Source organism: Melanerpes formicivorus, unplaced genomic scaffold (assembly GCF_026170545.1).
Source record: "Melanerpes formicivorus ecotype bairdi unplaced genomic scaffold, bMelFor1.0.p_v2 SCAF_113, whole genome shotgun sequence".
Classification (NCBI taxonomy): domain Eukaryota; kingdom Metazoa; phylum Chordata; class Aves; order Piciformes; family Picidae; genus Melanerpes; species Melanerpes formicivorus.
Genome location: NW_027142465.1, coordinates 1,427,204 through 1,496,458, shown reverse-complemented (window position 1 = coordinate 1,496,458; position 69,255 = coordinate 1,427,204). Strand labels below are relative to the sequence as shown.

At 61.3% G+C, this 69,255-nt stretch overlaps 3 protein-coding genes across 5 annotated transcripts; 1 reads left to right on the top strand and 2 right to left on the bottom strand.

Annotated features, from left to right (window-relative positions):
* Positions 1–23,404: 23,404 nt before the first annotated feature.
* LOC137455953 (alpha-2-macroglobulin-like protein 1) lies at positions 23,405–39,744 on the top strand. 2 transcript variants are annotated; one of them, XM_068167139.1, is made up of 22 exons: positions 23,405–23,515; positions 23,986–24,175; positions 26,027–26,189; positions 26,367–26,419; positions 27,176–27,196; positions 27,737–27,890; positions 28,025–28,109; positions 28,199–28,305; positions 28,696–28,806; positions 31,219–31,328; positions 31,464–31,631; positions 32,166–32,399; positions 32,647–32,704; positions 32,985–33,130; positions 33,417–33,566; positions 34,138–34,356; positions 36,109–36,199; positions 36,296–36,395; positions 37,459–37,684; positions 37,761–37,887; positions 38,542–38,663; positions 39,202–39,744. In XM_068167139.1, exons 1-22 carry the CDS (start codon positions 23,442–23,444, stop codon positions 39,217–39,219), a joined length of 2,727 nt encoding a protein of 908 aa, XP_068023240.1. In that variant the 5' UTR covers positions 23,405–23,441; the 3' UTR covers positions 39,220–39,744. The 2 variants fall into 2 exon arrangements, with proteins under 2 accessions (XP_068023240.1, XP_068023241.1); XM_068167140.1 differs by lacking the exons at positions 37,761–37,887; positions 39,202–39,744 and having other exon boundaries at positions 38,542–38,633.
* Positions 39,745–41,167: 1,423 nt separating this feature from the next.
* LOC137455947 (1-acyl-sn-glycerol-3-phosphate acyltransferase alpha-like) lies at positions 41,168–52,237 on the bottom strand. 2 transcript variants are annotated; one of them, XM_068167131.1, is made up of 7 exons: positions 51,184–52,237; positions 48,692–50,318; positions 45,558–45,691; positions 44,176–44,351; positions 43,973–44,068; positions 42,581–42,653; positions 41,168–42,006 (listed from the first exon to the last, which is right to left on the bottom strand). In XM_068167131.1, the coding sequence occupies exons 2-7, from the start codon at positions 48,871–48,873 to the stop codon at positions 41,795–41,797; spliced, it is 873 nt and encodes a 290-aa protein (XP_068023232.1). In that variant the 5' UTR covers positions 48,874–50,318; positions 51,184–52,237; the 3' UTR covers positions 41,168–41,794. The 2 variants fall into 2 exon arrangements, with proteins under 2 accessions (XP_068023232.1, XP_068023231.1); XM_068167130.1 differs by lacking the exon at positions 51,184–52,237 and having other exon boundaries at positions 48,692–50,434.
* A 3,227-nt stretch (positions 52,238–55,464) lies between these two features.
* Positions 55,465–66,659, bottom strand: PRR29 (proline rich 29). The gene is made up of 6 exons (XM_068167180.1): positions 66,582–66,659; positions 63,490–63,607; positions 59,427–59,542; positions 56,276–56,454; positions 55,693–55,757; positions 55,465–55,554 (listed from the first exon to the last, which is right to left on the bottom strand). Exons 1-6 carry the CDS (start codon positions 66,657–66,659, stop codon positions 55,523–55,525), a joined length of 588 nt encoding a protein of 195 aa, XP_068023281.1. The 3' UTR covers positions 55,465–55,522.
* Between the last annotated feature and the right edge of the window lie 2,596 nt (positions 66,660–69,255).

The following is a 69,255-nucleotide window of genomic DNA, read 5'->3' as shown; positions in this document are numbered from 1 at the left end:
GCATCGCAGCCACATCACAGGCACATCGCAGCCACATCGCAGCCACATCACAAGCACATCGCAGGCACATAACAGGCACATCGCAGGCACATGACAGGCACATCACAGCCGCATTGCAGTCACATCACAGGCACATCGCAGGCACATCACAGGCACATCGCAGTCACATCAGAGGCACATCAGAGTCACATCGCAGGCACATCACAAGCACATCGCAGGCACATCGCAGGCGCATCGCAGGCACATCACAGGCACATCGCAGCCACATCTCAGCCACATCACAAGTACACCACAGGCACATAACAGGCACATCATATGTACATCAGAGGCACATCACAGTCGCATCGCAGGCACATCACAGGCCCATCGCAGGCACATCGCAGGCACATCACAGGCACACAAGAGGCACATCGCAGGCACATCGCAGGCACATCACAGGCACATCAGAGGCACATCAGAGGCACATCGCAGGCACATCGCAGCCACATCGCAGGCGCATCGCAGGCACATCGCAGGCATATCACAGGCACATCGCAGGCACATCACAGGCACATCGCAGGCACAACACAGGCACATCGCAGCCGCATTGTAGGCACATGGCAGCCACATCATAGGCACATGGCAGGCACATCACAGGCACTTCACATGCACATCACAGGCACATCACAGCCACATCGCAGCCACATCGTAGCCACATCACAAGCACAAGGCAGGCACATCGCAGGCATGTCACAGGCACATCGCAGGCACATCATAGGCACATCGCAGGCACATCATAGGCACATGGCAGGCATATCACAGGCACATCACAGGCACATCGCAGGCACATCACAGGCACATCACAGGCACATCAGAGGCACATCGCAGGCACATCACAAGCACATCGCACGCACATCACAAGCACATCGCAGGCACATCGCAGGCACATCAGAGGCACATCACAGGCCCATCGCAGGCACATCGCAGGCACATCAGAGGCACATCAGAGGCACATCGCAGGCACATTGCAGGCACATCGCAGGCACATCGCAGGCACATCAGAGGCACATCAGAGGCACATCGCAGGCACATCGCAGGCACATTAGAGGCACATCGCAGGCACATTGCAGGCACATCGCAGGCACATCGCAGGCACATCAGGGGCACATCAGAGGCACATCGCAGCCACATTGCAGGCACATCGAAGGCACATCAGAGGCACATCACAGGCACATCAGAGGCACATCGCAGGCACATCACAGGCACATCGCACGCACATCACAAGCACATCGCAGGCACATCGCAGGCGCATCACAGGAACATGGCAGGCACATCACAGGCACATCGCAGTCACATCAGAGGCACATCAGAGGCACATCGCAGGCACATCACAAGCACATCGCACGCACATCACAAGCACATCGCAGGCACATCACAGGCACATCACAGGCACATCGCAGGCACATCACAGGCACATCGCAGCCACATCGCAACCACATCACAAGCACAAGGCAGGCACATCACAGGCACATCGCAGGCATATCACAGGCACATCGCAGCCACATCACAAGCACAAGGCAGGCACATCGCAGGCACATCACAGGCACATCGCAGGCACATCACACGCACATCGCAGGCACAACACAGGCACATGCCAGCCCCATTATAGGCACATGGCAGGCACATCACAGGCACTTCACATGCACATCGCAGGCACATCACAGGCACATCGCAGCCACATCGCAACCACATCACAAGAACAAGGCAGGCACATCACAGGAACATCGCAGGCATATCACAGGCACATCGCAGCCACATCACAAGCACAAGGCAGGCACATCACAGGCACATCGCAGGCATATCACAGGCACATCGCAGCCACATCACAAGCACAAGGCAGGCACATCGCAGCCACATCACAGGCACATCACAGGCACATGGCAGGCACATGGCAGGCACATCGCAGGCACATCAGTGGCACATCACAGGCACATCACAGGCACATGAGAGGCACATCACAAGCACATCACAGGCACATCACAGGCACATCACAGCCGCATCGCAGCCACATCACAGGCACATCGCAGCCACATCGCAGCCACATCACAAGCACATGAGAGGCACATCACAAGCACATCACAGGCACATCACAGGCACATCACAGCCGCATTGCAGGCACATCACAGGCACATCGCAGGCACATCACAGGCACATCGCAGTCACATCAGAGGCACATCACAGGCACATCGCAGTCACATCAGAGGCACATCAGAGGCACATCGCAGCCACATCACAGGCACATCGCAGCCACATCGCAGCCACATCACAAGCACATGAGAGGCACATCACAAGCACATCACAGGCACATCACAGGCACATCACAGCCGCATCGCAGCCACATCACAGGCACATCGCAGCCACATCGCAGCCACATCACAAGCACATCGCAGGCACATAACAGGCACATCGCAGGCACATCACAGGCACATCGCAGGCACATCACAGGCACATCGCAGTCACATCAGAGGCACATCAGAGGCACATCGCAGGCACATCACAAGCACATCACAGGCACATCGCAGGCGCATCGCAGGCACATCAGTGGCACATCAGAGGCACATCGCAGGCACATCGCAGGCACATCAGAGGCACATCGCAGGCGCATCGCAGGCACATCACAGGCACATCGCAGCCACATCTCAGCCACATCACAAGTACACCACAGGCACCTAACAGGCACATCATATGTACATCAGAGGCACATCGCAGGCGCATCGCAGGCACATCACAGGCACATCGCAGCCACGTCTCAGCCACATCACAAGTACACCACAGGCACATAACAGGCACATCACATGCACATCAGAGGCACATCACAGGCACATCGCAGCCACATCGCTGGAACATCGCAGGAACATCACAGGCACATCACAGGAACATGGCAGGCACATCACAGGCCCATCGCAGGCACATCGCAGGCACATCACAGGCACACAAGAGGCACATCGCAGGCACATCGCAGGCACATCACAGGCACATCAGAGGCACATCAGAGGCACATCGCAGGCACATCGCAGCCACATCGCAGGCGCATCGCAGGCACATCGCAGGCATATCACAGGCACATCGCAGGCACATCACAGGCACATCGCAGGCACAACACAGGCACATCGCAGCCGCATTGTAGGCACATGGCAGCCACATCATAGGCACATGGCAGGCACATCACAGGCACTTCACATGCACATCACAGGCACATCACAGCCACATCGCAGCCACATCGTAGCCACATCACAAGCACAAGGCAGGCACATCGCAGGCATGTCACAGGCACATCGCAGGCACATCATAGGCACATCGCAGGCACATCATAGGCACATGGCAGGCATATCACAGGCACATCACAGGCACATCGCAGGCACATCACAGGCACATCACAGGCACATCAGAGGCACATCGCAGGCACATCACAAGCACATCGCACGCACATCACAAGCACATCGCAGGCACATCGCAGGCACATCAGAGGCACATCACAGGCCCATCGCAGGCACATCGCAGGCACATCAGAGGCACATCAGAGGCACATCGCAGGCACATTGCAGGCACATCGCAGGCACATCGCAGGCACATCAGAGGCACATCAGAGGCACATCGCAGGCACATCGCAGGCACATTAGAGGCACATCGCAGGCACATTGCAGGCACATCGCAGGCACATCGCAGGCACATCAGGGGCACATCAGAGGCACATCGCAGCCACATTGCAGGCACATCGAAGGCACATCAGAGGCACATCACAGGCACATCAGAGGCACATCGCAGGCACATCACAGGCACATCGCACGCACATCACAAGCACATCGCAGGCACATCGCAGGCGCATCACAGGAACATGGCAGGCACATCACAGGCACATCGCAGTCACATCAGAGGCACATCAGAGGCACATCGCAGGCACATCACAAGCACATCGCACGCACATCACAAGCACATCGCAGGCACATCACAGGCACATCACAGGCACATCGCAGGCACATCACAGGCACATCGCAGCCACATCGCAACCACATCACAAGCACAAGGCAGGCACATCACAGGCACATCGCAGGCATATCACAGGCACATCGCAGCCACATCACAAGCACAAGGCAGGCACATCGCAGGCACATCACAGGCACATCGCAGGCACATCACACGCACATCGCAGGCACAACACAGGCACATGCCAGCCCCATTATAGGCACATGGCAGGCACATCACAGGCACTTCACATGCACATCGCAGGCACATCACAGGCACATCGCAGCCACATCGCAACCACATCACAAGAACAAGGCAGGCACATCACAGGAACATCGCAGGCATATCACAGGCACATCGCAGCCACATCACAAGCACAAGGCAGGCACATCACAGGCACATCGCAGGCATATCACAGGCACATCGCAGCCACATCACAAGCACAAGGCAGGCACATCGCAGCCACATCACAGGCACATCACAGGCACATGGCAGGCACATGGCAGGCACATCGCAGGCACATCAGTGGCACATCACAGGCACATCACAGGCACATGAGAGGCACATCACAAGCACATCACAGGCACATCACAGGCACATCACAGCCGCATCGCAGCCACATCACAGGCACATCGCAGCCACATCGCAGCCACATCACAAGCACATGAGAGGCACATCACAAGCACATCACAGGCACATCACAGGCACATCACAGCCGCATTGCAGGCACATCACAGGCACATCGCAGGCACATCACAGGCACATCGCAGTCACATCAGAGGCACATCACAGGCACATCGCAGTCACATCAGAGGCACATCAGAGGCACATCGCAGCCACATCACAGGCACATCGCAGCCACATCGCAGCCACATCACAAGCACATGAGAGGCACATCACAAGCACATCACAGGCACATCACAGGCACATCACAGCCGCATCGCAGCCACATCACAGGCACATCGCAGCCACATCGCAGCCACATCACAAGCACATCGCAGGCACATAACAGGCACATCGCAGGCACATCACAGGCACATCGCAGGCACATCACAGGCACATCGCAGTCACATCAGAGGCACATCAGAGGCACATCGCAGGCACATCACAAGCACATCACAGGCACATCGCAGGCGCATCGCAGGCACATCAGTGGCACATCAGAGGCACATCGCAGGCACATCGCAGGCACATCAGAGGCACATCGCAGGCGCATCGCAGGCACATCACAGGCACATCGCAGCCACATCTCAGCCACATCACAAGTACACCACAGGCACCTAACAGGCACATCATATGTACATCAGAGGCACATCGCAGGCGCATCGCAGGCACATCACAGGCACATCGCAGCCACGTCTCAGCCACATCACAAGTACACCACAGGCACATAACAGGCACATCACATGCACATCAGAGGCACATCACAGGCACATCGCAGCCACATCGCTGGAACATCGCAGGAACATCACAGGCACATCACAGGAACATGGCAGGCACATCACAGGCACATCGCAGTCACATCCAAGGCACATCCCAGGCACATCACAAGCACATCGCAGCCACATCAGAGGCACATATCAGGCACATCACAGGCACATCGCATCCACATCGCTGAAACATCGCAGGAACATCGCAGGCGCATCGCAGGCACATCACAGGCACATCACAGGCACATGGCAGGTACATCGCAGGCACATCAGTGGCACATCACAGGCTCATCGCAGGCACATCACAGCCACATCGCAGGCACATGAGAGGCACATCACAGGCAGATCGCAGGCACATCGCAGGCACATCAGAGGCACATCAGAGGCACATCGCAGGCACATTGCAGGCACATCGCAGGCACATCTCAGGCACATCTGAGGCACATCAGAGGCACATCTGAGGCACATCAGAGGCACATCTGAGGCACATCAGAGGCACATCGCAGGCACATCGCAGGCACATCAGAGGCACATCACAGCCGCATCGCAGCCACATCACAGGCACATCGCAGGCACATCGCAGGCACATCAGAGGCACATCAGAGGCACATCGCAGGCACATTGCAGGCACATTGCAGGCACATCGCAGGCACATCGCAGGCACATGACAGGCACATCGCACGCAAATCACAAGCACATCGCAGGCACATCGCAGGCGCATCACAGGAACATGGCAGGCGCATCACAGGCACATCGCAGTCACATCAGAGGCACATCAGAGGCACATCGCAGGCACATCACAAGCACATCACACGCACATCACAAGCACATCGCAGGCACATCGCAGGCGCATCGCAGGCACATCACAGGCACATCAGAGGCACATCGCAGGCACATCGCAGGCACATCAGAGGCACATCGCAGGCACATCACAAGCACATCGCAGGCACATCGGAGGAACATCAGAGGCACATCGCAGGCACATCACAAGCACATCGCAGGCACATCACAGGCACATCGCAGGCACATCATAGGTACATCACAGCCACATCAGAGGAACATCAGAGGCACATCGCAGTCACATCACAGGAACATCGCAGCCATATCGCAGCCACATTGCAGGCACATCGCAGCCACATCACAAGCACAAGGCAGGCACATCACAAGCACATCGCAGGCACATCGCAGCCACATCACAGGCACATCACAGGCGCATGGCAGGCACATGGCAGGCAAATCGCAGGCACATCAGTGGGACATCACAGGCACATCGCAGGCACATCATAGGCACATCGCAGGCACATCACAGGCACATCGCAGGCACATCACACGCACATCGCAGGCACAACACAGGCATATGCCAGCCGCATTATAGGCACATGGCAGGCACATCACAGGCACTTCACATGCACATCGCAGGCACATCACAGGCACATCGCAGCCACATCGCAACCACATCACAAGCACAAGGCAGGCACATCACAGGCACATCGCAGGCATATCACAGGCACATCGCAGCCACATCACAAGCACAAGGCAGGCACATCGCAGGCACATCACAGGCACATCGCAGGCACATCATAGGCACATCGCAGGCACATCACAGGCACATCGCAGGCACATCACACGCACATCGCAGGCACAACACAGGCACATGCCAGCCGCATTATAGGCACATGGCAGGCACATCACAGGCACTTCACATGCACATCGCAGGCACATCACAGGCACATCGCAGCCACATCGAAACCACATCACAAGCACAAGGCAGGCACATCACAGGCACATCGCAGGCATATCACAGGCACATCGCAGCCACATCACAAGCACAAGGCAGGCACATCACAGGCACATCGCAGGCACATCACAAGCACATCGCAGCCACATCACAAGCACAAGGCAGGCACATCACAGGAACATCACAGGCACACGGCAGCCACATCGCAGGCACATCACAGGCACATCAGAGGCACACCACAGGCACATCACAAGCACATCGCAGGCACATCGCAGCCACATCACAGGCACATCACAGGCACATCGCAGGCACATTACAAGCACATCACAAGCACATCGCAGGCACATCGCAGCCACATCACAGGCACATCACAGGCACATGGCAGGCACATGGCAGGCACATCGCAGGCACATCAGTGGCACATCACAGGCACATCACAGGCACATGAGAGGCACATCACAAGCACATCACAGGCACATCACAGGCACATCACAGCCGCATCGCAGCCACATCACAGGCACATCGCAGCCACATCGCAGCCACATCACAAGCACATGAGAGGCACATCACAAGCACATCACAGGCACATCACAGGCACATCACAGCCGCATTGCAGGCACATCACAGGCACATCGCAGGCACATCACAGGCACATCGCAGTCACATCAGAGGCACATCACAGGCACATCGCAGTCACATCAGAGGCACATCGCAGCCACATCACAGGCACATCGCAGCCACATCGCAGCCACATCACAAGCACATGAGAGGCACATCACAAGCACATCACAGGCACATCACAGGCACATCACAGCCGCATTGCAGGCACATCACAGGCACATCGCAGGCACATCACAAGCACATCACAGGCACATCACAGGCACATCACAGCCGCATTGCAGGCACATCACAGGCACATCGCAGCCACATCACAGGCACATCGCAGCCACATCGCAGCCACATCACAAGCACATGAGAGGCACATCACAAGCACATCACAGGCACATCACAGGCACATCACAGCCGCATCGCAGCCACATCACAGGCACATCGCAGCCACATCGCAGCCACATCACAAGCACATCGCAGGCACATAACAGGCACATCGCAGGCACATCACAGGCACATCACAGCCGCATTGCAGGCACATCACAGGCACATCGCAGGCACATCACAGGCACATCGCAGTCACATCAGAGGCACATCAGAGGCACATCACAGGCACATCACAAGCACATCACAGGCACATCGCAGGCGCATCGCAGGCACATCAGTGGCACATCAGAGGCACATCGCAGGCACATCGCAGGCACATCAGAGGCACATCGCAGGCGCATCGCAGGCACATCACAGGCACATCGCAGCCACATCTCAGCCACATCACAAGTACACCACAGGCACCTAACAGGCACATCATATGTACATCAGAGGCACATCGCAGGCGCATCGCAGGCACATCACAGGCACATCGCAGCCACGTCTCAGCCACATCACAAGTACACCACAGGCACATAACAGGCACATCACATGCACATCAGAGGCACATCACAGGCACATCGCAGCCACATCGCTGGAACATCGCAGGAACATCACAGGCACATCACAGGAACATGGCAGGCACATCACAGGCACATCGCAGTCACATCCAAGGCACATCCCAGGCACATCACAAGCACATCGCAGCCACATCAGAGGCACATATCAGGCACATCACAGGCACATCGCATCCACATCGCTGAAACATCGCAGGAACATCGCAGGCGCATCGCAGGCACATCACAGGCACATCACAGGCACATGGCAGGTACATCGCAGGCACATCAGTGGCACATCACAGGCTCATCGCAGGCACATCACAGCCACATCGCAGGCACATGAGAGGCACATCACAGGCAGATCGCAGGCACATCGCAGGCACATCAGAGGCACATCAGAGGCACATCGCAGGCACATTGCAGGCACATCGCAGGCACATCTCAGGCACATCTGAGGCACATCAGAGGCACATCTGAGGCACATCAGAGGCACATCGCAGGCACATCGCAGGCACATCAGAGGCACATCACAGCCGCATCGCAGCCACATCACAGGCACATCGCAGGCACATCGCAGGCACATCAGAGGCACATCAGAGGCACATCGCAGGCACATTGCAGGCACATTGCAGGCACATCGCAGGCACATCGCAGGCACATGACAGGCACATCGCACGCAAATCACAAGCACATCGCAGGCACATCGCAGGCGCATCACAGGAACATGGCAGGCGCATCACAGGCACATCGCAGTCACATCAGAGGCACATCAGAGGCACATCGCAGGCACATCACAAGCACATCACACGCACATCACAAGCACATCGCAGGCACATCGCAGGCGCATCGCAGGCACATCACAGGCACATCAGAGGCACATCGCAGGCACATCGCAGGCACATCAGAGGCACATCGCAGGCACATCACAAGCACATCGCAGGCACATCGGAGGAACATCAGAGGCACATCGCAGGCACATCACAAGCACATCGCAGGCACATCACAGGCACATCGCAGGCACATCATAGGTACATCACAGGCACATCAGAGGAACATCAGAGGCACATCGCAGTCACATCACAGGAACATCGCAGCCATATCGCAGCCACATTGCAGGCACATCGCAGCCACATCACAAGCACAAGGCAGGCACATCACAAGCACATCGCAGGCACATCGCAGCCACATCACAGGCACATCACAGGCGCATGGCAGGCACATGGCAGGCAAATCGCAGGCACATCAGTGGGACATCACAGGCACATCGCAGGCACATCATAGGCACATCGCAGGCACATCACAGGCACATGGCAGGCACATCACACGCACATCGCAGGCACAACACAGGCATATGCCAGCCGCATTATAGGCACATGGCAGGCACATCACAGGCACTTCACATGCACATCGCAGGCACATCACAGGCACATCGCAGCCACATCGCAACCACATCACAAGCACAAGGCAGGCACATCACAGGCACATCGCAGGCATATCACAGGCACATCGCAGCCACATCACAAGCACAAGGCAGGCACATCACAGGCACATCGCAGGCATATCACAGGCACATCGCAGCCACATCACAAGCACAAGGCAGGCACATCGCAGGCACATCACAGGCACATCGCAGGCACATCATAGGCACATCGCAGGCACATCACAGGCACATCGCAGGCACATCACACGCACATCGCAGGCACAACACAGGCACATGCCAGCCGCATTATAGGCACATGGCAGGCACATCACAGGCACTTCACATGCACATCGCAGGCACATCACAGGCACATCGCAGCCACATCGCAACCACATCACAAGCACAAGGCAGGCACATCACAGGCACATCGCAGGCATATCACAGGCACATCGCAGCCACATCACAAGCACAAGGCAGGCACATCACAGGCACATCGCAGGCACATCACAAGCACATCGCAGCCACATCACAAGCACAAGGCAGGCACATCACAGGAACATCACAGGCACACGGCAGCCACATCGCAGGCACATCACAGGCACATCAGAGGCACACCACAGGCACATCACAAGCACATCGCAGGCACATCGCAGCCACATCACAGGCACATCACAGGCACATCGCAGGCACATTACAAGCACATCACAAGCACATCGCAGGCACATCGCAGCCACATCACAGGCACATCACAGGCACATGGCAGGCACATGGCAGGCACATCGCAGGCACATCAGTGGCACATCACAGGCACATCACAGGCGCATCGCAGCCACATCACAGGCACATCAGAGGCACATCACAAGCACATCGCAGGCACATTGCAGGCGCATCGCAGGCACATTGCAGGCGCATCGCAGGCACATCGCAGCCACATCACAGTCACATCACAGGCACATGGCAGGCACATTGCAGGCACATCACAGCCGCATCGCAGCCACATCACAGGCACATCGCAGCCACATCGCAGCCACATCACAAGCACATCGCAGGCACATAACAGGCACATCGCAGGCACATCACAGGCACATCACAGCCGCATTGCAGGCACATCACAGGCACATCGCAGGCACATCACAGGCACATCGCAGCCACATTGCAGGAACATCGCAGTAACATCACAGGCGCATCACAGGAACATGGCAGGCACATCACAGGCACATCGCAGTCACATCAGAGGCACATCAGAGGCACATCGCAGGCACATCACAAGCACATCGCACGCACATCGCAGGCGCATCGCAGGCACATCACAGGCACATCAGAGGCACATCAGAGGCACATCACAGGCACATCAGAGGCACATCACAGACACATCGCAGGCACATCAGAGGCACATCGCAGGCGCATCGCAGGCACATCACAGGCACATCGCAGCCACATCTCAGCCACATCACAAGTACACCACAGGCACATAACAGGCACATCACATGCACATCAGAGGCACATCACAGGCACATCGCAGCCACATCGCTGGAACATCGCAGGAACATCACAGGCACATCACAGGAACATGGCAGGCACATCACAGGCACATTGCAGTCACATCCGAGGCACAACCCAGGCACATCACAAGCACATCGCAGGCACATCAGAGGCACATATCAGGCACATCACAGGCACATCGCAGCCACATCGATGGAACATCGCAGGAACATCGCAGGTGCATCGCAGGCACATCACAGGCACATTGCAGGCACATGGCAGGTACATCGCAGGCACATCAGTGGCACATCACAGGCTCATGGCAGGCACATCACAGCCACATCGCAGGCACATGAGAGGCACATCACAGGCAGATCGCAGGCACATCGCAGTCACATTGCAGGCACGTCACAGGTGCATCGCAGGCACATCACAGCCGCATCAGAGGCACATCGCAGGCGCATCGCAGGCACATCAGAGGCACATCGCAGGCACATCAGAGGCACATCAGAGGCACATCAGAGGCACCTCGCAGCCACATCACAGGCACATCACAGGCACATCGCAGGAACATCACAGGCACATGGCAGGCTCATCACAGGCACATCGCAGGCACATCAGAGGCACATCACAGTCACATCGCAGGCACATCAGTGGCACATCACAGGCACATCACAGGCACATCGCAGGCGCATTGCAGGCACATTGCAGGCACATCAGTGGCACATCACAGGCACATCGCAGGCACATCAGTGGCACATCACAGGCACATCACAGGCACATCACAGGCACATCGCAGGCACATCAGTGGCACATCACAGGCACATCACAGGCACATCGCAGGCGCATTGCAGGCACATCGCAGGCACATACCAGCCGCATTGCAGGCACATCGCAGGCACATCACAGCCGCATCACAGGCTCATCGCAGGAACATCACAGGCACATCACAGGCACATGGCAGGCACATCACAGGCACATTGCAGGCACATCGCATCCACATCACAGGCACATCAGAGGCACATCTGAGGCACATCAGAGGCACATCGCAGGCACATCGCAGGCACATCAGAGGCACATCACAGCCGCATCGCAGCCACATCACAGGCACATCGCAGGCACATCGCAGGCACATCAGAGGCACATCAGAGGCACATCGCAGGCACATTGCAGGCACATTGCAGGCACATCGCAGGCACATCGCAGGCACATGACAGGCACATCGCACGCAAATCACAAGCACATCGCAGGCACATCGCAGGCGCATCACAGGAACATGGCAGGCGCATCACAGGCACATCGCAGTCACATCAGAGGCACATCGCAGGCACATCACAAGCACATCACACGCACATCACAAGCACATCGCAGGCACATCGCAGGCGCATCGCAGGCACATCACAGGCACATCAGAGGCACATCGCAGGCACATCGCAGGCACATCAGAGGCACATCGCAGGCACATCACAGGCACATCGCAGGCACATCGGAGGAACATCAGAGGCACATCGCAGGCACATCACAAGCACATCGCAGGCACATCACAGGCACATCGCAGGCACATCATAGGTACATCACAGGCACATCAGAGGAACATCAGAGGCACATCGCAGTCACATCACAGGAACATCGCAGCCATATCGCAGCCACATTGCAGGCACATCGCAGCCACATCACAAGCACAAGGCAGGCACATCACAAGCACATCGCAGGCACATCGCAGCCACATCACAGGCACATCACAGGCACATGGCAGGCACATGGCAGGCAAATCGCAGGCACATCAGTGGGACATCACAGGCACATCGCAGGCACATCATAGGCACATCGCAGGCACATCACAGGCACATCGCAGGCACATCACACGCACATCGCAGGCACAACACAGGCATATGCGAGCCGCATTATAGGCACATGGCAGGCACATCACAGGCACTTCACATGCACATCGCAGGCACATCACAGGCACATCGCAGCCACATCGCAACCACATCACAAGCACAAGGCAGGCACATCACAGGCACATCGCAGGCATATCACAGGCACATCGCAGCCACATCACAAGCACAAGGCAGGCACATCACAGGCACATCGCAGGCATATCACAGGCACATCGCAGCCACATCACAAGCACAAGGCAGGCACATCGCAGGCACATCACAGGCACATCGCAGGCACATCATAGGCACATCGCAGGCGCATCACAGGCACATCGCAGGCACATCACACGCACATCGCAGGCACAACACAGGCACATGCCAGCCGCATTATAGGCACATGGCAGGCACATCACAGGCACTTCACATGCACATCGCAGGCACATCACAGGCACATCGCAGCCACATCGCAACCACATCACAAGCACAAGGCAGGCACATCACAGGCACATCGCAGGCATATCACAGGCACATCGCAGCCACATCACAAGCACAAGGCAGGCACATCACAGGCACATCGCAGGCACATCACAAGCACATCGCAGCCACATCACAAGCACAAGGCAGGCACATCGCAGGCACATCGCAGCCACATCACAGGCACATCACAGGCACATCGCAGGCACATTACAAGCACATCACAAGCACATCGCAGGCACATCGCAGCCACATCACAGGCACATCACAGGCACATGGCAGGCACATGGCAGGCACATGGCAGGCACATCGCAGGCACATCAGAGGCACATCACAAGCACATCGCAGGCACATTGCAGGCGCATCGCAGGCACATTGCAGGCGCATCGCAGGCACATCGCAGCCACATCACAGTCACATCACAGGCACATGGCAGGCACATGGCAGGCACATCACAGCCGCATCGCAGCCACATCACAGGCACATCGCAGCCACATCGCAGCCACATCACAAGCACATCGCAGGCACATCACAGGCACATCACAGCCGCATTGCAGGCACATCACAGGCACATCGCAGGCACATCACAGGCACATCGCAGCCACATTGCAGGAACATCGCAGTAACATCACAGGCGCATCACAGGAACATGGCAGGCACATCACAGGCACATCGCAGTCACATCTGAGGCACATCAGAGGCACATCGCAGGCACATCACAAGCACATCGCAGGCACATCGCAGGCGCATCGCAGGCACATCACAGGCACATCAGAGGCACATCAGAGGCACATCACAGGCACATCAGAGGCACATCACAGACACATCGCAGGCACATCAGAGGCACATCGCAGGCGCATCGCAGGCACATCACAGGCACATCGCAGCCACATCTCAGCCACATCACAAGTACACCACAGGCACATAACAGGCACATCACATGCACATCAGAGCCACATCACAGGCACATCGCAGCCACATCGCTGGAACATCGCAGGAACATCACAGGCACATCACAGGAACATGGCAGGCACATCACAGGCACATTGCAGTCACATCCGAGGCACAACCCAGGCACATCACAAGCACATCGCAGGCACATCAGAGGCACATATCAGGCACATCACAGGCACATTGCAGGCACATGGCAGGTACATCGCAGGCACATCAGTGGCACATCACAGGCTCATCGCAGGCACATCACAGCCACATCGCAGGCACATGAGAGGCACATCACAGGCAGATCGCAGGCACATCGCAGTCACATTGCAGGCACGTCACAGGTGCATCGCAGGCACATCACAGCCGCATCAGAGGCACATCGCAGGCGCATCGCAGGCACATCAGAGGCACATCGCAGGCACATCAGAGGCACATCAGAGGCACATCACAGGCACATCGCTGGCACATCACAGGCGCATCGCAGGCACATCACAGGCACATCGCAGCCACATCACAGGCCCATCGCAGCCACATCACAGGCACCTCGCAGCCACATCACAGGCACATCACAGGCACATCGCAGGAACATCACAGGCACATGGCAGGCACATCACAGGCACATCGCAGGCACATCAGAGGCACATCACAGTCACATCGCAGGCACATCAGTGGCACATCACAGGCACATCACAGGCACATCGCAGGCGCATTGCAGGCACATTGCAGGCACATCAGTGGCACATCACAGGCACATCGCAGGCACATCAGTGGCACATCACAGGCACATCACAGGCACATCACAGGCACATCGCAGGCACATCAGTGGCACATCACAGGCACATCACAGGCACATCGCAGGCGCATTGCAGGCACATCGCAGGCACATAACAGCCGCATTGCAGGCACATCGCAGGCACATCACAGCCGCATCACAGGCTCATCGCAGGAACATCACAGGCACATCACAGGCACATGGCAGGCACATCACAGGCACATTGCAGGCACATCGCATCCACATCACAGGCACATCACAGGCACATGGCAGGCACATCACAGGCACATCGCAGGCACATCGCAGCCACATCACAGGCACATCACAGGCACATGGCAGGCACATCGCGGGCACATCAGTGGCAAATCGCAGGCACATCGCAGGCACATCACAGCCACTTTGCAGGCACATCACAGCCGCATCGCAGGCACATGAGAGGCACATGAGAGGCACATCACAGGCACATCACAGGCACATCACAGGAACATGGCAGGCACATCACAGGCACATTGCAGTCACATCCGAGGCACAACCCAGGCACATCACAAGCACATCGCAGGCACATCAGAGGCACATATCAGGCACATCACAGGCACATTGCAGGCACATGGCAGGTACATCGCAGGCACATCAGTGGCACATCACAGGCTCATCGCAGGCACATCACAGCCACATCGCAGGCACATGAGAGGCACATCACAGGCAGATCGCAGGCACATCGCAGTCACATTGCAGGCACGTCACAGGTGCATCGCAGGCACATCACAGCCGCATCAGAGGCACATCGCAGGCGCATCGCAGGCACATCAGAGGCACATCGCAGGCACATCAGAGGCACATCAGAGGCACATCACAGGCACATCGCTGGCACATCACAGGCGCATCGCAGGCACATCACAGGCACATCGCAGCCACATCACAGGCCCATCGCAGCCACATCACAGGCACCTCGCAGCCACATCACAGGCACATCACAGGCACATCGCAGGAACATCACAGGCACATGGCAGGCACATCACAGGCACATCGCAGGCACATCAGAGGCACATCACAGTCACATCGCAGGCACATCAGTGGCACATCACAGGCACATCACAGGCACATCGCAGGCGCATTGCAGGCACATTGCAGGCACATCAGTGGCACATCACAGGCACATCGCAGGCACATCAGTGGCACATCACAGGCACATCACAGGCACATCACAGGCACATCGCAGGCACATCAGTGGCACATCACAGGCACATCACAGGCACATCGCAGGCGCATTGCAGGCACATCGCAGGCACATAACAGCCGCATTGCAGGCACATCGCAGGCACATCACAGCCGCATCACAGGCTCATCGCAGGAACATCACAGGCACATCACAGGCACATGGCAGGCACATCACAGGCACATTGCAGGCACATCGCATCCACATCACAGGCACATCACAGGCACATGGCAGGCACATCACAGGCACATCGCAGGCACATCGCAGCCACATCACAGGCACATCACAGGCACATGGCAGGCACATCGCGGGCACATCAGTGGCAAATCGCAGGCACATCGCAGGCACATCACAGCCACATCGCAGGCACATCACAGCCGCATCGCAGGCACATGAGAGGCACATGAGAGGCACATCACAGGCACATCGCAGGCACATCACAGGCACATCGCAGGCACATTGCAGGCACGTCACAGGTGCATCGCAGGCACTTCTCGAGCACATCGCAGGCACATTGCAGCGACATCGCAGCCACATCACAGGCACATGGCAGGCACATCGCAGGCGCATCGCAGGCACATCACTGCCGCATCAGAGGCACATCGCAGGCGCATCGCAGGCACATCACAGGCACATCGCAGGCACATCACAGGCACATCAGAGGCACATCGCAGGCACATCACAGGCACATCGCAGCCACATCACAGGCACGTCACAGGCACATCGCAGGCACATCGCAGGCACATTGCAGGAACATCACAGGCACATCACAGGCACATCACAGGCACATCGCAGGCACATTGCAGGAACATCACAGGCACATCACAGGCACATCACAGGCACATCACAGGCACATCGCAGGCACATTGCAGGAACATCACAGGCACATCACAGGCACATCGCAGGCACATCGCAGGCACATCAGAGGCACATCAGAAGAACATCGCAGGCACATCGCAGGCACATCGCAGCCACATCACAGGCACATCGCAGCCACATCAGAGGCACATCGCAGGCACATCACAGGCACATTGCAGGCACATCACAGGCACATCGCAGGCACATCAGAGGCACATCGGAGCCACATCGCAACCACATCACAGGCACGTGGCAGGCTCATTTCAGGCACATCGCAGGCACATCGCAGGCACATCACAGGCACATTGCAGGCACATCGCAGCCACATCACAGGCACATCGCAGGCACATCACAGGCACATCTGAGGCTCATCCTAGGCACATTGCAGGCACATCATAGGCACATCGCAGGCACATCAGAGGCACGTCACAGCCACATCGCAGGCACATCACAGGCACGTCACAGGCACATCGCACTCACATCAGAGGCACATCGCAGGCACATTGCAGGCACATCGCAGCCACATCACAGGCACATCGCAGGCACATCAGAGGCTCATCCTAGGCACATTGCAGGCACATCATAGGCACATCGCAGGCACATCACAGGCACGTCACAGCCACATCGCAGGCACATTGCAGGCACATTGCAGGCACATCAGAGGCACAACACAGGCACATCACAGGCACATCGCACACACATCGCAGGCGCATTGCAGGAACCTCCCAGCGACCCAGAGTCATTTGCCTGCAGTATGAATTGCTTGTGGATCATTGGGACATCCTGGTCACCTGGCAATACCAGACAGCTTCTCAGCCAAGCCTTTGTTTGCTTTTACAGTTGCTCAGCGGCTTTTTTCCACCCCTGGGGCAAGCCGGTCGGAGCAACGACCGCTTTTCTCCATCCCTCCAGGGAGCCTCAGCCGACCGCTTCCAGCCGCAGTCTGAAGCTACACAAATGCACACTGCAGGCATATCACAGGCACATCACAACCACATCGCAGGCACATCGTAGGCACATCGCAGGCACAACAGAGGCACATTACCTCCCCCACTGAGGCTTCGTGTACCGAGGCATCACCGCATCCGATTCACAGCCCTCCCCTGGCAGAGGGGGCGGCTGCAGCACAACTCGCTGAGAAGAGAGGAGGCAGAGCCAGGTGCTTGGCGCCATTCTCGGAGCATGTCTGAAAACACCAGGGAAAGATTTACAGCTGCCGCCGCTGCCGCTTGAATGCTGGCCTGCCCAGCGGTGCCACCGCCGCCGCTTGAACACAGCCCGGCCCGGCCCCCACCGTCTCTGTCGCTGCGATGCAGAGTCCAAGTCACCTCCACCACTTTGGGCGTCCAAACAGTTGCTTCAGCCAGAGCCACAAGCACGTTCTCAGGGCCATTAAGATCAGCTTGCCAGCTGAAGTCCCTGCTCGCCCTCGGATTTCAGAAGCCATCGCTTGCCCGCTTGCCATGGGCGGCTGTCCCCCGAAGCAGAGCGGGCCAACCCCGCTCTGCTTGCCGCTGCCCCCTCCTCTGCTCCACTCCCTGCTGCTCGTCACTCCGCAGAGAACAAGGAGAAGAAGGCAGGTCTCGCCTTCTTAGGCTACCCAACCATTCTTAAGCCACCCTGGGCAGAAAGTCACAGAAAGAGCCACCCCTCGCTGTTCCCAAGCAACAGGAGGGACGTCCATGCCATCAGCCACGCACCAGGAGGCCTTCTGCAGTCCACAGGAGAGTTCACACAGTCGCCCCAACAAGAAAACTTGAGCCCCAACTTGCAAACCCAAACCGATGCCCAGAACTAAATTTAAACTCTCCATTGTTTGCAATCGATCTGCAGAGTGGGCACAGCAGCCATCCCCACGTTGGTGCGCCAAAATGTAACGGGTTGGGGCAAACCCCCTCCCTACCACAGGGCAGAAACAATGACTCAGACAAAGGGATTGCAAAAGTGATGGAAAGTTTAAATAGAAAAACAATTTACAAACAAACAACAATGAAAGTGTTGCCTGTCGTAGGCGTGGCGACCTGGTTCAGGAACGGCACGGCGGCCAACCCCAGACCGCTCGGTCCATCAGCTCGCAGACACCAATGTGGTGGATGGCAAATGGCCTTTATTAGTGAACAACACTACACCATATAACTAAAATTTACGTCACTTCCGTAAACTAAACACTATTGGCTATCAGGAGAGGGGCCCTATCTTCCCGTACAACGCGAGATCTTCCGAACGCTGGGTCCTAACTGCCTACAATTCCCCCCTCCCTATGCATAACCAAATTAGCTAAAATATAAGAATCCTAAAAAATAGAACAATTTTAAAAGTATACATCATAAACTTGAATAAAAAATGTAAGGCACAATGACTAAGGATAACTAAGAATAACACTAGCTAAACATTCTTTAGACGGCTCAAGGCATCACAGCCCCCCTCTGCGGAGGCAATTTTGCCGTTCTCTGGATTCTGCCAGTGCGGAACTCCCAGGCTTGGACAGGACACTTGCCAGCTCGTCATCGTCTCTTGCCACTGGGGTATATGGGTCACAAGGGTGTCCAATGATCTGGTCCTGTGAAAAGAAACTCACACTTTCATTAGTTTTATTCTGAAGACCTGGTTTAATAGACTTAAGTGGACACCATTGAACTCTACCATCTTTTTTAACTGCGGCATACCCTCGGCCTGTCAGAACTAATTTCCACCCCTGTTCCCATTCTCCCAGCTCATTTCTAACTATGACCAACGGGCCTTCCTCTAGTGCTTGAGTGGCCCAATGTTTTTGAGCGGGGCTATTCACCTCCTCCCCCCTAGGAAATTGATTCAGTGCTAGCAAAGCAGTCGCCAGGAGGCGTGCTTGGTCTCCTGGGGGAATGATGTTGACAAAACCTTCTGCTTTTGCTAATACCTCCAATGTAGTTTTCAGAGTTTGATTTGCTCATTCTACTATGGCCTGTCCCGTGCTATTATACGGGATGCCGTGTATTAGGGTGATACCCCATTTCAAAGCAAATGCCTGGATTGATTTAGACACAAAATTGGGACCATTATCTGTTTTGATCTGATTAGGGACACCAAGCCATGCCATGGCCGTAAGCCAATGTTGAATGGTTGCTTTGGAGTCAGTCCTAAGGTGTTGAGTGGCCACAATCACCCCGCTATATGTGTCTATAGTAACCGCTAGCCACGCTTGAGGCTTCAGCAACTGACAGAGCGTAAAGTCCGTCTGCCACACCTCAGAGGCTTTAAGACCTCTGGGATTAACTCCACTGGACCACAGCGGTGCTTTTTGACAGTGAGGACACGTAGCGAGTGAACTTGAGGATACCTGTTGCTTGATAAAATCAAGAGAGTTCATTGCTTCCCTTGTTAGAGTTTTTGGTTCCCATGGGTTCTGTCCTTTTTGACGATCATGCAGGGGGGCCATGATTTCAGGACTTATCAGGACAATATTACGGAGCCATTGCAGGGACCCCACTAACTGTTGCATATCATGGAGTGTTTTGATGTCCCGACAAATCTTCATTTGGGGGGGGTCACGTAAGAGCTTGTGATCTCCACTCCCAAAAAAGTTACACATGGTCCTCTTTTGATCTTTGCACTCGCGATTTCAAACCCATTTGCTTTTAAAGTCTCTGAAATTGTTGACACCAACTGGTCCACCTGACTTCCTGACGGCACAGCGGTCAAAATATCATCCATATATTGAATGATAGTCGCAGTTGGATCACTACGCCGAACTGGTACCAATGCCCGATCCACTGTAATCTGGCAGATAGTAGGTGAGTTGATCATTCCTTGGGGCAGCACTTTCCACTGGAAGCGTAGATTAGGGCGTTGACTGTTTGGAAACACAACAGAAAAAGCAAACCGCTCCTTGTCCTCCTCATGCAGGGATATCGAAAAGAAACAGTCCTTAATATCGAGGACAGCACAAGGCTGTCCTTCTGGTATCACAGAATTCATAGGCAACAGCATTTGAACAGGACCCATTGGTTGACTTCTCTTATTTACCTCACTCAGATCATGAAGGAGACAAAACCCTTCACCAGTTCGTTTGGGTATTACAAAAACTGGGGTATTCCACGGGCTAGTAGAAGGCTCTATGTGCCCTCGCTGCAGCTCGCGATCAACCAGCTCAAGAAGAGCATCCATTCGAGGCCTTGATAAGGGCCACTGCTCGACCCATACTGGGTTGGAAGATTTCCACGTCAATTTAATCGGTAGAAGTGGGTGTGCAGCAGTGGCCCTTAGAATAAATTTGTCACCCTGGCTTTTAATAAAGCTAGCACGTCCCTTCCCAACAGGGGTGGGACTCCTGACATAACATATGGAAAAAGGGTGATGGTTTTCTCCGGTCCCGTTTCACTGTGAATTGTAATTGCTACCAACTGAACGCTCCTCTGAGCTCGACTCAGTCCCCCAACTCTACTCACCATGGGGGCATCTTCCAATTTCCAGCGTGGAGGCCAATTTGTCTCAGGAATAACCGTAACATCTGCTCCAGTGTCAATCAAGAAGGGGACATTAATGGTGGTGCCATGGGGGGCACTATAGAGAGAACAGACCCCCCACACCACTGGCGGGTTGTCACACTTTACTGCCAGGGCCACCCTAAGGTCTCGCCCCCAAGGGATGGTCCTTGCTGTTCTTGAGATAGAGGCAGATTCAGTTGGATCATCGGTTGGGCCACAAAGTTGGTCGCTTCTCGAAGGGGCAGGGAGTTCGAGAACGCTTCGCCCCATCTGAGGTTGACATAGTTGGGCCGCCTCATGTCCCAAGTGGGAGAGGGCCATATGTGGCCCAAGTGCCCTCTCCCCACCCCGTTTCCCTGGTTTTTAGATCTACAGTCCTTAGCAAAATGTCCTTTCTTTCCACAGGCCCAACACGGTCCTCTGGGTTGATTCTGGCGCAGGGGAATTGATGTTGGCGAATCCCCCAACCGAGGGCAGTTTGCCACCACGTGGCCTGCCTGGCCACAGCTAAAACATGCCATCACGTCAGCTACTGCAGTGCAAACAGCCACCTGAATTGGGGCCAAATGCTCTTCATGTACGACATGCTTAATCATGTCTGCGAGACGGAGGAAGGGGCAGCAGAGCTGCAGGGCTGCCATGGGAATGGAGCCCTGGAGCCTGGGGCAGGGCTGTGGGGCTGAGCAGTGGGAAGCAGGGCAGGTGGCACTGGCATCCAGCAGGCCACCAGGCAGCGAGGTGCCAGCAGGGCTCAGCCCCTGGCAGCCTCAGCACTCGGCTGGGGCTCTGGAAGTGCAGGGGGGCCCTGGGTGAGATGGGTGTTGGCTTCCTCAGTGAGAGGCTGGTGAGACACTGGAGCAGGGTGCCCAGGAAGGTTGTGGCTGCCTGATGCCTGGGAGTGCTGAAGGGCAGGCTGGCTGAGGCTGGGGACAAGCTGGGCTGGTGATAGGTGTCCCAGCCCATGGCAGGGGGGTGGGAGCTGGGTGGTCTTTGAGGCCTCTTCCAACCCTGACAGTTCTGGGATTCTGTGACTGCCAGAGCCTTGAACCCAGCCAGGCTTGGGTCTGGTGGTTAAACATTGTCCCAGCTGCGTGGCTGGGTGCCAGCCACAGCCTTTTGCTGGCTGCCTGCAGGGAGCTGACAGCTTGAGGAGAAGCAGCAGCAGCAGCAGCAGCAGCCCCCAGCACAGGGGCTCTGGGACCCCCTTGCTTCCACCTGGTCCCCCAAGCATGGGCTCTGCAGCCACCCTGCCTTGTCTTCTGCTTTTCATCTCCTCCCTGACAGCTGGAGCATCTGCAAAGCAGTAAGCCTTCTGTGTCTGCCTGGCCCTGCCTGCCGGCACGGTCTGGTCCCACTGCTGGCACGGTCTGGTCCCACTGCTGTGGCAGTCCTCGCTGTCAGCCCGTTGCTGCTCGGGGTGGCAGTGCTGGGGGTGCTGGGTGGTCTCCACAGTGGACTTTGCACCTGGGGTTGGTGTCTTTGGGCTGGTTTGGTGCAGGTGCATCCTCCCAGCGGGGCCAGGGGGGCAGCAGAGCCTTTCCTCCCTCCTCAGATGGACCTTGGCTGCTCCCAAGGTGTTTAGGTGGAGGGAGCTCTGCCCTGGCCTCCCGGGGAGCAAGGTGGAGCCCTGCAGAGACCACCCAGCACTAGGACAACACCCAGGTGCCCCACACCAGGGCAGCCTGGAGTGGAAAGGATCCCCGAGGCTTGGGGGGGGGGGGGGGGGGGGTGGGGTCTCTGCTAGCCTCCCCTCACGGGGTGCCCCCTCCCCAGGCACTACCTGGTGATCTTCCCCTCTACCTTCCACTACACACACACGGGCCAAGTGCACATCCACCTCGTGGAGCTGGAGGCGCCTGTGAGGGTCACCCTGCACCTGGAGAGCAGCCATGAGGTGCCTGATGTGGTGCTGGAGGAGCAGGGCAGTGGAGTCCTGCAGCTGGCTTGGCCTCGCTTCACCCACGTGAGTGGCAGCCCCCCCCCCGCCCCTGCCCCTGCCCCTGTCCCTGCCCCTGCCCCTGCCCCTGCTCCTGCCCCTGCCAGAGCCAGCCTGGGGCAGCTGGCAGGGCACAGGAAGTCCATCCAGGGTGGAGAGGGAGGGAGGGAGGTGAAGAGCAGAGGGACAGGAGGAACGTAGAGACCTTGTGGGCTTTATCTGCATCAGCTTCCCACACACAGCAGTGCCCTGGTGCTCTCCTGGTGCCCTCCTGGTGCTCTCCTGGTGCCTTCCTGTTGCCCTCCTGGTGCCCTCCTGGTGCCCTCCTGGTGCCTTCCTGGTGCCTTCCTGCTGCCCTCCTAGTGCCCTCCTGGTGCCTTCCTGCTGCCCTCCTGGTGCCTTCCTGCTGCCATCCTGGTGCCCTCCTGGTGCCTTCCTGCTGCCCTCCTGGTGCCTTCCTGCTGCCCTCCTGTTGCCCTCCTGGTACCCTCCTGGTGCCTTCCCTGTGCCTTCCTGGTGCCCTCTTGCTGCCTTCCTGCTGCCCTCCAGTTGCCTTCCTGGTGCCTTCCTGCTGCCCTCCTGTCAAGGTCCGGAGACATTAAATGTCTCGGTCCAGAGACACAGTTCTTTTAAATGTTCCCGTGTTGTGAAATCAGAGGCACAAACGAGGCCAAAGTATCAACAGCTAGGCTGTTTATTATGTAAATAAAGTGGACATAAGAAAGTGGACATAAGAAGGGGAGAGGGAGAAAAGAGAGAGGGAGAGAGAGAAGAGAGAGAGAAGAGGAAAGGAATTATATTACCACACCCCTCATCCCCCCCACGACAGTTAAAGTCTGTGGAGGAAAGGTGCTGCAGGAGATGTTGGGTTTGTAGAGGAACGGTGCTGAGGCTCCTCTGGGCAGCCTGGGTCTGTAGAGAAAGGCTGCTGAGGCTTTGGCTGGAGAAGAGCTGTGGTCCTCCGGGCAGCTTCTTTTCTCCGGAGCAGCATTGTCCTGGCTTTCCCTTCTCAGCGGCATGCTCCGTCTCCTGTGTTTTCCTTCATCTCCGTTTCTCTCCCCGTTTTTCTCCTCTGTTTCTCTCTCCAAACCAGTAGTTGCTCCAGTCTTTTATACAGTTTTTAGTCCTTAGGTATGTATTCAAATATTGTCCCTCAGGAATTCCAGGGGCAGGAAATAATCCTTAGGTTCTGTGTATTGCTGTGTGTTTGGCAAGGTTTTGGGTGGAGGGGGGGAATCTCCGTCTCCCCCATCTCCATCCAGACAAGGCCCCCCACATTCCTTACACCTCAGGAAACAGGTGGTAAAGCCCATTGTGTCGCCCTGCCCAGGGTACTTGATGGCTGGAGATTATCTTGCCCTAAAGGCATGATGGCTGGGTCCTTGGGTCCAGTGTTGTAGTCCCGTGTTATCACGATGCAATCACAAGCTGATTTGCATCCAGGATTGGTAGACAGGATTCTTTCCACCTTCTTTCCAGTGGCTCTGCTATCAGTTTATCTTTGTTGACTCACATCAAGAGAGACAAACTTATTAGTCTCTCACACCTGCTGATGCCCTCCTGGTACCTTCCTGGTGCCCTCCTGGTGCCCTACTGGTGCCTTCCTGCTGCCCTCCTGCTGCCCTCCTGATGCCCTCCTGGCGCCTTTCTGGTGCCTTCCTGGCACCTTCCTGGTGCCTTCCTGCTGCCCTCCTGATGCCCTCCTGGCGCCTTCCTTGTGCCTTCCTGGTGCCTTCCTGCTGCCCTCCTGATGCCCGCCTGGTGCCCTCCTGGTGCCTCCCTGGCGCCACGGGGTGGTGGGGCCGGGCTCTGGGGGTGCTGTCTCAGGGGCGCCCCCCCCAGGCTCTGGCCCCAGCTCTGCTGTTTGCCTGGGGACAGGTTTCTGCGGAGCAGGAAGACTTCTACGAGGTGGCAGAGCTGCAGCTCTCCATCCAGGGAGCTTCCCTGCAGGTCTCTGAGAAGCGGCTGGTGCTGCTGGAAGCCTTGGAGCTGAGAGTCTTGTTCCAGACGGATAAGGACTCCTACGAGCCTGGGGCGGCTGGTGAGGGGCAGCCGCCACTGGGGGAGGTGCCTGGGGGGGAGGTGCCCAGGGGTTAGGTGCCCGGGTTGAGGTGCCCAGGGGTGAGGTGCCCAGGGGTGGGGTGCCCAGGGGTGGGATGCCCAGGGGTGGGCCCTGGGCTGCAGCAGTCACTCCTGCCCCTGCCTTTGCCTTCTGCAGTGAAGCTGAGAATCGTCTGCCTGGACCACAACCTGATGCCCAGAGACAGGGAGGTGAGGAAGGGTCGGGGTGCAGGGTGGGCATGGAGACAACAGGGCCCCCACGGGCCCAGGATCAGCAGCCTGGGCAGCAGTGGCACAGCCTTCAGTGCCAGCACAGTGCCACACCTTCAGTGCCAGCACAGACACAGCCTTCAGTGCCAGCACAGACACAGATTTCAGTGCCAGCACAGACACAGCCTTCAGTGCCAGCACAGACAGCTTCCAGTGCCAGCACACAGACACAGCCTTCAGTGCCAGCACAGTGCCTCAGCCTTGTGCCAGCACAGTGCCACAGCCTTCAGTGCCAGCACAGTGCCACAGCCTTCAGTGCCAGCACAGACACAGCCTTCAGTGCCAGCACAGTGCCACAGCCTTCAGTGCCAACACAGACACAGCCTTCAGTGCCAGCACAGTGCCTCAGCCTTGTGCCAGCACAATGCCACAGCCTTCAGTGCCAGCACAGACACAGCCGTCAGTGCCACCACACAGACAGAGCCTTCAGTGCCAGCACCGTGCCACAGGCTTCAGTGCCAGCACAGTGCCACAGCCTTGTGCCAGCACAAGCATGGAGGAGATGTGTGTGGGGAGGGAATTCCCCAAACACCAAAGAGATGTGGCACAGCCTGAGTGCCCTGGTACCAGCCCTTGCCTTTGGCACTGGCACAGCTCTGCAGGGGCCAACCCAGAGCCCCCAGACTCAAAGCCCAGCTCAGCCCCAGGTGCTTTGGGCATGCTGAAGGTTTCCTCTCTCTCTCTCTCTCTTTGCAGCTCCAGCTGGTGACCTTGCAGGTGAGTTGTCCCCGGGTGCCCACCTGTCAGCTCCCTGGGGAGCAGCCAAGGGCCCCACACGTCTGTGGAGCTGGGCTCAAGGAGCAGGGAAAGGGACTCCCCACCTCACCCCCGTGGCTGCTGAGAGAAGTTATCAGGAGCAAGGCTTTGGGACCCTCACCCTCATTTCCAGCCCACTCAGGTCAGCTGGGTGCCTGCCTGCAGGATGGGGAAGTCCTCTGGGCATGGATGGAGACGGCAGTGCCTATGGCCACAGAGACTCTGACCCAGGCTGGAGAAGGCCCTGAGCCCCCGGTCCGGGCTGGAGCAGCCCCCTGCCCCCTCCAGCTGCCGCGGCCAGGCTGGGGCTCGGCTCAGGCAGCCCCCCAGGGGCAGTCTTCCCTTGGCAGGGCTGATGCCCTCGGGGTTGCTCTGAGCACGGTGGCAGGGCAAAGCCTCTGCTCCTTATGGAGGGTCCCACGCAGGATTTGAGCCCTCGAAGTTGTCAGCCCACGTCCAGCCCCACGGGCGAGGGCTGACGCCGGCTGTCCCCGTGCGCAGGGCCCCGACTTCGAGCAAGTGATGGAGTGGAGGGGGGTGAGGCTGCGGCAGGGCATGGCGGAGCTGTCCTTCCTGCTGCCCCCTGACTCCGTCCCGGGCACCTACACCATCTGGACAGGGAGAAACAGCCACAGCTTCAGCGTGAAGGAGCAGGGTGCGTGGGGACACGGGAGGCTGGGCTCCGCCTGCCGTCTCTGGCCACGGCCGGGAGCCGCTGAAGGAAGCTATGGGCACAGCCCCGGTCCCCACTGGGGTCCCTCCCTCTCTCCTTCCCTCCCTCCCCCCCAGGTCTCCCCCAGTTTGCAGCGCTGCTCCAGCTGCCCCACGCCGTGATGCCGGAGGACGAGACGATCCCACTGCGCGTCTGTGGGTGGTGAGTGGCAGGGCAGCCCCAGCAGCGAGCCCGCCCCGGGTGCTGCTGCCCCCAGCAGCCACCCAGCCAGCTCCTGCTCCCCCGGCCAGGAACCCCTCCGGGAAGGCTTTCCGGGGCAGCGCTGATGCCAGGCTGTGCCAGTACATCTTACCCCCCGGACGGACCCACCCGGCACTGCGCCGTCTTGAGGGGCCAGGTGAGGGCATCGCCAGAGCCGGGAGGCACAGGGCTGCTGGTCCCGGAGGGGTCTCCCCACGCTGGGCTGCCGATGGCTGGCTGCCTCAGCTGGGCATCAGCACCCATCCTGCTCTCCTGCAAACCCAGAGACCAACCCCCCAGGAGAGCAGGGGAGCCGAGCAGGGACCTTTGGGTGGTTGTAGGGCCAGGATGGGCAGGAAGGGGGCAGCCAGGTGTGCGTGGCACGGAGTGGCACCGGCCCAGCGTGGGGGGAGCAAGCCTGCGGGATCCAAGGGCTGCAGGACAGGAGGGAGGGGGCAGCGGCGGCCGGGGGGGTGAGGGTGAGGGCAGATGGCCCTCAGGGGCCCAGCCAGGGGCCGCTGCCGACGCTGGCGCTCGCTTCAGACAGGGACGAAGGGCTGCTTCTCCAGCGAGGTGCCGGCGGCTGCCTTCAACCTGAGCAACCCCTACGCCATGCCTCGGCTCTACGCCTTCGCCTGGCTGCAGCAGGAGGGCACCGGTGAGCATCGCCCTGCCAAGGGCCAGCCTGCGGTGTCCTGGAGTGGTGGCACCTGGAGGGCATGGCACTACTGCCCCCCTCAGGTCTCCCTGGGGTCTCTCCCCTCCCCATCCATGAGCACAGAAGCACAGATCGATAGTGGCTGGGAGGGACCTCTGGAGCTCACCCAGTCCAGCCCAGCAGGGCACCCACAGCAGCTTGCCCAGCAGCACAATGCCCAGGGGAGGTTGGAAGCTCTCCACACCAGGAGACTCCACAACCTCCCTGGGCAGCCTGCTCCAGGCCTCCAGCACCCTCACACAAAATAACTTTCTCCTCCTGCTCAGATGGAACCTCCTGGGTGCCAGTTTGTGCCCCTTGGCCCTTGGGATGTCCCTGGACACCACTGAGCAGAGCCTGGCCCCAGCCTCTTGCCCCCCAGCCTTTAGCTCTTGCTGAGCATTGCTCAGCTGCCCTCTGGGGCTGCTCTTCTGCAGGCTCTCAGCCCCAGGGCTCTCAGCCTTTGCTCCTCCCAGAGCTGCTCCAGGCCCCTCAGCAGCTTTGTAGCCTCTGTTGGACTCTCTCCAGCAGTTCTCTGTCTCCCTGGAACTGGGGAGCCCAGAGCTGGACCCAGGACTCCAGATGTGGCCTCCCTAGGGCAGAGCAGAGAGGGACGAGAACCTCCCTCGACCTGCTGGCCACACTCTCTTTAATGCACCCCAGGAGCCCATAGCCCTTCTTGCCCACCAGGGCACCTTGCTGGCTCATGGGGAGCTTGCCCCCGAGCTCTCCCAGCTCCTCCTCCTTGGAGCTACTTCCCAGCAGGGCTCCCCTCACCTGTCCTGGTGCAGGAGGTTGTTCCTCCCCAGGGGCAGGGTCCAGCACACGCCCTTGCTGACCTTCATGAGGATCCCTCTGCCCTGCTCTCCCCTGGCTGGGTCAATCACTGTGCTTTTGAGAGTCTCTGACCCATCTTTCCTGGAGGGCATCACCGGGATAGTTGCTGAGAGCCTCTCTCCTCTCCCCTCTCCCCTCTCCCCTCTCTCCTCTCCCCTCTCCCCTCTCCCCTCTCTCCTCTCCCCTCTCTCCTCTCCCCTCTCCCCTCTCCCCTCTCTCCTCTCCCCTCTCTCCTCTCCCCTCTCTCCTCTCCCCTCTCTCCTCCCTCCTCTCCCCTCTCTCCTCTCCCCTCTCCCCTCTCTCCTCTCCCCTCTCTCCTCTCCCCTCTCCCCTCTCTCCTCTCTCCTCTCTCCTCTCTCTCCTGTCCCCTCTCCCCTCTCTCCTCTCTCCTCTCTCCTCTCTCCTCTCTCTCCTGTCCCCTCTCCCCTCTCTCCTCTCTTCTCTCTCCTCTCTCTCCTCTCCCCTCTCCCCTCTCTCCTCTCCCCTCTCCCCTCTCTCTCCTCTCCCCCTCCCCCTCTCTCCTCTTCTCTCTCCTCTCTCCTCTCCTCTCTCCTCTCCCCTCTCCCCTCTCCCCTCTCTCCTCTCTTCTCTCTCCTCTCTCCTCTCCTCTCTCTCATCTCCCCTCTCCCCTCTCTCCTCTCTCCTCTCTCCTCTCTCCTCTCCTCTCTCTCATCTCCCCTCTCCCCTCTCTCCTCTCTCCTCTCTCTTCTCTCCTCTCTCCTCTCCCCTCTCTCCTCTCTCTTCTCTCCTCTCCCCCTCCCCTCTCTCTTCTCTCCTCTCCCCTCTCTCCTCTCCCCTCTCCCCTCTCCCCTCTCTCCTCTCTTCTCTCTCCTCTCTCCTCTCTCCTCTCTCCTCTCCCCTCTACCCTCTCCCCTCTCTCCTATCTCCTCTCTTCTCTCTCCTCTCTCTCCTCTCTCCTCTCCCCTCTCCCCTCTCTCCTCTCCCCTTCCCCTCTCCTCTCTTCTCTCTCCTCTCTCCTCTCCTCTCTCCTCTCTCCTCTCTCCTCTCTCCTCTCTCCTCTCCCCTCTCCCCTCTCCCCTCTCCCCTTTCCCCTCTCTCCTCTCTTCTCTCTCCTCTCTCCTCTCCCCCTCCCCCTCTCCTCTTCTCTCTCCTCTCTTCTCCTCTCTCCTCTCTCCTCTCTCCTCTCTCCTCTCTCCTCTCTCCGCTCCCCTCTCCCCTCTCCCCTTTCCCCTCTCTCCTCTCTTCTCTCTCCTCTCCCCTCTCCCCTTTCCCCTCTCTCCTCTCCTCTCTCCTCTCTCTCATCTCCCCTCTCCCCTCTCTCCTCTCTCCTCTCCCCTCTCTCCTCTCTCTTCTCTCCTCTCCCCCTCACCTCTCTCTTCTCTCCTCTCTCCTCTCCCCTCACTCCTCTCTCTTCTCTCCTCTCTCCTCTCCCCATTCTCCTCTCACCTCTCTCCTCTCCACTCTCTCCTCTCTCCTCTCTCCTCTCCCCTGTCTTATCTCTCCTGTCTTCTCTCATCTCTCTCCTCTCTCCTTTCCCCTCTCTCCTCTCTCCTCACTCCTCTCTCCTGTCCCCAGGGCTGTGGCAGACAGTGACCCAAACCTGTCTGGTCATGCAGGAAACAACCACAATCAGCCTCCAGAGCCCTGATTTCTTCTACAATCCTGGGGCTCCCTACAAAGCCACGGTAACAGGGGGGGGCCTGCGCCCTGCTGCCCCCAACCCTGCTCTCTCTGAGCCCCTGCCCTGCCCAGCCTTGCCCTCTGCCCCACACCTGCAGCCCAGCCCAGCCCAGGCCATTTCCCTTTCTTTCCTGGTGCAGGTGCTGCTGAAGGGCCCCAAGGGCTCTGTGCTGAGGGAGAAGGAGCTCCTCCTTGTGATCAACAACATGACAGGGTTGGTGGGGATACAAACCCTGCTGACAGATGAGCTGGGGAGAGCCTCTGTGGAGCTGGACACCTCTGGCTGGAGTGACAAGATCACCCTGCACGTGAGTGAGCCCTCAGGAGGCAGAGCTCTTCTTATGGGGCACCTTCCAGCCTCCTCTTGACCCCAGCTGGTCCTTTTGCCCCCTCAGCACCCCCCTGCTGAAAGCTCCACCTGTTCCTTAGCCCTCTTCAAGCCTTGCTTGCCCACCTGCAGACCCTTCCTGCTCCTGCTGCGCAACTCTCAGTCGTGCTGCTCTCTACAAGTTCCTCCTCTCTGCCTTCCTGCTCTCCCACTCCACTGCCCAGTTTCAGGACCCATTTTCAGGACCCCTTTCTGCCTTCACCACCTGGGGCACAAGATCAGATCCTCATGGGTTGGGCTTTCAGTTCCTACCCCCTGCTCACACCTGCTGCTCAGCCCTTGCCTCCTGCTCTTGCCACCCCCTTCGAGGGTCCCTTGTGCTGCTGCTCAGCTCTCTGCTTTGGGTGCTGAGCACAGCTGGGCTCTGCTCCTTGGCAACCTTCCTGCAGGGATGCCACAGCTGCAGGGTGGCTCTGCCCCCCTCCCTGCTTCTGCTCTTTGCTGTTGCCCTCAGGGAGCCTTCAAGGATGGACCTCCAGCTGCAGAGCCTGAAATCCTGGGCAGCTCCCACTACCAAAGTGTTGTTTACCGCCTGTACCCCAGCTCCTGGGGGGGAAAAGCCTTCCTGGCCATCCACAGGGTGGCAAAGGAGCTGCCCTGTGGCCAGACTCTGCAGCTGAAGGTGGATTACTTCTTGGGGGAGAAGGCCACGGGGATGGAGCAGCACAGCCTGGATGTGGTCTTCCTGGTGAGTCTTCACCTGGGGAGGGATGGGAGGCTGCAGGGGAGGCTGCCCAGGGGTGGGCTTCAGCAGAAACCATTCCCAGCCAGCCCTGAGAGCTGGAGCTGGCAGGTCTTGAGGCACCATTTCCATCCCTCCTGCAGGATGTGGCTCTAATGGTCTCTCTCTGAGCCTCCTCCGTGGTACCCCCTCGGCTGCTTGTGCTCATTCCCTGCTCAGCATCAGTTTGGTTGTTCCATCTCCTCCTCTGCAGGTCCTGGCCAAGGGGGCCATAGTCACTGTCCTCAGGAAAGAGCTGCATGCAGAGCCTGGTAAGTCTCAAGGCATGGAGGGGCTGTGCAGGGCTCTGCTCTCCATCCCTGCTCCTCATAGGCTCACAGCACCAGGAAATGGTTTGGGCTGGAAGGAACCTTCAAGATCATCCAGTTCCAGCCCCCTGCCACGGGCAGGGACCCCTCCCACCAGCCCAGCTGGCTCAAGGCCTCATCCAGCCTGGCCCTGAACACCTCCAGGGAGGAGGCAGCCACAGCCTCCTTGGGCAGCCTGTGCCAGAGTCTCCCCATCCACCTCCTCTCCTTTCCTGTGGTCCAGGGCTGAAAGGCTTCTTCTCCCTGGAGCTGCCCATCAGCCTCCAGCTGGCACCCAGGTTCAGGGTGCTGGGCTACATGGTGCTGCCTGATGGGGAGCTGGTGGCTGACAGCACCAAGTTCAGCGTGGCCAAGTGCTTCCCCACCAAGGTGAGCAGGGGTTGCCAGAGCCAGGGGAGCTGCTGCTGGCCTTGGTGGGGAGCTGCAGGCACTGAGCCTCACTCCTCAGCAGAGCTTTCCCTCACCCCCAGACTCTCCTTTCAGGGAGGGCTCTCCTTCCCCTCCCATTCCTGCTGCTGCTGCAAACCACCTCCTGGCTCTGCTCACGCCCCTCACTCTCCATCCTCTGCTGGTGCCTGGGGCCAGGCTGTGGCACAGAGGTGCTGCCTGGGACCAGCTCCCACTCTCCTAATGCAAAGGCTTCCTCCCTCCCCAGGTGAACCTCTCCTTCTCGGAGCAGAGGGCCCTGGGGGGCTCCCAGCTCCGGCTGAAGGTGCAGGCTGCCCCAGGATCACTCTGTGCTACCTACGCCAGGGACCAACGTGCTCAGCCCTCAGCTTCCAAGCCCAGGCTCAGCCCTGATGTGGTGAGGATGAAGTAACCTCAGAGCTGAGCTGGCCCTGGGCTGGGCAGGGGCATGGGGCCAGCATTTTCTTTCCACTGCCACCTATTCTAGAGGAGGGCAGCAGGGAGCCTGGGGAGTTGCTGGGTGTCCAGGAGCCTGCAGTGAGCCACTGCCACCACCCATGGCCCTCGGAGCTTTGCTGGGGAGATGCTGCACCACTGCCTGGTGATGCCTCCCAGCAGCATGCACAGCCTCCCTGGGCACCCTGTTCTAGTGTCTCCCCACCCATCTCCTCTCCTGTGCTCCAGGGCTGAGAGGCTGCTTCTCCCTGGAGCTGCCCCTCAGGCTCCAGCTGAGGCGCTCCGGGGTGCCTCCTGGGGTGGAAACCCCCAGAAGAGGGGGTGGGGGGTGGGAAGCATCCCCTGCTCTTGGAGAGAAGAGAGATGGGGCAGTGATGAGGCCCAGGGGAGAGGCTGGCAGCAGGGCAGCATCACTACCATGCCCTGGGAGGTGCAGAAGCTCCAGGAGCAATGTCAGGGGCCACAGAGGCTGGAGCTGGGCCGGCAGTGTTCTGTGTGTGGCTTTGCTGTAGGTCTATGACAGCATCCCCAGGTTCTATGAAGGCAACTACCCCTTGGCAGTGGAAGAGTTTGACTTACCCACGTGTGCATTGCTGGGGTTCAGAGAGGTGATCACAGCCTTGCCCTCCCTCAACTGCTTCGAGGTGCCAGGCAACCACAGCTGGAAGCGCTGCTTCCGCAGCCTGCAGCGCAGGGCTGCAGACACCCCAGGCCCCTCCACCCTCCTGAAGGTAGGAGCCCCCCAGCCCTCCCTCACACTCCTCTCCCTCCCAGGGTGCTGGGGGCACCTGCCCCCTTCCCCAGCCAGCCCCCTGTCTGTGCTCATGAGCAATGCTCTCAGAATCACAGACTCCTTCAGGCTGGACCAGCAGCCCAGCCCCATCCTGCCCCCAGGGCATGGCCCCAGGGGCTATGGCCACAGGCTCCCTGAGCACCTCCAGGCATGGGGACTCCACCACCCCCCTGGGCAGCCTGGGCCAGTCCCTGACCACCCCTGCAGCAAGGAAATTATTCCCCATATCCAACCTAACCCTCCCCTGCTGCAACCTGAGACCATCTCCTCTTGTCCTGTCAGTGCTGCAGGCTGGGGGCAGCGTGGCTGAGAGCAGCCAGGCAGAGAGAGACCTGGGGGTGCTGGGGGACAGCAGCTGAACAGGAGCCAGCAGTGTGCCCAGGGGCCCAGAAGGCCAAGGGCATCCTGGCTTGCAGCAGGAAGAGTGTGGCCAGCAGGAGCAGGGAAGTCCTTGTGCCCTGTGCTCAGCACTGCTGAGGCCACACCTGAAGTCCTGTGTCCAGTTCTGGGCTCCTCAGGTTAGGAAAGAGGTTGAGCTGCTGGAAGGTGTCCAGAGAAGGGCAAGAAAGCTGGGGAGGGGTCTGGAGCACAGCCCTGGGAGGAGAGGCTGAGGGAGCTGGGGTGGCTTAGCCTGGAGAAGAGGAGGCTCAGGGGAGACCTTCTTGCTCTCTGCAACTGAAGTTCTATACAGAGAGAGTGATTGCGCTATGGAATGGGCTGCCCGGGGAGGTGGTGGAGTCGCCGTCATTGGAGGTGTTCAGAAGGAGACTTGCTGGGGTGCTTGGTGCCATGGGTTAGCTGTCTGGGTGGGTTGGATTGGTTGATGGGTTGGACACGATGATCTTGAAGGTCTCTTCCAACCTGGTTTGGTTTATTCTAATAATTCTAATTCTAACTGCCTGCAGGGAGGTTGGAGCCAGGTGGGGGTTGGGCTCTTCTCCCAGGCAATCAGCAGGAGAACAAGAGGACACAGTCTCAAGCTGTGCCAGGGGAGGTTTAGGCTGGAGATGAGGAGAAAGTTCTTCCCAGCAAGAGAGATTGGCCCTGGGGATGTGCTGCCTAGGGAGGTGGTGCAGTCCCCATCCCTGGAGGTGTTTAGGAAGAGCCTGGATGAGGCGCTTAGTGCCATGGTTGAGTTGATCAGATGGTGCTGGGTGAGAGGTTAGACTTGGTGATCTCAAAGGTCTCTTCCAACCTTATTGGTTCTATGATTCTGTTATAGTTGGGAGCAGAGCCCAGACCCCACCTGGCTCCAGCCTCCTCTCAGGGAGCTGCAGAGAGCAATGAGATCTCCCTCAGCCTCCTCCAGGCTCAACACCCCCAGCTCCCTCAGCTGCTCCTCCCCAGCCCTGTTCTCCAGACCCTTCCCAGAGCTCTGTTGCCCTTCCCTGGCCCTGCTGCAACCTCTCAATGTCCTTCTTGGAGTGAGGTCCCCAAAACTGAACCCAGGGTTCAAAGTGTGGCCCAGTGCAGGGGGACAATCATTGCCCTGCTCCTGCTGCCCACACCACTGCTGATCCAAGCCAGGCTGCTGGTGACCACCTTCTGGTGACCCTGCCTCATCTTCAGCCACCCTTGGCCGAGTGCCCTCAGGTCCTCTTCCAGCAGGTAGCTTCCAGGCACTCTGCCCAAGCCTGCAGCCCTCCTGGGGTGGCTGTGTTCCATGCTTCTGTTCTGGGCCACGTTTCAGGAAGCAAGTTTGAAAGTGATCACCAACACCCTCCTGGGCTGCTCCTCCAGAGTCCAGTACCAGAAGTTTCAAAGCCTTCTCTTCGCCACAGGCAAGAGGGGAGGGGCTGGAGCTGCCTGGGTGCTGGCTGCAGAAGGGACATCCTGCCTCTTCCCTTCCTTCCTTTCTGACAGCACACTGCTTGCAGGAGCACCCCTGGAGGCCATTGAGCAGGCAGGGGTGCTGCAGGACACTGGGCTGCAGAGGGACCTGCTGAGGACGTGGCTGTGGGAGCTGCTCCCCGTGGGGTGAGTTGGGAGCTCCAGCAGAGCTGGAGCCAAGGGGCTGCCCTGACCTCATCAGCCTCACCCCTGGGTGCAGCACCCACAGCTCCAGCTCGGTGTCCAGGAGTCACACTGAGACATGTCCAGCTCCTTCCCTGGGAACTCAGCAGCATACCCAGGAGGGATTCAGGATCCCTGAGAGGGATTCAGGATCTGTTCTGGAGGCAGGGGCTGCCATGAGGGGCAGGGGCTGCCATGAGAGGCAGGGGCTGCCATGAGGGGCAGGGGCTGCCATGAGGGGCAGGGGCTGCCATGAGGGGCAGGGGCTGCCATGAGAGGCAGGGGCAGGGGCTGCTATGAGGGGCAGGGGCTGCCATGAGGGGCAGGATCTGCCATGAGAGGCAGGGGCTGCCATGAGGGGCAGGAGCTGCCATGAGGGGCAGGGGCTGCCATGAGGGGCAGGGGCTGCCATGAGGGGCAGGAGCTGCCATGAGAGGCAGGGGCTGCCTTGAGATCCAGGAGCTGCTATGAGGGGCAGAGGCTGCCATGAGGGGCAGGGGCTGCTATGAGGGGCAGGGGCTGCCATGAGGGGCAGGAGCTGCCATGAGAGGCAGGAGCTGCCATGAGGGGCAGAGGCTGCCATGAGGGGCAGGATCTGCCATGAGAGGCAGGGGCTGCCATGAGGGGCAGGAGCTGCCATGAGGGGCAGGGGCTGCCATGAGGGGCAGGGGCTGCCATGAGGGGCAGGAGCTGCCATGAGAGGCAGGGGCTGCCTTGAGATCCAGGAGCTGCTATGAGGGGCAGAGGCTGCCATGAGGGGCAGGGGCTGCTATGAGGGGCAGGGGCTGCCATGAGAGGCAGGGACTGCCATGAGATCCAGGAGCTGCCATGAGGGGCAGGGGCAGCGAGGGTGCCTCAGCCCATCCCCGAGTCTGTGCTGGCCATCAGGTGGCCTTCAGCTCTCCTGGCCCATCGCAGCCACTGAGCTGCTGGCGGGGACAGGTGCCCAGGACCTGGAGGAAGGGCCTTGGCTGTGCCAAATCAAGCCCAGCCTGCAAGCTCTGCCCCATCCTCCCCTGCCCTGCAGGGAGAGCGGCTCGGCAGAGGTGATGGTGACAGTGCCCAACGCTACCACCAGCTGGGAGGCTGGGATGCTCTGCACGACTCCCCTGGGCTTGGGGCTGGCCCCTGCCACCACCCTGACCACCTTCAAGCCCCTCTCCGTGGAGCTGGCACTGCCCTCCTCCGTGGCCCCCCACGAAGCCTTCACCCCCGTGGCCACCGTCGCCAACTACCTGCAGCAGTGCCTGCGGGTGAGTGGGGCCGGGGAGGGGGCCCTGGGGCTGGGGGCTGGTGGGGGCTGATGGAGCTGTGGCCGTGGCCTGGCAGGTCCAGGTGAGGCTGGTGACACCTGTGGGGCTGGAGATACTGGCAGGAATGAGCAGGGTCTACAGAGACTGCGTCTGCCCCGAGGAACCGAGGACCTTCCACTGGAGACTGAGAGCCACCAGCCAGGGTACAGAGGGGACAGCAGAGGGCTGGGGAGGGGGCAGGGGAGGCCAGCAGTGACACCCCTCACAAACCTCCCCTTTCTCACTGCTTTCGTCATCCCTTCCTCCCTCTCCCAACCACCTCTCTCCAGTTTCCCTTTTCCCTTCTCCACTCTCCAGCCTCTTCCCTCCAAACCCTTCCTCCCTCTCCCAGCCACCTCTCTCCTCTTCCACTTTCCCCTTCAGCCTCACCTCCATCCCTGGAAAGGTAATGAAGCAACTTATGCTTGGTGCTGTCCCATCCCTGGAGGTGTTTAGGAAGAGCCTGGATGAGGCCCTTGGTGCCATGGTTTAGCTGATCAGATGGTGCTGGGGGAGAGGTTGGACTGGATGACCTCAAAGGTCTCTTCCAACCTGCTCTATTCTATTCTATTCTATTCTATTCTATTCTATTCTATTCCATTCCATTCCATTCCATTCCATTCCATTCCATTCCATTCCATTCCATTCCATTCCATTCCATTCCATTCCATTCTCCAGCCTCTTCCCTCCACTTCTGGTCCCATCACACCCCCACCCCCCACCCTCCTCCTCTTCCTTCCCCAGCTCCCCAGGATGGCTCTGAGCTGGAGCCAGCCCCTGAGGCAGTGGCACAGTGACCTCCCCATCTGCCTCTGCAGGGAACATGACTGCCATGGCTGTGGCCAGGACCCTGAACTCTGGCAACCTCTGTGGCACCCAGGTGCCCACAGTGCTCAGCCAGGGGCAGCAGGACACCGACTCCAAAGTGCTGCTGGTGCAGGTGAGCAGAGCTGTGGCGGTGGTGGGAGACTGCTGCTGGTGGTGGTGGGAGACTGCTGCTGGTGCTGGGAGACTGCTGCTGGTGGTGGGAGACTGCTGCTGGTGCAGAGAGACTGCTGCTGGTGCAGGTGAGCAGAGCTGGTGGCCAGGCTGAGAGAGCTGGCCTTGGGCAGCCTGTAGAAGAGGAGGCTTCAGAGAGAGCTTCTGGTGGCCAGCAGAGAGCTGGGGACAGAGCTTTGAGCAGGGCCTGATGGGATAGGACAAGGAGGGATGGTTGGAAAGGGCAAGAGGGAGCTTGAGAGTGGAGAGAAGGAGAAATGTTTGGCAGTGAGGGTGGGGAGAGCCTGGCCCAGGCTGCCCAGAGAGCTGGGAGCTGCCCCATGCCTGGCAGCAGTGCAGGGGAGGTTGTGTGGGGCTGTGAGCAGCCTGCTGTGGCTGGGGCTGTCCCTGGGGGCTGCAGGGGGCTGCACTGGCTGAGCTTTAAAGGTCCCTTCCAATCCCTTCCCTGATTCTACCCCTGCTGTATTCCTGTTTTTAAGCCTCCAGCATCAAAGTGAAGGCAAACTGCAGCTGCCTGGCTGTGCCTCCAGCCCCATCCCTGCCACAGCCAGCAGCCACCCACCACCTCCAGAGCTGGCAGCCTCTTCCCATCCCTTGGCCCCCTTCACCTGACCCAGCAGCAGCCTGAGCAGCAGGGTTGAGAAGAAGACTCTGAGCCCCCCATGGAGTCCTGGTGCCCCTGCAGCCCCTTGGAGAGGACAGCAGGGCAGGTGAGCTGAGCCTGGGCTGACCACAGGCCTTGGGAGAGGAGTGGAAGCCTGGTGGGTGGCCATGGAGAGGGGGCTCTGGGTGCAGCCCTGGCCCTGGCCCCACTCCGCCAGGCTGGAAACCAAAGAAATCTCCAAGGGGGCTAAGGGAGGTGGAAGCAGCAAACTGCTTTGCTTGCAAGAAAGCTTCTTTGCTGCAGGCTCCTGACCCAAACTCAGCTGGGCTTGGAGGCTCAGGTCTCCTGTGCCCCCCAGTGATGTGCCAGAGGGGCTGCATCTTCCCTTTGCTTTGCTGAATAAAGAGCTGGAAGCAAAGAGGGCACTGATGGCGTGGGCAGCAAGGCAGGAGGAGAAGCAGCACCACATGGGCTGAGGGCTGCCTGCTCTGCAGGGCCTGGGGCCAAGGCACTTGGGCTCCTGCTCCCGAATCATCACCAGCAGATGGCAAATCCTCTGGGCAGTACTTGCCCTGCAGGCACTGATCCCACAGGCAAAGCCCTTCCTGCTCCTGGATCAGCCTCCTGCTCCTCGAGGTGCCCAACACATCCTGTGCTGTGTCCTGGAGGGCTTGGAGTGCTGCTGGCCCCCAGCTCCTGCCACAGTGAACCCCAGGGTGCCTGTGGGGCACTGAGCCATGCCCACAGCCTGGGGCAGCAGCAGCAGCTCAGGGCCGTGCTCCCTGCTTGTGTTCATGGGGCTGGGGGAGAGCAGACTCTTCTGGACACCAGCAGCAGGTGGGACTGCTCCTGAAGGACAGGCAGGGGAGCACAGGAGGGTGTCCAGCACTACCTGAGCAGGGCAGGCAGGGGGACAGCAGCCATGGCCACTGAGAGCCCACAGGGAAGAGCACAGCTCCACAGAGCCACTGGATGACAGAACAGGTTGAGCTGGAAGAGACCTTCCAAGCTCAGCCAGTGCAGCCCCCTGCAGCCCCCAGGGACAGCCCCAGCCAGGGCAGGCTGCTCACAGCCCCACACAACCTCCCCTGCACTGCTGCCAGGCATGGGGCAGCTCCCAGCTCTCTGGGCAGCCTGGGCCAGGCTCTCCCCACCCTCACTGCCAAACATTTCTCCTTCTCTCCACTCTCAAGCTCCCTCTTGCCCTTTCCAACCCTCCCCCCTTGGCCTGTCCCATCAGGCCCTGCTCAAAGCTCTGTCCCCAGCTCTCTGCTGGGCCCTTGAAGCACTGCAAGGCCACCAGAAGCTCTCCCTGGAGCCTTCTCCTCTGCAGGCTGCCCAAGGCCAACTCTCTCAGCCTGGCTCCCAGCAGAGGGCTTCCAGCCCTGCCAGCACTGCTGTGGCCTCCTCTGGCCCTGCTCCACCAGCTCCCTGGCTGTGCTGAGGGCTCCAGAGCTGCCCCAGCCCTGCAGGGGAGGTCTGAGCAGAGCACAGCAGAGGGCAGAATCCCCTCCCTGCCCCTGCTGCCCACACTGCTGGGGCTCAGCCCAGGCCAGGGCTGGGGCTGGGCTGGCAGTGCTCTGTGCCAGCTCATCTCCAGCTTCTCCCCCACCAGCGCCCCCAAGCCCTTCTGCACAGGGCTGCTCTCAGGGGCAGAGTTAACCCAGTCCAGTGCAGCCCTCACCCTGAACCATGCTCCTCCCTCCACCCAGCTCTGCAGCCCACAGAGAAGCTTTGGTGTCTGTAGGGATGCTCTGAGTGCAGTGATGCCCCCAGGCAAGGAGATGGAGCCCCCTCAGCATGCCCCCCTCAGCACAGGCAGGAGATGGTGCACACACCACCAGCTGTGGGCTGTTTATTCTTGCACCCTTCTCTCACAGTTCACCATCAAGGATGCTCTGCCCACATGGCAACATCCCCTGGACCTCTTGCCCCCTCCCCAGGCTGTTCACTGCACTCTGGAGCCCTGCCCAGGGCTGGCTGCAGCATTGCCAGCTTGCAGGAGCCTCTGGAAGAAGCAACGCAGCAAGCCCATGGGGGAACCTCACCACCAGTCACACCATCAGGGGTGGGTGGGAAGTGGTGCCATGAACCCCCCCCAGCACAGTCCCACGCTGCTCTGCTTCCCCTGGCACCTGGGAGGGCACTGCTGCAGGGTCACACAGGAGAGTGCAGGCTGGAAGGGACCTCTGGAGACCATCCAGCCCAAACCCCCTGCTCCAGCAGGGCACCCACAGCAGGCAGCCCAGGGTCCCCACGTCCAGCTGGGGCTGGAATCTCTGCAGAGCAGGAGACTCCACAGCCTCCCTGGGCAGCCTGCTCCAGGCCCCCAGCAGCCTCACGCCGATGGAGTTTCTGCTGCTGCAGGGCAGTGGCAGCTCTGAAGAGCACATCCCCAGGGGACAGGGGGGCAGCAGGGCCCAGCCTCTGGCTGTGCCACCTCCCTCACAGCCCTGAGAGCCTTGGTGCTAGTTGCTGGTCCGGGTTGTGCCCTGCTGGCCCCCTGGGCTGGCTGTGTCCCCGGCAGCCCCAGCACAGTGCCGGTGCCCAGGGCCCGCTGCAGCCATCCGGGTGAGGACGTCAGCCATGGCCTGCCAGACACTCTCTGCCAGCTGGGGCACATCCTCTGGGGTCAGGCCCTGGGTTTCTACCCTGGGGAGGATCTGGATGCTGCAGGTCCCTGAGGAGGGAAGGGAAAGGCCAAGGATGCTGTTAGACAAAGCCACCAGGACTGAGGCTTCCCCCCAGCTGCCTGTCCCAGCCTCAGGCATCCCACAGGGAGCCCTCCCAGCCCCACCTGCCCCACAGGATCATGGACTCAATGAGGGTGGAAAATAGCTCAGAGAGCATCAAGTCCAAGCTGTCACCCAGCACCTCCTGACAACTAAACCATGGCACCAAGTGCCACATCCAATCCCCCCTTGAACACTCCAGGGATGGGGACTCCACCACCTCCCTGGGCAGCACATCCCAATGGCCAACAACTCTCTCAGTGAAGAACTTTCTCCTTACTTCCAGCCTGAACCTCCCCTGGCACAGCTTGAGACTGTGTCCTCTTGTTCTGCTGCTGCTTGCCTGGGAGAAGAGACCAACCCCCACTTGGCTCCAACCTCCCTGCAGGGAGTTGCAGAGAGCAAGAAGGTCTCCCCTGAGCATCCTCTTCTCCAGGCTAAGCAGCCCCAGCTCCCTCAGCCTCTCCTCGTGGCCACCCCCAGCCCTGCCTTCCAGCAAGGGGCCTCTCATCCACCACTTACCAGAGGTGAATCTCTTCTCCTTTGAGCTGAAGAAGTCCCAGTATGGGGAGATGACCATGGGGAAAATGGGAACCTGCAGGAGAGGAGGACTCAGGAATGTCCTCCATACAGACTCCCCACACCTCCCCACCAAGGGGGGGACTCCAGCCCCTGCCTTGCCCCAGGCTCCAGCAGGTCCTCATTCCCTCCTTGGAGCCTGCACAAGCAGGATGCCTGTCCCTGGAGACTGCAGACCTCAAGAGACCCTCAGGCTCCCCATCCCACTGCCTCAGGGTGCAGGCCCACCCCAGTCCATCCAGGACAAGTGGAGGAGGATGGAGAAGGATGGAAGACAAGGATGGAGTAGCAGGATGGGGGAGAAGGATGAGGAGGAGGATGGGGAGAAGAATGGGGGAGAAGGATGGGGGAGAAGGATGGGGGGAGGAGGATGGAAGAGGATGGGGGATGAGGATGGAAGACAAGGATGGAGGAGGAGGATAGAGGAAGAGGATAGAGGAGGATGGGGAGGAGGATGGGGAGGAGGATGTGGGACGAGGATGGGGAGGAGGATGTGGGACGAGGATGGAGGAGAAGGATGGGGGAGGAGGATGGAGGAGGAGCATGGGAGAAGGATGGGGGAGAAGGATGGGGGAGAATGATGGGGGAGGAGGATGGGGGAGAAGGATGGAAGAGGATGGGGGACGAGGATGGAGGAGGAGGATGGGGGAGACAGATGGGGGAGGAGGATGGGGGGAGAAGGATGGAGGAGGAGGATGGGGGAGGAGGATGGGGGAGGAGGATGGAGGAGAAGGGTGGAGGAGGATGGGGGACGAGGATGGAGGAGGAGGATGGGGGAGAAGGATGGGGGAGAATGATGGGGGAGGAGGATGGGGGAGAAGGATGGGGGAGAAGGATGGGGGATGAGGATGGAGGAGGAGGATGGGGGAGACAGATGGGGGAGGAGGATGGGGGAGGAGGATGGAGGAGGATGGGGGACGAGGATGGAGGAGGAGGATGGGGGAGGAGGATGGGGGAGAATGATGGGGGGAGGAGGATGGGGGAGAAGGATGGAGGAAGATAGGGGACGAGGATGGAGGAGGAGGATGGGGGAGAAGGATAGGGGAGGAGGATGGGGGAGAAGGATGGGGGAGGATGGGGGACGAGGATAGAGGAGGAGGATGGAGGAGGAGGATGGGGGAGACAGATGGGGGAGGAGGATGGGGGAGGAGGATGGGGGAGGAGGATGAAGGAGGATGGGGGACGAGGATGGAGGAGGAGGATGGGGGAGAAGGATGGGGGAGGAGGATGGGGGAGGAGGATGGGGGAGGAGGATGGAGGAGGATGGGGGACGAGGATGGAGGAGGAGGATGGGGGAGGAGGATGGGGGGAGGAGGAGGAGGAAGATGGTCTCACCTGAGCCTGCACGGCCAGGTGGAAAGCCCCACGCTTGAAGGGCAGCATGGACCTCTTCTGGTTCCTGGTGCCTTCAGGGAAAACCAAGATCCGGAGCTGCACGGGAGAGACGTGAGCATGGAGCCCGAGCTCAGCACCCCGGATCCTGCCGTGCCCTCCCTCCCCGCTGCCCCCCGGCCCCCTGCCGCCGCCGGCGCCCTCACGTTGTCCCGCAGCATCGTCCTGGCCGTCCGGGAGATGACGTCGATGGCCTCTGCCCTGCGCCGGCGGTCGATGAAGATGATGCCGCTGAGCCAGCAGGCCCAGCCCACCGTGCCCAGGTAGAGCAGCTCCTTCTTGGCGATGGGCACGCAGCGCTCGGGAATCACTTCCACCATGCCTGCGGGGCGGACGGGAGGGGAAAGCCTCTGTGCCCGCCCCGAGGGACCGAGCAGCCGGCGGCTGAAGCGACCCGACAGCATCCCCCACCGCCTCAGCCCCGCTGCTGCAGCACATCCGGAGCCCCAGGCTCCTGTGCCACCAGCCCTCCTGTGCCCTCCTGTGCCACCAGCCCTCCTGTGCCCTCCTGTGCCTGCCATGCTGCCCTCTAACACGCCTTGGTACTGGCCTTGCTGGGACCCCCAGGGCGAGCCTGGTCCACCCTTAGAATCAGAATCATTTAGGCTGGAAAAGATCTTCAAGGTCATCAAGCCATAGAATCAGCACAGAGTCACAGAATGGTTTAGGCTGGAAGGGAGCTCAGAGACCATCTCCAACCTCCCCACCGTGCCCAGGGACACCTCTCAGCCAGACTCAGCTGCTCAAGGCCTCATCCAACCTGGCCTTGAGCAACCCCAGGGAGGAGGCAGCCACAATCTCCCTGGGCAGCCTGTGCCAGTCTCACCACCCTGGGACTGAAAAACTTCTCCCTCAGCTCCAGTCTATCCCTGCTCTGCCTCAGCTCCAAACCATTCCCCCTTGGCCTGGCTCCAGACCCCCTCAGGAAAAGTCTCTCTGCAACCTTCCTGCAGAATCCCTTCAGGTCCTGGCAGGCAGCTCTGGGGTCCCCCTGGAGCCTTCTCCTCTCCAGGCTGCACAGCCCCAGCTCCCTCAGCCTGTGCTCACAGCAGAGCTGCTCCAGCCCTTGGAGCATCTTTGTGGCCTCCTCTGGGCTCCCTCCAGCAGCTCTGTGTCCTTCTGCTGGGGACAGCAGAACTGGAGGCAGGATTGGAGGTGAGGTCTGAGCAGGGCAGAGGTCAGGGGCAGAATCCCCTCTCCTGCCCTGCTGCCCACCCTGCTCTGGCTGCAGCCCAGCACACAGCTGCCTGCAGGGCTGCAGGAGGCCACTGCTGGCTCCTGGGGAGCTGCTCAGCAATCAATACACCAAACCATTACCCCTCATCTGCCAAGACCACCACTAAGCCATATCCCCAAGCGCCACATCTCCCCAGCCTTGAAACACCTCCAGGGATGGAGACTCCACCAGCTCCCTGTGCAGCCTGGCCCAAAGCCTGACAACCTGCAGCAACCTAAATGCTGCCCATGCAGTGATGAACTCCACACACCCCCCCCCTCCCTCACCCCCACCCCCATCCCTTGCACATACCCAGGAGGTCAAGGGAAGCTTGGTGGTTGCAAACAATCACAAAGGGTTCCTTGATCTTCAGGTGCTCAGAGCCCCTCACCTGCATCTTGATGCCATAGATGTGTTTGAGGGGCAGGAGCGCAGCACGCAGCAGCCTAGGGCAGAGGAAGAGGTTGGGAGCAGATCAGCAAACACAGGCTGGGGCTGGGTGATGTTTTCCAGCCCTCCACAGCCACTCAGGGAGCAAGGTGCAAGCTGGGCCAGGCCAGACCTGGCCTCCACAAGCAGAGTCCCCCAAGGTGGGTCTGTGTCCAGCTGCAGTGGTGCTTGGCTCTTGTAAGAGCCAAGTTGGCCTCAAGTTGCACCAAGGGATGTTTAGGTTGAGCATGAGGGAAAATATCTTCCCCCAAAGGGTTCTCAAAGACTGGAGCAGGCTGTGTAGGGAGGTAGCTGAATGCCCATCCCTGGAGGGGTTCCAAAGAGGCAGAGCTGTGGTGCTGAGGGACATGGCTTAACACATCCAAGTGCCAGGTTCTACACAACAACCCCTGGCAGTGCTGCAGGCTGGGGGCAGAGTGGCTGAGAGCAGCCAGGCAGAGAGGGACCTGGGGGGAGTGGTGGACAGCAGTTGAACAGGAGCCAGCAGTGTGCCCAGGGGGACAAGAAGGCCAAGGGCATCCTGGCCTGCAGCAGGAAGAGTGTGGCCAGCAGGAGCAGGGAAGTCCTTGTGCCCTGTGCTCAGCACTGCTGAGGCCACAGCTTGAGGCCTGTGTCCAGTTCTGGGCTCCTCAGGTTAAGAAGGACATTGAGAGACTTGAAGGTGTCCAGAGAAGGGCAAGAAAGCTGGGGAGGGGTCTGGAGCACAGCCCTGGGAGGAGAGGCTGAGGGAGCTGGGGTTGCTTAGCCTGCAGAAGAGGAGGCTCAGGGGAGACCTTCTTGCTCTCTCCAACTCCCTGCAGGGAGGTTGGAGCCAGGAGGGGGTTGGTCTCTTCTGCCAGGCAAGCAGCAGCAGAACAAGAGGACACAGTCTCAAGCTGTGCCAGGGGAGGTTCAGGATGGATGTTAGGAAGAAGTTCTTCCCAGCAAGAGATATTCGCCACTGGGATGTGCTGCCCAGGGAGGTGGTGGAGTCCCCATCCCTGGAGGTGTTTAGGAAGGGCCTGGATGTGGCACTTAGAGCCATGGTTGAGTTGCTCAGATGGTGCTGGGTGAGAGGTTGGACTGGATGACCTCAAAGGTCTCTTCCAACCTGGTCTATTCTATTCTATTCTATTCTATTCTATTCTATTCTATTCTATTCTATTCTATTCTATTCTATTCCATTCCATTCCATTCCATTCCATTCCATTCCATTCATCTTTAAGGTCTCTTCCAGCCCAAGCTACTCAGTGATGTCTCCAAGGACTCTCCCTGCAGAGCAGCCCAAGGGCAGCTTTGTGCTGCAGGTGGAGGGGGAAGAGAGCAGGGAAAGGAAAAGCAACTCAGCTTTGTTGAGGAGAGGAAAGCCCAGGGGACAACTTCATGGACCTGCAGGGTGGGCAGAGGAGGAGGCTCCACCTGTGGAGATGGAAGGGAGAACAAGGAAGAGTGGTGTCACCATGCAGGGAGGGCTGGGCAGGAAGGGTAACAGCAGGATGGCAGAGTGATGAAGGGTGATTGATCCCCAGCATGGGATTGAGGGAGGATGGAGCAATGGGGATTGCAGCACCCAGAGTGGAGATAGAGCACCAGGAAGCTGATGGTGATGAAATGGAGCACTGCAACCTACAGCAGGAGCGGAAACCATGCCAGGGTCCACACACAGGAGGGTGGTGAGAGCCTGGCACAGGCTGCCCAGGGAGGTGGTGGAAGCCTCCTGCCTGGAGGTGTTTGCAGCCAGGCTGGAGGTGGCTGTGAGCAACCTGCTGTGGTGTGAGGTGTCCCTGCCCATGGCAGGGGGTTGGGGCTGGCTGAGCCTTGAGCTCCCTTCCTGCCCTGCCAACTCTCTGATGCTATGAGACATAAGTATGGGAGGAGAGAGCAGAGGCAGGCACGGAGGGAGGAGGAGGAGTGCTGCGGGGAGGGTCTCCTGCAGCAGAAGCCCCTCGGTGGATTCAGAGAAGCAAACCAGCCGTGGCAGCGCCCCGGAGCCAAGCCCAGCGACAGGAACGTGCTGCAGGGAGCAGGCTGTGAGGTTTGGAGGCTGAGGAGGAGATGGAGCCGGGCGTGCAGCCGCTCCGGGAGGGTGGCTGCGAGCTGGCGGTGGAACAAGGCAGGGCAGGGCAGGGAGTCAGCCCTGCGCCGCTCCCCCCGCCGCCGCCCGGCCGGGAGCCTTCCTGCCGCGGCTCCGAGCAGCTCCATCCGTGTGCCTGTGAGCACTGCACGGCAAGGACGAGGGACAGAAGCTCCGCGGGGAGCCCGAGGACCACCAAACCTCTGCCCACCCTGCTGCCCAGGGCCAGCAGGCGACACAGGATGGCTCCAGCTCGGCGGATGCCAGCGGCTCAGGAATGAAACAATGACATCTCCCCTGGAATGCCATCGTGCCCAGGAATCCAGTGACAAGATTGCAACAGCCTTGGCAGCAGGCAGCCCTTCCTCTGGTGTTGCACAGCGATGCTATCTCGGCTGCTGCCACCCTGCCAGCGTGTGCCAGCCCGGGCGGGCACCGCGCCATGAGGCAGCCGATGGCACCAGCACATCCCAAAGCTCCCTCTGACAAAACGTGGTCCTCGGGGCTCCCACTGGGCCAGCCCTGGCTGCACTGCCAGCAGGCAGCCGCGGGGGTGAGCCTGTGCCCTGCCGGTGATGCTACCTCCCAGCTCTGCCAGCCTCCCACTGTGGCCCTCCCGGGCGGTGACCTCAATGCTTCGACAGCCAGGGATGATCCCCTCTGTGCTACCTCATCCTCTAGCCCTCACCCAGCTGGCCTCCCTCACCCAGCTGGCCTCCCTCAGCATGGGGTACCCCACACCACAAGATGTAGATGGAGCCTTCACTGCCACGTGGACATGACCACAGCCCTCGGCGTGGCTCCAGGGCTCAACCAGCAGCCAGGAGACGGCAGGAGGTGAACCCAGAGCAGCAGAGAGCCCTGTGGCCATGAGGCCACACAGCATCAGAACCCAGCCCCAGCCACCTCCACACCAGCAAGCACACCCCCAGGCCGTACTCACTTCATGTTCTCCACAGAACGCCCCCGGAGGGCCGCCAGGGGGGACAGGAGGGTGGCCAAGGTGACAATCCAGCAGTTGAAGAAGGCCACCTTGCAGAAGTACTGGACAGTGGCACTGTAGCAGTAAAGCAGCAGGGCCAAGGGGAGGAGGAGCAGCAGCCCGTGGAGCAGGACCACCTCCATCACGCTGCCCTGGGCAGGAGGATGCTGAGGAGCTCAGCTCCTGCTCCGGGAGCCAGGCAAGTGGCACGGGGGACACTGAGGAGCAGGGCAGTGACTCAGGTGCTCAGCACAGCAGGCTGTGGGCGTTTGGGGCTGGTTCAGGGGAAGGTGCTGTGTGGATGTCACCCTGTACAGAGGTCAGGGCTGGACTGGTTCAGGTGGGAGGCAGGCAACCCCACCAGGAGTGCAGAGTGGAGGTGACCCAACCCCGGGGGCCCCTGAGTCACCCAGGGTGTCCCTGCTGCCAGGGGCCCTCCTGTTGCGGTGCCTCCGACTTGATGCAATCAGGTCTGTTGCCCAGAAAGGTGACCCTGCTCTGGGCACCTCCCCTGGCCACAGGGACCCCAGGAAAGTGGGATTTCAGCTGGCAGACACAGCAGGATTTGGATCTGCTCCATGCCCACCAGCCTGGCAAGGCTCATTGCAGAGCCCTCCTGGCAGGCTGGCGACTGCCCAAGCCTCACCCTGCAGGGGATCAGTTACTGGAAACCATCCTCCTGCTGCTCCCTGCCTGGGCCTGCAGCAGTCTCCTGCTGCTCCACACATCCTGCTCCCCACACTTGGGGCTGCAGGAGCCCCTCTGCCCTTCCTCACCCAAAGCCCAACATCCATAAGGGTAAGGGAGGCCTCCTGGCTCTCCACAGCTCCCTGGGAGGAGGTTGTCATGAGGTGAGTGTTACAGGCTCTGCACCAGGAGGCTGCTGGAACACTGCAGCAGGGTGCCCAGGGAGGTAGTTGAGGCTCCATCCCTGGAGATATTCAAGGTGAGGCTCAACAGGGCTTTGGGCAGCCTGATCCAGTGGAGGATGTCCCTGCTGGCTGCAGGGGGTGGATGACCTTTGGAGGTCCCTTCCAACCCAACCCATTCCATGACTCTCAAGCTGCACCAAGGGAGGTTGAGATTGGACATCAGACAACAAGGTGGTGGTCAGGATTTGGCCCAGGCTGCCCAGGGAGGCGCTGGAGCCACCAGCCCTGGAGGTGCTCAGAAGCTGTGCAGCTGTGGTGCCTGGGGCCGTGGCTCCGTGGTGCAGAGCAGGGCTCATGGCTGGGCTCAATCACCTTGAAGGTCTTCCCCCCCCACCCCGGGCTGCAGGCCCTGTGCCCCCCCGGGCTGCAGGAGATGCCAGCCCTCGCCCCAGTTGGCAGGCAGGGCAGGGCCGGTTGCGTTAGGTGTTTACCGGGCTGCAATTAGCAGAGGGCTGTAATTAGCCTCCCCTTCCGCTCCCAGCGGCCAGGGCTGCCCCAGGAGAGCTCTCCTCTGGCCGCTCGAACCCCCGCGCTCGGCAGCGCGCAGCTCCCCCTGGCCTGCTCTCAGCAGCTGCCAGCTGAAGCTGTTCCACGTCCCAGGCCCTGCCAGGGGCTGCCAGATCCATCGGCTCAGCTCCGACCCTTGGGGCAGCAGCCTGCGAGCAGAGACTTCCCCTGGAGCCTTCCCCCGCCAGCCCTGCCAGGGCTCGGGGGCAAACGGGGCCCCTTCTGCCTGCCTGGGCTGGGGCAGCTCCCACAACTCTGAGCCTGGCAGCACCCACCCTCGGCAGAGCCTCCCTCGGCAGAACCACCCTCAGCAGAGCCCCCCTCAACAGGACCCCCCTCAGCAGGACCACCCTCAGCAGAGCCCCCTGCAGCAGGACTACCTTCAGCAGGACCCCCTTCAGCAGAGCCCCCCCTCAGCAGGACCACCTTCAGCAGGACCCCCTTCAGCAGAGCCCCCCTCAGCAGGACCCCCCTCAGCAGAGCCCCCCTCAGCAGGACCCCCTTCAGCAGGACCCCCTTCAGCAGGACCCCCTTCAGCAGAGCCCCCCCTCAGCAGGACCCCCCTCAGCAGGACCACCTTCAGCAGAGCCCCCCTCAGCAGGACCCCCCTCAGCAGAGCCCCCCTCAGCAGAGCCCCCTTCAGCAGAGCCCCCCTCAGCAGGACCCCCTTCAGCAGAGCCCCCCCTCAGCAGAACCCCGCTCAGCAGAGCCCCCCTCAGCAGGACCCCCCTCAGCAGAGCCCCCCTCAGCAGGACCCCCCTCAGCAGAGCCCCCCTCAGCAGGACCACCTTCAGCAGGACCACCTTCAGCAGAATAACCTTCAGCAGAGCCCCCCTCAGCAGAACCACCTTCAGCAGGACCACCTTCAGCAGAATAACCTTCAGCAGGACCCCCCTCAGCAGGACCCCACTCAGCAGGACCCCACTCAGCAGAATAACCTTCAGCAGGACCCCCCTCAGCAGGACCCCCCCTCAGCAGGACCCCACTCAGCAGGACCCCACTCAGCAGAATCACCTTCAGCAGAGCCCCCCTCAGCAGGACTCCCCTCAGCAGGAACCCCCTCAGCATCAGTCAGTAGCTCAGAGTTTCTCCTCCCCCTCTGTTCCACCCTGCTGAGGCCACATCTGGAATCCTGTGCCCAGTTCTGGGCCCTCAGTCCAAGAAGGAGCTCAGGGAACTGCTTGAGAGAGCCCAGCACAGAGACACAGAGCTGCTGCAGGCAGTGGAAGATCTTCCTCATGAGGAGAGCCTGAGGGAGCTGAGGGCTCTGCAGCTTGGAGCAGAGGAGCCTGAGAGGTGACCTCATGCTGGTGCTAAAGCTGTGCAGGGTGATGCCCAGAGGCTGGAGCCAGGCTCTGCTGGGGGATGCCCAACGATGGCACAAGGCAATGGAGGAAGCTGAGGCAGAGGAAGCTCCAGGAGGAAGAATTATTTCTCTGTGAGGGTGACAGAGGCCAGGAGCAGGCTGCCCAGGGGGGTTGTGGAGTCTCCTCTCTGGAGGTATTCAAGCCCCACCTGGCTGTGTTCCTGTGTGACCTGCTCTGGGTGACCCTGCTCTGGCAGGGGGGTTGGACTGGATGAGCTCTCAAGGTCCCTTCCAGCCCCTGACCTTCTGTGACTCTGTCATCTCCCCTCCTGCCTTCCCCTCCGTGCCCAGGGCTGCTCCTTCCACCCACCCCTGCTCCCTGTCTGATGTGGGAGCAGCCTTTGGGCTCCTGGCTGGATGATGCTGTCCATGACTGCAGCTGAAGGGGACCAGCTGGAGCCAAGGGCTGCTTCCAGCAGGGGTGTTGCAATCCCCATTGCTTCACCCTCCCATGGCTCTCATTATTCTCAGATTCCAGCCCAGCCTGGGTCACATCTCCAGCCCACCCTTCCTGTCCACCCCATCCTCAGGTGACTCCTCCACTCCTCCTTCCCCTTTCTGCCTCTGCAGATGTGGAAACCTTTGTGCAGCAGGCTGGGTCCTCCTCAAACCCAGCTCAGCTTTGGGAGGTTCTCCTTCCCTTCTGCCTCTGCCTGGCCACTCTCACAGCCCCTGCTGGTGCTCCCGGCCCCGGGTGGTGCTCCCAACCTCCGATGGTGCTCCCCAGCCCCCGATGGTGCTCCCCAGCCCCCGATGGTGCTCCCGGCCCCGGGTGGTGCTCCCAACCTCCGATGGTGCTCCCCAGCCCCCGATGGTGCTCCCCAGCCCCCGATGGTGCTCCCGGCCCCGGGTGGTGCTCCCAACCTCCGATGGTGCTCCCCAGCCCCCGACGGTGCTCCCCAGCCCCCTGATGGTGCTCCCCGGCCCCTGATGGTGCTCCTGAGCCCCCGATGGTGCTCCCCAGCCCCCAATGGTGCTCTCCAGCCCCCGATGATGCTCCCCAGCCCCCGACGGTGCTCCCAAGCCCCCTGCTGGTGCTCCCAGGCCCCCGATGGTGCTCCCGAGCCCCCGATGGTGCTCCCCAGCCCCCGATGGTGCTCCCCAGCCCCCGATGGTGCTCCCCAGCGCCCGATGGTGCTCCCAGGCCCCCGACGGTGCTCCCAAGCCCCCTGCTGGTGCTCCCGAGCCCCCGATGGTGCTCCCCAGCGCCCGATGGTGCTCCCCAGCCCCCGATGGTGCTCCCCAGCGCCCGATGGTGCTCCCCAACCTCCGATGGTGCTCCCGAGCCCCCGATGGTGCTCCCCAGCCCCCGATGGTGCTCCCCAGCCCCCGATGGTGCTCCCCAGCGCCCGATGGTGCTCCCAGGCCCCCGACGGTGCTCCCAAGCCCCCTGCTGGTGCTCCCGAGCCCCCGATGGTGCTCCCCAGCGCCCGATGGTGCTCCCAGGCCCCCGACGGTGCTCCCAAGCCCCCTGCTGGTGCTCCCGAGCCCCCGATGGTGCTCCCCAGCCCCCGATGGTGCTCCCCAGCCCCCGATGGTGCTCCCGGCCCCGGGTGGTGCTCGTAGCTGGAGCTGTGCCTTCTTGCCTCAGCCCAGCAGCACCCTTCCTTTGCTCCACGTTGTGGAGCAGCTTCTCCAGCTTCAGCAGGAACCAGGCTGGGCAGAAGCTGTGCCTGTGCCAAAGCAGAGCCGAGTGCCAGGCTGGAGGAGGAGCCTCCTTTCCACAGGGGTTCCAGCAGAGACACAGGAGAGGAACGGAGCCAGAGACTCACAGAATGGCTCAGGGTGGAAGGGAGCTCAGAGCTCACCCCCTCCAACCTCCCCATCAGGGGCAGGGACACTTCCTAAGCAGCCCAGGTTGCTCAAGGCCTTATCCAGCCTGACCCTGAACACCTCCAGGGAGAGGGCATCCCCAAAGGCACCTTCAAGGAGACTCCAGCTTCCAGAGCCTTCCAGCTCCAGTGCCAGCTTACAACTTCCCTGCCCCCAGACCCAAATCCCAGGAGGAGCAACCCATGTGCCCTGCAGCCCTGGCAGCCCCCTGCCCAGTGGGGGCACAAGGAGGGGGAGTTAAGCTGCAGCTGCCTGGGCACCAGCTCCCTGCATGCTCTGAGCTCCCCAGCACAACCAGCCCTGAAACCTCCTGCCAGGAGCTCTGCTCCTTGAGGCAAAGCCTCCTGACAACGGGGGTGGTACCCCACCCTGGGGGCAGGGCTGGGCTGCCCCCCTTAAGTGGGGCTGTGGTGGCAGCAGAGGCAAGGAGCAGCTTCCAGCACCCAAAATGCCTCTGCCAGCCCACTTCCCCCTCCTGCCTGGGGAGCAAGAGAGGGCACTGCACCCTGGGCACCACCATGACCACCTCCTTCCCAGGCTGCTGCCCCAACCTCATCCTCACCAGGGCCAGATCCAGCCCAGACAGGAGCATCCCCCAGCACCCTCCTGCCTCACCCCAGCACCTCCCTGCCTCACCCCAGCACCGCCCTGCCCTGCCCCAGCACCTTCCTGCCTCACCCCAGCACCTCCCTGCCCTGCCCCAGCACCGCCCTGCCCTGCCCCAGCACCTCCCTGCCTCACCCCAGCACCTCCCTGCCTCATCCCAGCACCTCCCTGCCTCTCCCCAGCACCTCCCTGCCTCACCCCAGCACCTCCCTGCCTCATCCCAGCACCACCCTGCCTCACCCCAGCACCTCCCTGCCCTGTCCCAGCACCTCCCTGCCTCGCCCCAGCACCTCCCTGCCTCATCCCAGCACCTCCCTGCCTCACCCCAGCACCTCCCTGCCTCACCCCAGCACCTCCCTGCCTCATCCCAGCACCACCCTGCCTCACCCCAGCACCTCCCTGCCTCATCCCAGCACCGCCCTGCCCTGCCCCAGCACCTCCCTGCCTCACCCCAGCACCTCCCTGCCCTGCCCCAGCACCTCCCTGCCTCACCCCAGCACCTCCCTGCCTCACCCCAGCACCTCCCTGCCCTGCCCCAGCACCTCCCTGCCTCATCCCAGCACCTCCCTGCCTCACCCCAGCACCTCCCTGCCTCACCCCAGCACCTCCCTGCCCTGTCCCAGCACCTCCCTGCCTCACCCCAGCACCCTCCTGCCTCACCCCAGCACCTCCCTGCCTCACCCCAGCTCCTCCTTCCCTCACCCCAGCTCCTCCTTCCCTCACCCCAGCACCCTCCTGCCTCTCCCCAGCACCCTCCTGCCTCTCCCCAGCACCTCCCTGCCTCACCCCAGCTCCTCCTTCCCTCACCCCAGCACCTCCCTGCCTCACCCCAGCTCCTCCTTCCCTCACCCCAGCTCCTCCTTCCCTCACCCCAGCTCCTTCCTGCCCTGCCCCAGCACCTCCCTGCCCTGCCCCAGCACCTCCCTGCCCTGCCCCAGCTCCTCCTTCCCTCACCCCAGCTCCTCCTTCCCTCACCCCAGCACCTTCCCTGCCTTGACCCCAGCCCCCCCAACCCTCCCCCAGCTTGCAGGGGGCCCTGCCCCCCTGGCAGGAAGCCAGGAGCCCGGCTAATTAGCGCTGCTTAATTAAGGACAGCAGGGCCCCTGACAAAGCAAACGAATGACCCATCAGCAGCGCTGCCTGGGAGGGCTGCAAGGGGACTTGCAAGGAGCTCAGCACCCCCCGGGCTGGCATCTGCTCATCGGGTCCCCTCCCACCCCCTCACCCCCCTCCCCTTTGGAGGCGGTGGGGGGAGGGGGGGACAAGGTACAGCTTGTGCTGCTCTGCTGGAGAGCCATCTGCAGAGCATGGAGAGCCTCTTCCTTCTGTGGAGGGAGGGTCTCATGGTGGCATCTGGGCATCCAGAGCTGGTTTTGAGGGCGGGGGGTGGGGGTGGCCGGTGGGGGAGGAAGTCAAAGTGCCCAGCAAAATGCACTTTGCTGGGCACTTTGACTTCCTCCCCCACCAGCCACCCCCCCTAAATCATCTCTGAGGAGCATGCCCAGCAGCTGCAGGGGCTGGCACGGGCAGGAGAAGCCACCCTGGAGCTCAGAGCATCTCCTCCAGCACGTCGTAGTACTCTGGGTGGGGGGGAGAGAAAGCAAAGCAGAGGTCCTGCAAGGTGTCCCTGGTGGCTGGAGGCAGTGGGAAGAGCTCAGCCTGAGGGCAAGGTGCCCCCCTTGGAAGGGCAGGGGGAGGGGCATGGCCTCACCTGAGGCCGGGGGGGGTGCTGGGTCCCACGGTGCCCGTGGCGCTGGGGGGCGGAGGAGGGGGCACGGCCCGGCTGGAGAGGGGCAAGGGCAGGGGTGAGTGGCAGGGCTGGCATCCTGCCCTGTGCCCCAGCGCCAGGGGGCGTGCAGGCAGCCCTGCAAGCTGGGTGCCACAGTCCTGAGATGACTCAGGCAGGGAAAGGCCTCTGGGGTCGCCCAGCCCCAAGCCCTCCGGGGCAGCCGAAGCACGGCCCCGGGGTGCCGCAGGCTCCCTGAGCGCCTCCAGGGCTGGGGGACTCCACCACCTCCCTGGGCAGCCTGTGCCAGCCCCCCTGACCGCTCTTGCTCCTCGTGTCCAACCCAACCCTCCCCTCCTGGGGCAGCCTGAGGCCATTTGGCCATCACTTGATCCCTGGGAGCAGAGCCCAACCCCCAGCTGGCTCCAACCTTTCAGGGAGCTGCAGAGAGCAAGGAGGTCTCCCCTCAGCCTCCTCTTCTCCAGGCTGAACACCCCCAGGGTCCCTCTGCTGCTCCTCCCCAGCCCTGCTCTCCAGACCCTTCCTCTCCCCCCTTTCAGCAGCTCCTTACTCACAGCTGCCCCTCCTCAGCTGCTGGCTCTGTGTCCAGGTACCGCACAGCTGCTGCTCTCTGCCCCCCTGCTGGCACCAGCCAGGCCAGGCCAGGAGCAGGCCCGGGGCAGGGGATGTAGTGATGGTGGAAAACCACAGCCTCCTCCTCCTCCTCCTGGCTCTGCACAGGCACAGCCATCGCCTGCAGGGAGCAACAAAGGGCAGGGCTGTGCCAGGGCCCCTGTTGGCAGCCACCTCCCCGGGGCACTGCTGCCCAGAGCACCAATGAGGCAGTTCCCGAGGAGCCACCCCCCCCCCCCCCGGCTGTAGTGCCACCAGCAATGCCTGGCACTCCCAGGGCCCTGCTGGGTGGGCTCCATCCCACACAGAGCCCCCCCACGTTCAGCCAGGGTGGGAACCCAGCTGCTGGGCACATGGGGAGGTGGCAGTGCCACAGATGGGATCTCCAAGTGCTGCTGGGGGGAGCCCCTGTGAGCAAGCTGCAGAGATGCAGTGAGCAGGGACCAGCCTTGGCCAGCCTGATGAAGTGCTGGGCACTGGGTGCTGGGCTGGGCACTGGGTGCTGGGCTGCAGTGCCACTGGATCTCCCAGGCTCTGGCTGGGGGGGCTCAAACCCAGCTGCTGGGGACATGGGGAGGTGGCAGTGCCACGGATGGGACCTCCAAGTGCTGCTGGGGGGAGCCCCTGTGAGCAAGCTGCAGAGATGCAGTGAGCAGGGACCAGCCTTGGCCAGCCTGGTGAAGTGGTTGGCACTGGGTGCTGGGCTGCAGTGCCACTGCATCTCCCAGGATCTGGCTGGGGAGGCTCAAACCCAGCTGCTGGGGACATGGGGAAGTGACAGTGCCATGGATGGGATCTCAAAATGCTGCTGGGAGGAGCCCCTATGAGCCTGCTGCAGAGAGGCAGTGAGCAGGGACCAGCCTCAGCCAGCCTGGTGAAGTGCTGGGCACTGGGTGCTGGGCTGCAGTGCCACTGGATCTCCCAGGATCTGGCTGGGGAGGCTCAAATCCAGCTGCTGGGGACATGGGGAGGTGGCAGTGCCACGGATGGGACCTCCAAGTGCTGCTGGGGGCAGCCCCTGTGAGCCTGCTGCAGACAGGCAGTGAGCAGGGTCCAGCCTCAGCAGCCAGCCTGGTGAAGTGCTGGGCACTGGGTGGGCAGCACAGGAGGGTGCATGCCTGGAGACCCCCAGCTGGCAGCTGCCCACAGCCCAGCTCCTGCCCCCACCAAGAGAGCAGCAATGGTGCCTCCAGATGTGGGAGGTGAGTTTGGTTGAGGATGAGGTTTAACTGAGACCCCTGGCAGTGCCACCCTGGCAGTGCCACCCTGCCCAAGGGGCAGAGCTCAGCCCAGAGCTGCAGCTGGCAGGGAGGGTCCTGCCTCTTCTCAGCTGGGTAAATCCCTCCCCAGGCAGCCTGGCTGTGCCCTGTGCTGGTGGAAGTGGGGAATCAAAGAGCCCCAAAACTCCCAGGGGATGCAGAGCCTGGGCTGTGCCCACCCTGCTTCTGTGCCCACCCTGCTTCTGTGCCCACCCTGCTTCTGTGCCCACCCAGCTGCTGTGCCCAGAAGGGTCCCACCGAGCTGGCACATAGAGTGACCTGGCTGGAAAGGATCATCAGGTCCAGACCCAAACATCTCCCTGGGCACATGCTGTTGGAGCATGGCCCTGAGCTCCTCATCCAAACAGCTCTGAAGCTGTGCCCAGTTCTGGGCTCCTCAGGTTAGGAAAGAGGTTGAGCTGCTGGAAGGTGTCCAGAGAAGGGCAAGAAAGCTGGGGAGGGGTCTGGAGCACAGCCCTGGGAGGAGAGGCTGAGGGAGCTGGGGTTGCTTAGCCTGCAGAAGAGGAGGCTCAGGGGAGACCTTCTTGCTCTCTGCAACTCCCTGCAGGGAGGTTGGAGCCAGGTGGGGGTTGGGCTCTTCTGCCAGGCAAGCAGCAGCAGAACAAGAGGACACAGTCTCAAGCTGTGGCAGGGGAGGTTTAGGCTGGAGGTGAGGAAGAAAATTCTTCCCAGCAAGAGAGATTGGCCACTGGGATGTGCTGCCCAGGGAGGTGGTGGAGTCCCCATCCCTGGAGGTGTTTAGGAAGAGCCTGGATGAGGCCCTTGGAGCCATGGTTGAGTTGATCAGATGGTGCTGGGTGATAGGTTGGACTGGATGAGCTCAAAGGTCTCTTTCAACCTGGTTAATCCTCCTCTCCTCTCCTCTCCTCTCCTCTCCTCTCCTCTCCTCTCCTCTCCTCTCCTCTCCTCTCCTCTCCTCTCCTCTCCTCTCCTCTCCTCTCCTCTCCTCTCCTCTCCTCTCCTCTCCTCTCCTCTCCTCTCCTCTCCTCTCCTCTCCTCTCCTCTCCTCTCCTCTCCTCTCCTCTCCTCGAATCTCCTCTCCTCTCCTCGAATCTCCTCTCCTCTCCTCTCCTCGAATCTCCTCTCCTCTCCTCTCCTCGAATCTCCTCTCCTCTCCTCTCCTCGAATCTCCTCTCCTCTCCTCTCCTCGAATCTCCTCTCCTCGAATCTCCTCTCCTCGAATCTCCTCTCCTCGAATCTCCTCGAATCTCCTCTCCTCCCATGGGGACTCCACCACTGCCCTGGGCAGCCTGGGCCAGGCTCTGACAACCCTTTAGGGGAAGAAATTGTTCCTCATGGCCAACCTAAGCCCTCCCTGGGGCAACTTGAGTCTGTTTCCTCTTGTCCTGTCACTTGGTCCTGGTAGCCAGAGCCCAACCCTCACCTCCCTCCAACCTGCTTCCAGGGAGCTGTAGAGAGCAAGGAGGTCTCCCTCAGCCTCCTCTTCTCCAGGCTGAGCACCCCCAGCTAGAGAATCAGAGTCACAGAATGCTCTGGGTTGGAAGGGACCTCCCAAGGCCCATCCTGTCCATCCCCCTCTGCAGTCAGCAGGGACATCCTCAGCTGCATCAGGCTGCACCTTGAATGCCTCCAGGGATGGGGCCACAACCACCCCCCTGGGCAGCCTCTGCTCCCTCAGCTGCTGCTCACAGGACCTGTGCTCAGGACCCCCTAGCAGCCTCATTGCCCTTCTCTGGACACTCTCCAGCCCCTCAAAATCCCCACTCCCCTGAGCAGCCCTGGAAAGGTTCCTTTGCCCCCCTCCTGTGGGCTCCTGTGGTCCCTGTGTCCATCCCTTGTCCCTGAGCCTCACCTGGGCAGCGGCTGGGGCTGGCCCAAGCCCGCAGGAGGTCAGGGCAGCCAGGGCCAGGCTGTTCATCACCACCTGGTGCAGCTGGGAGCTCTGAATCATCATCAGCTCCAGCAGATCTGCCAGGGAGTGAGGGGCTCTGTGTCACAGAGGGGGCAGAGCAAGGGCAGGAGAACCACAGAATGGGTTGGGCTGGAAGTGGCCTTCAGGGTCACCCAGTTCCAGCCCCCTGCCAGGGGGGATCATGGAATGGTTGGGACTGGAAGGGACCTCAGGGATCATCCAGCTCCAGCCCCCTGCCATGGGCAGGGACACCTCATTCAGGTTCCTCAGCTGCTTCTCCTCCTGCCTGGCACTTGGTGCCCTGCCCAGCCCAGCTGCTGGCAGGGACATTGCTCTCACTTGCAGAAGTCAAACTCTCTGCATGGCAGATCCTGGCCAGCCTGGAACCCTCCAGCCCCAGCTGGAGCAGAGCCTGGCTGCACAGTGGGCTGGGGCTGGGGCTGGTGGTGCCTGGCTGAGGGGATGGGCTTGGCCTGGGGCACATCTCTGCAGTGGGGCAGCACAGGCAGGGACAGGCAGAGGTGTGAGCTCCATCCCATCTCCCCTGAGAGCAGGAGGCTGTGCCCTGCCATCCCCAGCAGCCTCCTGCTTCCTGTGAGGCTGTGTGGAAGGAAACAGTCTGGGACTCCTGGAATGGGTTGGGTTGGGAGGGACCTCAAAGCTCAAAGCCCCTCCAGGCCTCACCCAACACAGCTGTGAACACTTCCAGGCTTGGAGCCTCCATAACTTCTCTGAGCAACCTCTTCCAGAGCCTCACCTCCCTCATGGGCAAGCATGTCTTCCTAATGCCTCATCTAAACCCAGCTTCCTCCAGTCTGAAGCTACCTCCCCTGGGAGCAGGAGGCTGTGCCCTGCCATCCCCAGCAGCCTCCTGCTTCCTGTGAGGCTGTGAGGAAGGAAGCAGTCTGGGACCCCTGGAATGGGTTGGGTTGGGAGGGACCTCAAAGCTCATCCAGCTCCAACCCCCTGCCATGCCCAGGGACACCTCCCCCCAGCCCAGCTTGCTCAAGGCCTCATCCAGCCTGGTGTTAAACACTTCCAGGGCTGGCCTGAGCTCTGGGATGGGATGGTTACCAGGGCTTGTCCCTGTGCCCAAGCACAGTAGGGGCTCAGGCAGGCTGCCCTCTCCCCAGTGTGGGAGGCCCATGTGGCATCTAAAAATGCTCCTGCTTGGCTAAAGCTCTGCAGTGGGCACATTTCAGCCTTTTCTTCTTCACCAGTGTGAGGAAACAGCTGCTCTGGCTTGCTGGAGGCTGCTCACAAAAGGGGATTCGTGGGGCTGGAGGCATCAGACTTTCCACCCATGTGGAGGAGAATGGCTCTGCCCCTGGCAGCGCTCAGCAGCTTGGCAAAGCCTCTGCCTTGGCAGAGCTGATGTCCTGGGGGTGTCAGCACAGGGAGGGCACAGCAGGGGCAGCCCTGCTCTGCTCCACACCACACAGGAGGCAGCTCAGAGTCACAGAAGGCATCAGGCTGGAAGGGACCCTCCTGTGCAGCCCCCCTGCCCTCAGCAGGGACAGCTCCAACCAGAGCAGGCTGCTCAGGGCCACAGCAAGGCTGAGCTTGAATGTCTCCAGGGATGGAGCCTCCACCACCTCCCTGGGCAGCCTGTGCCAGGCTCTCCCCAGCCTCCCTGTGCAGAGCTTCCTCCTGATGGCCAACCCTAACCTCCCCTGCTTCAGTTTCCAACCATTGCCTCTGGTCCTATCCCCACAGCCCCTTCTGAACAGTCCCTCCCCACCCTGCCTGTGGGTCCCCTGCAGATCCTGAACCCCCATGAGGAGGCAGGAGCTGGGGCTGGGCCGTGGGGGCTGATCCCACCTCCACTGCCAGGAGCTGGGGCCAGGGGAGGAGCACAGCACCACAGACTGCTTGGGGTGGGAAGGGACCTTCCAAGGTCACCTGCTCCAACCCTCTGCAGTCTGCAGGGACCTCTTTAGAGCAAGGATGCTCAGTGCCTCTGCAGCCCCTGCCTGGCTCCACATGAGGAGCTGGGACCCAAGGGGCTGTGCAGGCAGCAGCCAGCTCCCCACTGCCCTGGGCTGGGTGCCCAAGCTGCAGGCTGGCTGCTGAGGGCACCTCAGAGCATCCCCAGTGGCTGCAGGCACCGAGTCCTCCTGCCAAACGCCTGCAAACCTGCTGGGGGTGGCATCCCAGGGGCCTCTCAGATCCCACTGGCTTTGGGCAGGGGGGGCTGTGAGCCCCTGCTAGCTGCAGCCTGGCTACCAGAGGCTTTGGGCACCCCTGTGCCCCACGGGGCACATCCCCAAAGCCTTTGATGGCTGCAGGGACTGCACTGGGGTGGAGGGGACCCTCCAAGGGCATCTTGGCCAAACCCCCCTGCAGGCAGCAGGGACAGCTCCAGCTAGAGCAGGCTGCCCAGGGCCAGAGCAAGGCTGAGGGATGGGCTCCCAGGCCAGCTCCGGGGGGGGAGCATTTGGGGCTGGGTTTGGGAGTCCAACCCTCTCTCCTCTCCACAATCTCCTTTCCTGGGGGTGCAGGGAGCTGGGAGCTGCTCAGGGCTGGGAGGAGAGAGGAGGAGGGATGGAGCCAGCAGCCAGGCACTGAACAGGGAGGAGCAACCACACAAAGTGCTGGCAGCAAGGAAGGGATCCCACCCATGCTGCTGGAACAGCAGCCAGCCCCCAGGGCAGGGCTGTGAGGGGCTGGGCTGGGGGGCTCCAGCTGCTCTCCACCCCAGCTCCCAGAGGCAGAAAGCTGCTTTCAAAGGCAGCTCCATGTAGAGAAGGCATCAGCTTGGAAGGGACCCCAAAGATCCTCCAGCTCCCACCCCCCAGCCCAGCTTGCTCAGGGCCTCATCCAACCTGGCCTTGAACCCTTCCAGGCAGGAGGCAGCCACAGCCTCCCTGGGCAGCCTGTGCCAGAGGCTCCCCAGCCTCACTGCAAAGAATTCCTTCCTCATCTCCACTCTCAGTCTCTCCTCTCCCAGCTCAAAGCCATTGTTCCTCAGCCTGGCACTCCCAGCCCTTCTCCAAAGTCCCTCCCCAGCTCTCCTGGAGCCCTTCAGGTCCTGGAAGGCTGCTCTGAGGTCTGCCTGGAGCCTTCTCTTCTCCAGCCCCAACTCTCTCAGCCTGTCCCCACAGGGGAGGTTCTGAGCATCTTTGTGGCCTCCTCTGGACCCTCCCCAGCAGCTCCAGGTCCTTCCTTTTTTCCATCTCACAGAATCATCAAGGTTGGAAGAGACCTCAAAGCTCATCAAGTCCAAGCTGTCCCCACAGACCTCCTGACTAGACCATGGCTCCAAGTGCCACATCCAATCCCCCCTTGAACACCTCCAGGGATGGTGACTCCACCACCTCCCTGGGCAGCACATCCCAGTGGCCAACCTCTCTTGCTGGGAAGAACTTTCTCCTCACCTCCAGCCTAAACCTCCCCTGGCACAGCTTGAGACTGTGTCCTCTTGTTCTGGTGCTGCTTGCCTGGCAGAAGAGCCCAACCCCCATCTGGCTCCAACCTCCCTGCAGGGAGTTGCAGAGAGCAAGAAGGTCTCCCCTGAGCCTCCTCTTCTGCAGGCTAAGCAACCCCAGCTCCCTCAGCCTCTCCTCCCAGGGCTGTGCTCCAGACCCCTCCCCAGCCTCCTTGCTCCTTTCCCCACTGCCCCAACTCTGCGCATCTTTGCTCATGGCCCCTGGGGCTGGCACCTGGCCCACTCTGCTCCCACCTAACCCTGCCAGGGAGCCCTGGGGACGCCCCCTGCACCCCCAGGAAAGGAGATATGGGAGAAGAGAGAGAGTTGGACTTCCAAAGCCAGCCCAAAGCAGCTCCCTGGGAGCATCCTGGGGTGGCCAAGCCAGCCCGGGCTCAAAGGTTGGCAAAAGCACCACAAAAGAGATCCTGGGGGACAAAGCAGCAGGGGAGGCACAGGGGGGCAGCCTGGGGAGGGTGGGCACAGACACCCCCCCGGCTCCCTCCCCCTGAAAAGGCTGGAAAAGGAGCAGGGGATGGAGCCGAGGGTTGGCCTCTGCCCTGGGACCTGACTCACCTCCCCGGAGGGGCGAGGGGCCGGCGGGGGGCGGCAGGGCCCCGGGCAGCTGCTGGAGGAGGACCACCGGCTGCGGGGTCACCGGGACAGCGCCGTGGGGACACCGCTGGCACCGCGGCTGAAAGGCAGGAGGGGAAGCAAAGCCCCTGGGGGCTCCCACTCCAGTGTCCTGGTGGTGTGGGGCAGGGAGAGGGGGCAGGAGCTGGGGGCAGGGAGGAGAGGAGCTGGGGGCAGGGAGGAGAGGAGCTGGGGGCAGGGAGGAGAGGAGCTGGGGGCAGAGAGGAGATGGGAGAGGAGCTGGGGGCAGAGAGGAGAGGAGCTGGGGGCAGGGAGGAGAGGAGCTGGGGGCAGGGAGGAGAGGGGGCAGGAGCTGGGGGCAGAGAGGACAGGGGGCAGGAGCTGGGGGCAGGGAGGAGAGGGGAGAGGAGCTGGGGGCAGGGAGGAGAGGGGGCAGGAGCTGGGGGCAGGGAGGAGAGGGGGAGAGGAGCTGGGGGCAGGGAGGAGAGGAGCTGGGGGCAGGGAGGAGAGGAGCTGGGGGCAGGGAGGAGAGGGGGCAGGAGCTGGGGGCAGAGAGGACAGGGGGCAGGAGCTGGGGGCAGGGAGGAGAGGGGAGAGGAGCTGGGGGCAGAGAGGAGAGGGGAGAGGAGCTGGGGGCAGGGAGGAGAGGGGAGAGGAGCTGGGGGCAGGGAGGAGAGGGGGCAGGAGCTGGGGGCAGGGAGGAGAGGGGGCAGGAGCTGGGGGCAGAGAGGACAGGGGGCAGGAGCTGGGGGCAGGGAGGAGAGGGGAGAGGAGCTGGGGGCAGGGAGGAGAGGGGGCAGGAGCTGGGGGCAGGGAGGAGAGGGGAGAGGAGCTGGGGGCAGGGAGGAGAGGAGCTGGGGGCAGGGAGGAGAGGAGCTGGGGGCAGGGAGGAGAGGGGGCAGGAGCTGGGGGCAGAGAGGACAGGGGGCAGGAGCTGGGGGCAGGGAGGAGAGGGGAGAGGAGCAGGGGGCAGGGAGGAGAGGGGGCAGGAGCTGGGGGCAGGGAGGAGAGGGGGAGAGGAGCTGGGGGCAGGGAGGAGAGGGGGCAGGAGCTGGGGCAGGGAGGAGAGGGGAGAGGAGCTGGGGGCAGGGAGGAGAGGGGAGAGGAGCTGGGGGCAGGGAGGAGAGGAGCTGGGGGCAGGGAGGAGATGGGAGAGGAGACAGGGGTAGGGAGGAGAGGAGCTGGGGGCAGGGAGGAGAGGGGAGAGGAGCTGGGGGCAGAGAGGAAAGGGGACAGGAGCTGGGGGCAGAGAGGAGAGGGGGCAGGAGCTGGGGCAGGGAGGAGAGGGGGCAGGAGCTGGGGGCAGGGAGGAGAGGGGAGAGGAGCTGGGGGCAGGGAGGAGAGGGGAGAGGAGCTGGGGGCAGGGAGGAGAGGGGGCAGGAGCTGGGGGCAGGGAGGAGAGGAGCTGGGGGCAGGGAGGAGAGGAGCTGGGGGCAGGGAGGAGAGGGGGCAGGAGCTGGGGGCAGAGAGGACAGGGGGCAGGAGCTGGGGGCAGGGAGGAGATGGGAGAGGAGCAGGGGGCAGGGAGGAGAGGGGGCAGGAGCTGGGGGCAGGGAGGAGAGGGGAGAGGAGCTGGGGGCAGGGAGGAGAGGGGGCAGGAGCTGGGGCAGGGAGGAGAGGGGAGAGGAGCTGGGGGCAGGGAGGAGATGGGAGAGGAGACAGGGGTAGGGAGGAGAGGAGCTGGGGGCAGGGAGGAGAGGGGAGAGGAGCTGGGGGCAGAGAGGAAAGGGGACAGGAGCTGGGGGCAGAGAGGAGAGGGGGCAGGAGCTGGGGCAGGGAGGAGAGGGGGCAGGAGCTGGGGGCAGGGAGGAGAGGGGAGAGGAGCTGGGGGCAGGGAGGAGAGGGGGCAGGAGCTGGGGCAGGGAGGAGAGGGGGCAGGAGGTGGGGCAGAGAGGACAGGGGGCAGGAGCTGGGGCAGGGAGGAGAGGGGAGAGGAGCTGGGGGCAGGCAGGAGAGGGGGCAGGAGCTGGGGCAGAGAGGACAGGGGGCAGGAGCTGGGGCAGGGAGGAGAGGGGAGAGGAGCTGGGGGCAGGGAGGAGAGGGGAGAGGAGCTGGGGGCAGGCAGGAGAGGGGGCAGGAGCTGGGGCAGAGAGGACAGGGGAGAGGAGCTGGGGGCAGGGAGGAGAGGGGGCAGGAGCTGGGGGCAGGGAGGAGAGGGGGCAGGAGCTGGGGGTAGGGAGGAGAGGGGGGCAGGAGCTGGGGGCAGGCAGGAGAGGGGGCAGGAGCTGGGGGCAGAGAGGAGAGGAGCTGGGGGCAGAGAGGAGAGGAGCTGGGGGCAGAGAGGAGAGGAGCTGGGGACAGAGAGGAGAGGGGAGAGGAGCTGGGGGCAGAGAGGAGAGGGGGCAGGAGCTGGGGGCAGGGAGGAGATGGGAGAGGAGCTGGGGGCAGGGAGGAGAGGGGAGAGGAGACAGGGGGTAGGGAGGAGAGGAGCTAGGGGTAGGGAGGAGAGGAGCTGGGGGCAGGGAGGAGAGGAGCTGGGGGCAGGGAGGAGAGGGGAGAGGAGCTGGGGGCAGAGAGGAGAGGGGGCAGGAGCTGGGGGCAGGGAGGAGAGGGGGCAGGAGCTGGGGGCAGAGAGGAGAGGGGACAGGAGCTGGGGCAGGGAGGAGAGGAGCTGGGGGCAGGGAGGAGAGGGGAGAGGAGCTGGGGGCAGGGAGGAGAGGGGGCAGGAGCTGGGGGCAGGGAGGAGAGGAGCTAGGGGCAGGGAGGAGAGGGGGCAGGAGCTGGGGGCAGGGAGGAGAGGGGGCAGGAGCTGGGGGCAGATCGAGAGTGGCCCCGGGGGCAGCAGGGCTGAGGGCCTCAGGGCAGGGTGGGCTTGCACAGAGCTCTCTCTTTCCAGGGGTGCAGGCCTGGAGCAGGATGAATTGCACCCCTGGCAGGTCCCCACCTCTGGGGACATCTCCCTGTGCAGAAGTGCCCACCCCTGGGGCCCAGGCTCTGCAGAGAGCAGCGCTGCTGCCCCCAGACCTTTACCCCCAGCCCAGCTCCTCCTCCCCACCCCCATCCTGCCTCCCCCATCCAGCCCCGCTGAGCCCTGCCCGTCCCAGAGCCCTCCCGAGCTGCTCTCCGGGGCTTACCTCCCGTGGGGGGCGGCAGGGTCCTGCTGCGCTGCCCCTCCAGCCCCGCTGTGTGTCCCCCCTGGTGCCCGGCTCCATGGCAGGGGCAGGCAGCGGCGCCGGGCGAGCGGAGCCCGCACAGGGCTGGTTGCTGTGGCTGCTGCGGCTCAACAAACCCTCCCGGAAGCTTTGCCCGGCAGGGAAACCTTCCCGGGCTGCTTTCCCCCGTGGAGCATCCCCAGGGTAACCTCCCCACTGCGAAAGGCTGGGGGACAGGGGGGGGGTTGTGTCCCCTCCCCCAGCCCCCAAGGGCATTTCTGAGCCTGCAGATCCTCCTGCCCTGCAGGGGAGGCAGCTGGGGGCAGGGGGCTGCAGGGGAGGGAGCTGGGGGCAGGGGGCTGCAGGGGAAGGGGCAGGGGGCTGCAGGGGAGGCAGCTGGGGGCAGGGGGCTGCAGGGGAGGCAGCTGGGGGGCAGGGGGCTGCAGGGGAAGGAGCAGGGGGCTGCAGGGGAAGGAGCAGGGGGCAGGGGGCTGCAGGGGATGGAGCTGGGGGCAGGGGGCTGCAGGGGAAGGAGCAGGGGGCAGGGGGCTGCAGGGGAGGGAGCTGGGGGCAGGGGGCTGCAGGGGAAGGAGCAGGGGGCTGCAGGGGAGACAGCTGGGGGGCAGGGGGCTGCAGGGGAAGGAGCAGGGGGCTGCAGGGGAAGGAGCAGGGGGCTGCAGGGGAGGCAGCTGGGGGCAGGGGGCTGCAGGGGAAGGAGCAGGGGGCTGCAGGGGAAGGAGCAGGGGGCTGCAGGGGAGGCAGCTGGGGGCAGGGGGCTGCAGGGGAAGGAGCAGGGGGGCTGCAGGGGAGGCAGCTGGGGGCAGGGGGCTGCAGGGGAGGCAGCTGGGGGCTGCAGGGGAAGGAGCAGGGGGCTGCAGGGGAAGGAGCAGGGGGCTGCAGGGGAAGGAGCAGGGGGCTGCAGGGGAGGCAGCTGGGGGCAGGGGGCTGCAGTTTATCCAAGCCCTGCCACTGGTCCCATTTGCAGGACAGCTCTGGCCCCAGTGCTGGGGGCTGCCCAGCCCCAGTGGCTTAGCAGCAGTGGTAGCTCCAGGGGAGTGTTTTGGGCTTAATGATCTCACAGGTCTCCTCCAAGCTCAACAGCTGCATGGTTCTGTGATGCTGAGCTGGGGGATGCTGAGCTGAGGGATGCTGAGCTGGGGGATGCTGAGCTGGGGGATGCTGAGCTGAGGGATGCTGAGCTGGGGGATGCTGAGCTGGGGGATACTGAGCTGGGGGATACTGAGCTGGGGGATGCAGAGCTGGGGAGATGCTGAGCTGGGGGATGCTGAGCTGGGGGATGCTGAGCTGGGCGATGCAGAGCTGGGGAGATGCTGAGCTGGGGGATGCTGAGCTGGGGGATGCTGAGCTGGGGGATGCAGAGCTGGGGAGATGCTGAGCTGGGGGATGCTGAGCTGGGGGATGCTGAGCTGGGGGATGCAGAGCTGAGGGATGCTGAGCTGGGGAGGTGCTGAGCTGGGGGATGCTGAGCCTAGCCACAGCCAGCCCAGGGCAGAGCAAGGGTTGCTGAGCTGAGGGCTCAGAGAACCATGAAAGGCTTTGGGTTGGAAGGGACCTTAAAGCTCATCCAGCTCCAACCCCCTGCCAGGGGCAGGGACACCTCCCACCAGCCCAGCTTGCTCAAGGCCTCATCCAGCCTGGCCTGGAACACCTCCAGGCAGGGGACAGCCACAGCCTCCCTGGGCAGCCTGTGCCAGAGTCTCCCCAGCCTCACTCTGAACAATTCCTTCCTCATCTCCACTCTCAGCCTCCCCTCTCCCAGCCCAAAGCCATTGTCCCTCATCCTGGCACTACAAGTCCCTCCCCAGTGAGAGTTCCCTGCTACCTCCTGCCAGGATTTGGCAGCCAGGGGCTCTGGAGCATCCCAAGCTGGAGCTGATTCCATCTTTATCACCTTGGGGTTCTCCTTCCCCTTGCTGAGCCCTGGGGAACTGGCAGCAGCAGCAGAGGGGCTGCAGTTTGAGGGCTGTTAGCCTGTGTTGTCTTCAAGCTGCTGCCAGGTCACCTCCTCAGGAAGTGGGAACACAAATGCAGGGCTTGGACCTCTCCCATGGGAGAGGCTCACTCCTGCCACCACCTCCTTGATTGGCTCTTACTGAAAGGTCCTTTCAAGGGCTGGCAGAAAGCAGCTGGATGGGGCTGGGAGGCAACTGCAGCCTGTCCCTGGGGGCTGAGCTGTGCCACCTGCAGCTGGGCAGGGCTGGGGGTGGCAGAGCAAAGCCTCTGAGCTGCTTTGGGAGGGATCACTGCTCCCTTCTGACCCCAACCTTTCTGTGGCTCTCTGAGTCTGGGAGGGAGAGATTTGGGCACCAGACTGGGATGGGATCACACAATCACAGAATGGTTTGGCTGGGAAGGGGCCTTAAAGGTCGTCGAGTTCCAGCCCCCCTGCCATGGGGGATCATGGAATGGTTGGGGTTGGAAGGGACCTCAAGGCTCATCCAGTTCCAGCCCCCTGCCATGGGCAGGGACACCTCATTCAGGTTCCTCAGCTGCTTCTCCTCCTGCCTGGCACTTGGTGCCCTGCCCAGCCCAGCTGCTGGCAGGGACATTGCTCTCACTTGCAGAAGTCAAACTCTCTGCATGGCAGATCCTGGCCAGCCTGGGACCCTCCAGCCCCAGTTGGAGCAGAGCCTGG

Bases quoted from the DNA above. Each gene is read 5' to 3' on its own strand.
- LOC137455947 (XM_068167131.1), bottom strand. From the start codon at position 48,873: ATGGAGGTGGTCCTGCTCCACGGGCTGCTGCTCCTCCTCCCCTTGGCC. The intron at 44,069-44,175 runs GTGAGGGCGCCG...TCTCCCGTGCAG, and splicing joins GGACGATGCTGCGGGACAAC to CTCCGGATCTTGGTTTTCCC. The intron at 42,654-43,972 runs GTGAGACCATCT...CCTCTCCTGCAG, and splicing joins ACCTGGCCGTGCAGGCTCAG to GTTCCCATTTTCCCCATGGT.
- LOC137455953 (XM_068167139.1), top strand. From the start codon at position 23,442: ATGGGCTCTGCAGCCACCCTGCCTTGTCTTCTGCTTTTCATCTCCTCC. The intron at 23,516-23,985 runs GTAAGCCTTCTG...CCCCCTCCCCAG, and splicing joins GCTGGAGCATCTGCAAAGCA to GCACTACCTGGTGATCTTCC. The intron at 32,400-32,646 runs GTGAGTCTTCAC...CCTCCTCTGCAG, and splicing joins GCCTGGATGTGGTCTTCCTG to GTCCTGGCCAAGGGGGCCAT.
- PRR29 (XM_068167180.1), bottom strand. From the start codon at position 66,659: ATGGAGCCGGGCACCAGGGGGGACACACAGCGGGGCTGGAGGGGCAGC. The intron at 55,758-56,275 runs GTGAGTAAGGAG...GCCCCTCTCCAG, and splicing joins GCAGCTGAGGAGGGGCAGCT to CCGGGCCGTGCCCCCTCCTC. The intron at 55,555-55,692 runs GCCTCAGGTGAG...CCCCCCACCCAG, and splicing joins GGGACCCAGCACCCCCCCCG to AGTACTACGACGTGCTGGAG.